General features: G+C 45.2%; 1 protein-coding gene and 1 long non-coding RNA gene across 5 annotated transcripts; one reads left to right on the top strand and one right to left on the bottom strand.

The window, feature by feature from the left end:
* The first annotated feature begins 21949 nt into the window (after window positions 1-21949).
* On the top strand, window positions 21950-44802 carry LOC111175201 (uncharacterized). 4 transcript variants are annotated; one of them, XR_016388725.1, is made up of 3 exons: window positions 21950-22117; window positions 22399-39858; window positions 41334-44802. It is a non-coding gene; the product is annotated as an uncharacterized LOC111175201 (long non-coding RNA). The 4 variants fall into 4 exon arrangements; XR_016388727.1 differs by having other exon boundaries at window positions 21950-39858; window positions 41334-41556; window positions 41986-44802; XR_016388726.1 differs by having other exon boundaries at window positions 21950-22518.
* Window positions 44803-51037: 6235 nt separating this feature from the next.
* On the bottom strand, window positions 51038-56354 carry HMGB1 (high mobility group box 1). The gene is made up of 5 exons (XM_022574584.2): window positions 56218-56354; window positions 53894-54057; window positions 53527-53672; window positions 52860-53034; window positions 51038-51858 (listed from the first exon to the last, which is right to left on the bottom strand). The coding sequence occupies exons 2-5, from the start codon at window positions 54041-54043 to the stop codon at window positions 51682-51684; spliced, it is 648 nt and encodes a 215-aa protein (XP_022430292.1). The 5' UTR covers window positions 54044-54057; window positions 56218-56354; the 3' UTR covers window positions 51038-51681.
* Between the last annotated feature and the right edge of the window lie 15495 nt (window positions 56355-71849).

Below are 71849 nucleotides of genomic sequence, written 5' to 3'. Positions count from 1 at the left end.
CCATTCACAAAAGGACAAATACAATTCCACTCATAGGAGTTACTTAAGAGTCAAATTCATAGAAACAGAAAGTAGAATGGTGGCTGCCACGGGCTGGGGGGAGGGGAAAATGGTGAGTTAGTGTTTAATGTGTGCAGAGTTTCAGTTTAGGAAGATGAACAAGTCCTGGAGAGGGACAGTGGTGATTTACAGCGGTGTGAATGTGCTCACTGCCACTGAGCTGTACACTTCAGAATGTTAAAACATTTTCTGTGATGTTTATTTTGCCACAATAGAAATGATTTTTAAAAATAGTATCGGAGTATCACCTACACATTTTTTGGAGTTTCAGGTGATCTCAGACAATCTTTGTCCTGGAAGTTGTGTCCTGTGTATCAGCAGAATCTGTGAGAACTACCCACGTCCATCCCTTCTGATGTCCAAGGAGATGGAGTAAAAAAGTAGACACATGGGCTGTGATGCTAGCTCTCTTGTCCTTTAGCCTTGGTTCTACATTGTCTACAGTCCTTAGAGGTTGAGAACTCCCCTTTATCAGGCCATCCTCACCTCCTGCAGCCCCTTCAGCCCATTCATCTGATTTGCTAGCAAGAGAAATGGTAGCATATAAGAAGGAAGATTAAGGATTAAGCTCCACCCGCCCAACCCCTCCAGTGGAAAACGTTATAGATTTAAGAGAGCAACTTCCCTGGTGGCACAGTGGTTAAGAATCCACCTGCCAATGCAGGGGACACAGGTTCGATCCCTGGTCCGGGAAGATTCCACATGCTGCGGAGCAACTAAGCCCGTGCGCCACAACTACTGAGCCTGCGTGCTGCGACTACTGAGCCCACGTGCCTAGAGACCATGCTCCACGACAAGAGAAGCCACCGCAATGAGAAGCCTGCGCACGGCAACGAAGAGTAGCCCCGGCTCGCTGCAACTAGAGAAAGCCCGCACTCAGCAACAAAGACCCAACGCAGCCAAAAAAAAAGATAAATTTTCTTGCCCATACTGTAAATTTTCTCTCACCTATTAATAGACAGATTTTGTGGAAGGTTTTGGGAAATACCTGATGGAGTGTTAGCACAGAAGCTGGGCTTCAAAGGACACGAGGGAAGCAGATCCCAGGAAGCATGAGAGCAGAGATTGTCGACTGCATGTTTTAAGTGCTCTCTGCCTTGGCTTTATGACTTAACATACAATAGAACAGTGCATGTTACCAGAAACCATAAACAATATTCTATCCTTCTAGAAAGACTGTACTTAATAATTCTAAGTAAACAGGGTCTTCTGAGCTGCTTGAAAAGAAGGATAGCCCTCATGTGGAAAAGCCACAGGCCTCCTTGGAAGAAGTTAAGCTGGTGGTTAGAATAGCCAAGAATTGTCTGTATTGACAACTGACCATCGCCGTGAGTCATCCGTAAACCTGCCAGTGGGTCGGGAATGGGAGCCTTCTGCTGCGACTCTCCAGCAAGCCTGGCCCCTGCTTCCTCCTTCATCAAGTCAGACCTCATGTAGGCAGAAAAGTCATTAGGAAAAAACGTATGGATGACGAAGCCATAAATAAAGATACTACCTTATCCTGTCTCACCTACCGGCCTCGTTCGGTTGTCAAGCAAGAGTGCTTACGTAGCTCTGTGCTTGTCATTAACAAACGTTTGGTTTATTGGGTGCCATTATTATTATTGTTATTCTGGATATCCCACAGATACAGCAGTCATATTTTCCAAGTCCCAAATTAGGAACTTCCGGTGTAAGATCTGTATAGTTTACTCAGGCAGAGAGCAAGATAGATTATTTCAATCCAAAGCTGTCTGGAAAATTCCAGGCCGTGTAGCCCTTCTTGTGGGCCCACCACTGACAGACACTCTAACTTAAATATGAAACTTACCCAACTTCCCATATCTCTGGGGGAAGGTGAGGGTGATGGTTCACCCAGCTAACACAATCCGTGTTGCTGCATTCAATTCAGTTTGCAAACACACATGGACACCTAAATGCCAAATAACTGAGTTGAATGCTGTGAGGAACAGAGAAGTGAAAAGGAAGTGGCCGTGTCCCCCAGAAGCTCAGGGACCTGGGGGGATGGGAACAGGGGACACGGGGAGCTGGGGGAACTGATCCACTAAAAGTCCCTGATCACACCTGACCGTTGCCTCCAAGGCTTTCGATGGCAGTTTAAGGTATTTACACTTGATTAGAGCTCAGAAGGTCGTGAGTAATATACATCAAAACTGGAGGAGAAGACGACACAGCTGAAGCCTGGCTGAGGCGTGGCCAAGAGAATGACCATGGTCCAGCGTGGCCAAGAGAATGACCATGGTCCAAGCTGAGATTCTCACACTGCCCAGAGAGATCCACTTTCCCTGTGCTTACAGATCTTTCAGGAGCCTTTCTACATGGTCAAAATAAACCTATCCTTGAACAACTAATTAGTGCTAATGTGTCAGGAGAGGTTAATAGATTTGTGGTTCTACACGCCCCTCCGCAGGGTACTTGGGTTTGATGGTGGAATTTTGGTGCGGTGAGCAGTGAGGGAACAGTCTGAGCAGAGAGCATTTCCATTTCCTTCCTCTCGGGTGATGGAGGCCATCTCCTTTGCTTGCATGCACAGCTGCCTCCAAGGGGAAAATTCTCCTCGTCATGGCCATGTCCTATGCAGCCACTAACACAGACGCTTTCCTACAGCCCTTCAGAAACCAGGCAGAGAGCACTGCTGGGGCCCAGAGGCAGCCATGGGAGAACCTGCAGGTGGAACATCACACAGAGCTGGTCCAGCCCGACTCACAATCCCAAGCTGAGAAACAGCGTCCCTTCTTCAAAAGAAGAGACGAGAGCCTTCTTGAGCTGCTTTCTTCCTGCAGTCATGGCCAAGTTTAAAGTCAAAGACATTAGCACCTACTCAGGGGCCCTTTTGATACCAGCAGAGCTCACAGCATTGAAAAATGGAGAGTGTGGAGAACCTAGAACAACCCAGCAGAGCAGCAATGGCTATGGGACGGGGTAGTGTCTTCAGACACGGATCGGGGGCATTTCTGGCTCAGCCCATCCTAGGCCTTTTATATTCACTAAGTGATCTTCTGACTTGAACTGTTTCCCAAACAGGCTCTGCTGTCAGAAAGAAAGAGTCATTCGTTTTTTCAGCAAATATATTGATCCCCCACTATCGAAGCCAGAATGAAAGAATATAGTTTAATAGGGAAGGTAGATGGTAGTAAAGAGGCCTCTCATGGTGTGTATGGCCACCAGGGGAAGCCCAGGGTATTACAGTGGCATGGAGGGGGCATCTCAATCAGAGGGTTGGGTCAGGGACAGCTGCTGACTGGAAGATGATTGGATATGAAGGACAAGTACGATTCGAGAGACGAAGTGAAGGAAGGCATCCCAGGATGAGGCACCCACATGGATGCACCAGAAGGAGGCATGAAATGTCCTGGCCCCTCCCTTACTTCTCTGGAACAGTCCCTCAGAGCTGAGAGGCTGCCATCCCGGGCTACAGTCCTCAGTAAGGCCACCAGGTAAAGCAGAATTCTCAACACAACGCTGGAAATCAGTTACAATTAAAAAAAAAACAAACACATAATTCTCAATTTTTATGTTGTGCGTTTTTTTTTCAGTCAACATACCTTAAATTATGACACTGAATTCTTGTGGGTATGGTCTGCCAAGCAGGTCATCCTGGGACCACATCGCCCACCCTAGTCTTGTTTCTAAGCCTCAAAGTTGAAGCCCAGAAGATGTAGGAAACCAATCCTTGGAATCCTGATATGTGGCCAAGACTTGCCTTTTACCCCATGTGGAGTAAAGGGGTGCAGGCCATCTGTGTAGCTGCAGGGGACGGAGTGGCAGGTGCTAGAGCTAGAAAGGAGAGCTGGGGACCATTTTCAAAAGGGCTCCTAGGCCATGCCAGCAAGTTGCCACGTCTTAAAAGCAAACGATTGTCAGTATGTTATCAACATGTTCCATTTTCAACCTGATGCAGGAAGGACATATTTAAGCCTGAATACACATTGTTGAAAGTGGTGACTTGCCAACCACTCTTCGGCACCCCCTACAGTGCATCGGGAGGCTGTGGGGGACATACTAGTACTAAAACCCTGCAGAAATGATAGATGGTTGTACTTTACCTCATCAGCTTTCATCTAAATTAATGGAAAATGGTTTCTTGTTCCCTTTACTCTTATATTTTACTGTAGGCTCCCTTATGTACCTGAGGTTGGAATCCCAGGTGGGGAGGTGATATATCTCAGGCCTTGTTCAGGGGTGGAACTCGTTTCTCAAGTCTCAACTCCAAGATAAATATGTCATTCCTGCCAAGCACTCAGCTTCCAGAAACGGCCATGATGAAAATGCTTCGTGCAATGCAGCACCAGAGGCGCAATCAAACTTCAAAAGGGTATCGACTGCATCGTGTTCAGGAAAAGTGTAGAAAAAGAAGAGCCCCTCGGAAAGAAAACCTAAAACACCCCACCACCTAAACTCATCTTGGGAAGAAGGAAAAGAAGCTGAGCTGATCTCTTGGGGCACCACATTCGCTCCAAGAGGCCCTCTGTTCACACTGTGCTGGAGTGTGTGGACTTGTGTCCAGCCGTGTCCAAATCTACTCTTTGTAAACAGACAAATTCCAGGATGCTGGTTACCATCATGCCTCCCGAGCAAAAGAGATAATGAAACATTTATATAATTATCACAAACTATATAATTATCACCTGCCAATATATGTCATGTTTTTTAGATCATTTTGGGGGGGGAAAAGTTAAGGGCAAGGGCCCTAGAGACAGATGGTTCGTTTCAAATTCTAGTGGATAAGAATCTGCCTGCCAAGGCAGGGGACATGGGTTCGAGCCCTGGTCAGGGAAGATCCCACATGCCGCGTAGCAGCTAAGCCCATGCACCACAACTACTGAGCCTGCAGGCCACAACTACTGAAGCCCGCGCGCCTGGAGCCGGTGCTCCACAACAAGCACAGCAAGAGAAGCCACTGCAATGAGAAGCCCGCGCACCACAACAAAGAGTAGCCCCCGTCACCGCAACTAGAGAAAGCCCACGCATAGCAACGAAGACCCAATGCAGCCAAAACCAAATTAATTAATTTAAAAAAGAAAAAAATTCTAGTGGAGTCTTTCTGACCTCCCTAAGCCTCAGTTTCCTCAGCTATAAAATAGAGGCAATAAGTAGCACCTACCTTAAAAAAACTGTGGCAAGGGTTAAATGAGTCATTCCACAGGAAAATTCAGGACTCAGATTGGCACATACTAAATAGCCAATAAATATTAACACTTAGTATGGTTTGATTATTCCCACCAGGAGTCAGAGTCTCAGGTTTTGTCTGGGACACATCAGTTTGTTTTGCAAAGACAGACTTTACCCTGTAGCTAAAATTTCTGCCTCTCTTCTCAGCTAACACCTTTAAATCCATGTTTTTAAGGGCCTAGGCAAGAGGGTGAGGATGAGTCAGCTACCAAACATCAAATTAACATCAGTGGCATTTTGTCCATATATAAAAAGCAACACTTGTACTATGAAATAATATGGATTTTTAAGGAAGAATCATGCCAGGAGTCTCCATTCCGAACCTACTTAAAGATATGTCAAGCAGAGAAGCAACACACAGCACCATTCAAAATCCCAAAAGTCACACTTTGCCAAAACTTCAAATTACTAAGGATGAGATTGGTACTATATTTCTAAAGACAGAAATCCTAGGGACAATGAACAAGAAGAAAAAGACACCTTACAAAGGAAAACCCAGCTCCTTTTATACCTGTCTGTAGCTGTCTAGGCTTGCTTAACATTGAAGTACTGTTTAAAAAAAAAAAAAAAAAAGCCAAATCAGGTTTCACGAACTAATCTGTGTGGTTTATAAAAAAGTAATCATTTGGTTTGTCGAACAGTTGACAGCCTGACTTCCGATTTTAAGTTTTGCCACCCTGAATTATTATCATCTTTAAAACGTTAGGAAAAGTAGAGGCAAAGCCTTGCCCTTTTTTTCTGGCCTCTCTTGTTTGCTTGCAGTGAGACTCTATTTAATACCTTCAGAATTTGCTCTTGCCTTGAAGCAATAGACAAGTATGTGCTGCTCTGTTCTAAATATGGGAACAGCCAGTACGAATAGAAGATTGAAGATTTGCTTTGAAGCTGGATGTTGCCAATGCAGAGCCTCTCCCAAATGCTGGGAGCAGGCAGCAGGGCCCTGCAGAGGGAGAGCTCCCTGCTTTTAACCATAACATATTAATTCTGGGCAGTGTTTAGTTAGACCGAAGGTCAGGAATCTGATTTTGACCTCAGTGCTCACAGGAATCCCATGGGAATCCTGAGAGTGGCTGAATGAGTACTGTGATATTACTAATAATTAATAATGATAACGTCCCAAGTTTCTTGTTTTAGTGCTTTTTATCTCCCAAAGGTTTCAAATCACTTCACAGACCCCTTGTTTCACCCCCTGTTGACTTGTAACCGAGTCAGGCACAGAATATTGCCCTGGGTCAAGACCACAGCCGCACTGAGCCTTTTTAAGCAGGAACTGAAGAAAGATAACCACTGAAAAGTAAAGTGTAAATTTTAGGTAGGCAGGTTATAATTATCTACTTGAAATCAAGCCAATAAATGAAATTTAATACACTTCTTTTGTGAAAAGCACCCGGGCAGCTTTTCCTGAACATAAACAGAACTCAGATCTTCATCTCCTGTAACTCACCGTTTCTCAGCCTTGGCATCATTGACATTTGAGACTGGATCATTTTCTGTTGTGGGGTGGAGTGGCGTCTCGTGCACTGTAGGGTGTTTAGCAGCATCCCTGGCCTCTACCCACTAAATGCCAGTAACACACACACATACACACACACAGAGTTGTGACAACTGAAAATGTCTCCAGACATTGCCAATGTCTCCTGGGGGGCAAAATTGCCCTCAGCTGAGAAGCACATCGCTCTAACTCACTACATTAGCAAGGGAGGTTAGAAGCTACTGAATTACCAGAACCTTTCATTCCTCCAGACTGCTTAAAGGACTCCTTGTGAAAGAGGGGCACTTACCTGCTTTTAGGATTCAGGGAAACTTCAATTATGAAATAGGACTTCGATTATGAAACAGGGACCTAAAATTAAGTAACCCCCCCCCAAAAAAATTAAAGACAATACACAACCCTAGACTATCAAATGCACCCTCCCCCGGGTAACAGGGGATCTCTTCCTGGCATGTAATCTCCCCCAAAGGATTGTTGTAGGTTATAACAGGATAGCACTGCAACATCCAGACATCCACTGTTCACACCCGGCTCTCAAACTTCCTCGGGTCAGAGTTCCTCTCCTGGAATCTACAGTCTCTGTCAAACTGCAGAACTGAGGCCTACATCTAATTGCCTGCAGACACTGTGATAATCCCAGCCCCCTCTCTGACCGCACCCATGCCCTGCAGCTTCTCATCCTCCCCCATGGCACCCAAAAGACCTCCTGGGCCCTCAGCTCCAGAAGCGTTCACTCACTGCCTGGTCCACATGCCCTCCACACCCCAGAAGACAGTGGGGATCTCAGACTCTCTCATCAGAGTTTGTATCATGAACCCCTGCTCACATCTACAAAAATACATTTTGTACTTTTTAAACTTTTTATTTTGAACTAATTTTAGACTCACGGAACAGTTGCAAAAATAGTACAGAGATTTCCGTATATCCCTTTTTATGATCTGAATGCGGTGTCCCCCGGAACCCCCAAATTCATATGTTGAAACCCTATTGCCCAATGTGATGGTATTAGGAGATGAGGTTTGGGGAGGTGCTTAGGTCATGAGGGACCCTCATGAATGAAATTAGTACCTTATAAAAGAGGCTCGAGAGCTCCCTATCGCCCCTAAGACACAGCAAGAAGGCAGCATTTATGAACCAGGAAGCGGGTTGTCACCACAGACTCTGTCGGCACCATGATTTTGCATTTCCAACCTCCAAAATGGTAAGCAAGAAATGTCTGTTGTTTATAAGCCACCCCGTCTGTGGCATTTTGTTATAGCAGACAGTACAGACTAAACGCTCCTCATCCAGCTTCCCCGAGTGTTAACATCTTACAGACCCTTACTGCAATTGTCGAAACCGTCACTCGCAAAGCCTACGGGGGTCCCTGGGGAAAATAAGATGGCATCTAGGTGATAAGGTCTAAACGCTTCTTTTGCGCTTAGCGTAGTTTCACTTGCCTGTAGGGGGCCACGTGCAGAGGCCTCGCACCCAACGAGTCGCATTACGTCTCCCAGCGTAGGACGGCCCCATCCGACACTTCAGCTGCAGGCCGTGCGCAAAAGCACCCCATGAGACACCGCGATTCAAGATGGCGGAATCGGGCCGAGTGCAGAGAGGCGGCACCAAGCACTGGAACCGGAGCCGGAGCAGTACGGCTGCGCATGCGCCTGTCCTGCGATAACCCCGCCCCCTCCCTGCCGCCGGAGACCTTATAAATCAGCCCCACCCAACGACCTGTCCCGGGAGCACATCCTCTGGACCCTAAGCTCCCGCCTCCACGTTCCTTGATCACAGAATAAAATTTTCCACAGCATCTGAACTGAACTGGGTCTTGTTTTATTGGCTCAAACAACACCAGCCAGGAGAACCCTTGTTGGGGACCGATGTGGGACAGCCAATAACAAAACCAGGAAATTAACATCAGTGCAATACTGTTATCCAAACTAAAGGCCCCAGTTTTCAACTAATGTCCCTTTTCCGTTCCGGGATCCTATCCAGGATCCCAAACTGCATTTAGTTATTTCTCCTCAGTCCCGTGAATCTGTGACAGCGCCTCAGCCTTCTCTTGACTTTTATGATTTTGACGCTTTTGAAGAATATTGATCAGTTTTTTTGTCAAGTCTCTCAATTTTGGTTTCTCTGATGTTTTCTCAAGTTGCCCGAACGTTATACATTTTTGGCAAGAATGACACAGAAATGATGTTGTACTCCCCCCCCAAAAAAACATCAAACAGAAGTTTCACGAAACCCTATCTTTGCTATGTAAGATACACGCTGACATTTTCTATTACTGTTTGAAATGCTGGTTTCACAACCTTATTGCTTCACAGCCGTCTAATGGGTCAGAAAACACCGCCCTAGGCCAGCTCATGTCTGAGCCCTTCTCCTCCTCCCACTGGTTCTTTCTTGAACCTCTGCCCTTTCCCTGCCTCCGTGGCACCGCACTGACTGGGTTTTCCTTCTTCCTCACTGACCAGCTCTTCCCTGTAAGTTTTGGACTTTTCGTCCCACCCCCATCCCCGTGTCCTAGATGGTGGCGATGCGTGTACAACACTGTGAATGTTCTACCTGAACATATGTCACTAGACTTATTTCCTCTGTGAGCTGACCCACTCCTTCCATTGCGGCTCCACACAGGTGAGCCCACCCCTGCTCTCCCACCTGTGTTTCAGGCTCTGCCTTCCCGCTGCCTCCAGGAATTTCCACGTGGGTGTCCTGCCCTCACATCAACGGGACCAAAATAACATTTACTCAGCACTCTCTCCCTCACAAACTGGATCCCCTTCCCTCCAGCCTATGCCTGTCAGCGTTACACCCTCATTCCTACTTACTTATTGGCAAGAAGCCCGGCTTTCACTGTCTGGCACCGGGACTGCCACCCAGCCGGCTCCTTTATTCTCCATTTCCTAATCCAGGGGTTCTCAAACTTTAGGGAACACCACAATCACCTAGAGGGCTTGTTAAAAACTGATTGCTGGGGCCCAGAGACCGTAATTCAGTGTCTAGGGTGGGACCCCCAAATTTGCATTTCTAACGAGTTCCCAGGAGAGGGGGTGCCGCTTTGAGAACCACGCTCTAACCATCCCAAGTAGGAATTCCAGACTCATTTTGCACTTCCGGGACTGCAGGGAACCAGCGGCGGCGCGCACTATTCCACCTGCCCAGCCCAGCCAGGAGCAGCTCACCCTAAGCCACTGTTTTCTCGACATGGAAGGCCTAATCCATCCCCTTGCCTTGCAAGGACTCAAATCTCCCTCATTCTGAGGGGATTCGCTCCAGACCAGCAGCCCCAAGATTTTTTTTCTTCTCCAGCCTTCGTGGAGTTGTTTCTCTTAGGACTCGGTGGCAAGGAAAGTGGCGATTACAATCGCAAGGTTAGTCCTGCCTCTCCAACTAGGTCCCAGGCTCATAGTAAGTCGTTCTTCCTCTGTGCTCACTTCAGTTTGTTCGCTTCTCTCATTGTGATTTCGAGTACATCCCGTTTTCACCTTGCACACCCTCCCATACACGCGCAGGCACACGCACGCACGCACACACACACACAGAGGTACAGGCACTGGTTTAGGGCTCTGCCTGAAGCAGAGCGTGGGCAACTGCTTGCCCGAGAGCCGTCTGGCTAGCCTCCGTGAACTTGAAAGAAACCGAGTGAGGCCTTGCCCTGCCTTTCAAGGACCCGCTGATTGCGGACGGCGGCTCTCGGGTTCTCTCCGCCCGGGAGCTCTGGGAACAGTCGGTGCGAGGGGCCTGGGTGGTGGGAGACGTCGACAGGAACCGAGGCAGGGGGACATTTGGACAGCCCTACACGGGAACAGATGTCTTTTAAAATCTTTCGGAGGGCGTCCAAAGAAGAGATCACGTTGAGCCCTTGGAGGTGGAATCAAGACCTGGCTCGCGAAGGACACAAACGTCCCGTGCCGCGCGGACCCTCCCCGGCTCGCCGGCTAGCTGGCTCCCGGGGCGCAGCCTGCGCGGCGGAGGGCGGGAGCCGCAGTGCCGCGTCCCGCCGGCAGGGGTCTCCGTCCTGGCTCCGGAGCCTATTAGGAACTCACCAAATGGAGGCGTGGGGGAGGGAGCGCGGCGGGGCGGCGAGCCGCGCCTCCCACTGCCGCCGCCGCAGTTCTTCAGTCCTCACCTTTGAGACACTTGGTGGCCGCGCGGATCCGGCAGGAGTCGGAGGAGTGGCCTTGTCACGTGGGGGAGGAAATGCCTTCCTCGCCTCCCAACCTGCCGGCTCTGGTTCTGGGGCTTTTCTGGCGTGATGAGCGAGGCCGGGAACGCCCGCTCACCTCGGCAACCCAAGGCCGGCGGTCCGTGCAGGACCGTGACCCTGGGAAGTTTCGTCCCAGGTTTCTCCTCACCTTCCCAGAGAGCGGTAGGAAAAGGGCTGCTACCCCAACATGTTCGCCCTTCAGGGCGATTCCGTTTCCTAACGTGCCTCTTTTGAAAGAGGTCCATTTAGTCTGTAATAACAGCAGCCGAGTAGGCACAAGTCGGGCCGGTAGCGATCACTTTATTGTTTTAACAAGTGCTCGTGGGTCATCTCCGGGTGCCAGGCACTGTACCCCAAGATTCAATGGTGAGCAAGGACTCAGACCCTGTCCTCACTACCCGGACCGCCAAAGAACTGAGTTTTCAGGTAACCAGATGGGCTTCTGGTGCCCATTACTTGAACACCCAAGACCACATGGAGGAAGAAAACCCTCCCTCAAACCCAAGCGCGCAGTCTGTGCCACCGTTCGAAGCGGGTTAGTGCAGGCTTGCGTTAACTTTTTGGATCTTTTCACTTCATTTAACAGTAACGTGCAAAAAACCTTCACTGACGGCTGCCTTCCTTCGGGGCTGGGCCGAGCTAGGTGCTGGGGATACAATGGTGAACAAGATGTGTCCCTGTCCTGGGGAGCACGCAGCCCAGTGCAGGCAGTAGGCGGGTAAAGCATAAACAAGAAATTGCAGTGTGGCTGGGACCCTGGTCCGCTAGTTGTCTGGATTCCACTGATTTATTCTATAGGGCACAAGAGGAACCAGGAGAGAGAGGTCCTGCCCACACTGCTGGGTCAGACCCAAAGCCCAGCCCCAATGATGTAGAGTCCCTTAGGAAAGCCACCATCTGGTGCCGATGCCCAGGGAAACATCAGTCGTCCTATATCCCAGGACCAAGTAACAGGAGCATCCTCGTTTCTGACCCTGGGGTTGCTCTGGCTTCACTGATCTCATTTCCCTTCAAATTCACTTCCTGGGAAGTTCCTCAGGAACTAATATTCAGCAACCACATACTCTGCTTCCCATCTCATGAAACCGTGCTCTAGAATCTGGCTGATGCTGGGAGAGAAAGAAGGTTCACTCTTCATTTATTTATATTTTTTAATTGATTTGTTTGTTTGTTTTTTGGCTACACCCCGCGCCCTGTGGGATCCTAGTTCCCAGACCAGGGACTGAACCCCGGGCCCTCTGCACTGAGAGCACACAGAGCCCTAACCACTGGACTGCCAAGGTTCACTCTTTATATAGCTTTCACATAGCTCAGTTTCTGCTGCTGTTGTTTTAATGTGCTGAAATGATGTTTGGGCTCTCTTGTTCGCCTTTTGAAATAAGTTTTAAAAATTCAGACTTCCAGGAAAGACTTTCTTTTCTACATATTAGGTTAACAGAACACTAGCTGTGTGGTTCCAACCTCCGACGTTTCTAGGCAGCAAAAATCTCATCGCGTAGCCAGAGGAACAGTCACAAATTCCCATGACACACTTTCAGGCCGTATCTCTCTGCTCTGGGCCTGCTTCAGGACTGTGGGAGTAAGGCAGTGCAGCAGAGATTAGCTAGGAGGCACTTGGAATCCCTCCACACTGATATTTTGTGCTTTTTCCCCCGAGTGAGGAACACAGAGGCCTCTACAAGCACTGTTATGTTTTTTTGTTTGTTTTAATTTATAAAAATACACAGACCTCTATGTTCTCTGAGCTCTGTGTTAATACACAACATTTAGTGCTATAAAAAAGAAAACTGCCTTGGTGAAAAAGCAAAGCAGAGTCTTGTTTACTCTTGTCTGTCTGTCCACACCAGGATAATTGCTGCCTACCTAAAGTGCCCGAGCAGTTACAAAGGGATAATTCACTTCCTTTCTCCGCTGTTGAGTGCTAAAATCATTCTCCTTGGGAGAGATGCCATGTCTTATCTAGAAAGATACTCAGAAAGCAATGTTTATAATTATCTAGAAGGGTGGTAAGCACATCAGACACGTGAATAAGAAAAATTAGGTACATTCTGATCATTCTTAGGATGCTCTCAGAGAATGACACACATTTCCCATGAAATCAAAGTCTTTCTCCTCTAAATCTCACATATTCTTTTCTGTGTTTCTGAAAATGGGCATCATTTCTACAAATTGAATCCCATTATCACATGCAAAACACTAAAAATGTGTTCACATAGAAAAACTATTTCAGTAGACTAAATTCAAAATTGTTTTAACGAGAAAGAGGTGGGCTGACCTGCCACAATCTCACAAAATCTGGGAATGGAAAAAAAGTCTTCAGGATTAGCGAATTCAACTTCCAAACAATATCCTTGGCAAGTAGCCTTCTCATACCTGAGGACACACGCCTAGTGGCAGGGATGCTCCCAGAGGCCCACCCTTTCCAACTCTTGGAAACAGTTCTTTACCCGGAGCCTGAGATTCCTGAAGCTCCCTTACTCAGCGCCCACTCGCCACTCTAGCCTGGCCACATGGGAAAAGCCTCGTCCACAAAGTAGCTCCTTCAGTGTCTGAGTAGCTCTCAAAGGTTTTACTCTTGTAGGTTTGCAATAGGGCCTCATTGTACTCATTGAGTCTGCTAAAAATTGCTCATTGGGCTTCCCTGATGGCACAGTGGTTGAGAGTCCGCCTGCCGATGCAGGGGACACGGGTTTGTGCCCCGGTCCAGGAGGATCCCACGTGCCGCGGAGCGACTGGGCCTGTGAGCTATGGCCGCTGAGCCTGCACATCCGGAGCCTATGCTCCGCAATAAAAACACTGAAGGAAAAGCAAGTTCAGAGACTGGGAAAGGGGAGTGCTTCTCCCCTAAGTTGGGAGGCAAGGGAGCCCTAATGAGGAGATGACATTTGAGCAAAGACCTGAGTGAATTGAGGTGATGAGCCATGTGAATGGGGGGAGGGGAGGGAGTGAAGGCCCTGCAATGATATATGTGTGATGTTTGAGGAATATCAAGGAGGTCAGCAAGACAGTAAGGGGAAGTGAGACAGTAAGTAGGAGGTGAGGTTTGAGAGGCAGCCAGGAGTCCTGTGGCCTCGACAGGGCCTCACTCTGCAGGGTTGAGAGCAGGGATATGATGTGATCTCAAGACCCTTCCCATCTTAGTTGCTGCCTTCTCTATTTTTCTGGCTGGCCAAAGTCTCTGTAAAAGGTGGTAACCCAGACTTGCCTCCAACATTCCAGGTGAGGCCTAACTTGCACAGTACAGGAGGACCGTCCCCTCCTTTATTCTGGACCGAATGTTCCTATTAATACAATCTGAGACCTCTGAGATGGCGTTGTAGGAAGCAATTTATTGAGTTTGCTGTTTCCTTTTGCACATTATACTTTTTCTTTTTCTCTTTCTTTCTTTCTTCCCTCCATCCCTCCTTGTTTTTCTTTTTCTTTTCTTCCCTCCCTCCTTTCTTTCTCTATTTTCTTCCTTCCTTCCTTCCTTTCTTCCTCCCTTCCTTCCATTTTTCCTTTCTTCCTTTCTTTCTTCCTTTCTTCACATTGTACTCTTAAACCACATGCCCCACCTGAGTTTCTACCCCACCCTCACCCTCATCCCCCCCACCCCGTCCTAATACCTACTGATACCATGGAGCTTAAGGAAACATCCTAGTGCCAAGTGGGAGCCTACTCTGAACAAGGTCTTTACAGACACATTTTTGTATTTGCCTCATTCTGGTTCCATTTAACATGTCAGGTTCCAAACATCCTAGACTTGTGTGGATGGCTTTTGGGTGCCCAGTGGTGGATACTTTCCTCTTAAATTCTGTCTTACTAGACTGGGTACATTGTTTCAGTTTTTAAAAATATTTTTGGACCCTGGTTCTAGCATCTTAATGTATAAGCTATTCCTCCCATCTTTGCCATCAACAGATTTCTTCAGGATATCACTTATAACAACATTGTATAGAGGGCAGCTGAAGATAGAGCCCTGTGGCAAGTCAATAGAGACCTCCGTCAAAGTTGGAATGGATCCATTACCAAGACTTTTGGGAAGTGATTGTTCAACCAGCTTCAAATCACTCTAATTTGCCCTATATCTACCCTACATCTCTTCATTAATCAACGAGGACACAATAAAAGATTTTTGTCTAAGATACTAAGACATACACGCACCATCTTGACCTTCCAGCCCAACCATGCTATAAAACAAAGAAATGAACTTACACCTCACAGTTCTTATTTGCTTTGCCACTTCTCTTACCAACTCTGGACTTTTCCTCCTGGCCTGAGGCTCACCTAACATCAGACACAGGCCATACCTAGAAGCTTGCTTCCTTCTTTTTTACTGTAACTGTACACTGTAGTTTTGTCTTCCTAAATGCATTATACATGTTACTGAAAAGCTGTGATCATTTGAATCATATTCTAAGTATACAATGAACAGTTCATTCCATCAATAAAGGTATTGATCATTCCCTTGATAAGTCCAATATTTCCAAAAAGGAAACTCTTTTTGAAATACAAGTATAGTACTTTCTAATATAGATTTTTGTTTACCTATACTGAATTTTCTCAAAACGTATCAGACCTTCCAAGACAATAATAACAGACCAGGGCTGCTGTAACTTGAATCACCCGTAAATCCAATACCTGGCACATGGTGTCCTCCTGCCAGGAGATTCTTTAGCCTCAAATCTTCAGACTCATTAAAATAAATAGTATTTCTATTAATTGGTAGTTCATGTGGAGATAAACAAAAGCAGTTTCCATCTGGTTTTACATTGATCCTGAATTCTTTTCAAGTCAACCTTGTGCCCCTTTTGCAAACTAGATCACAAATCTCCACGAGGGCAGGGGTCATGTTTGTCTCGCCCTTTACTGCCTTCACAGAGTCAGGCACCACACCTGGAACATATATAACAAGGGCTCAATAAATGTTTCTTGAACAGATAAAATGAGCAATAAACAAATGTATGTTTACAAAAATGATACTTTATTCATAAACTGATTTTAGTTTTGCCAAGGATCAAATAGAGACATGCCCAATGCCTTCTAAAATGGAATTTTGGGGGCAAAAATCACCATCTCAGGTACATAAATAATAGTAAGAGTCTCGATAGCAATTCTTGCACATTTTGGTCTCAGGACTCCTTTAACACTGTTAAAAATTATTGAGAACCCCAGAGTTTTTGCTTATATAGGATATATCCATCAACACTTACCATATTAAAAATTAAAACAAAAATTTTAAATTTATTAATTCATTTAAAATAATAGCATTGACTCAAAATAGATCAACATAATTAATGTTTTGTGAAAATACATTTTACATAACAAAAATAAATTAGTGAGAAGAGTGATATTATTTTAAATTTCTGTAAATCTTTTGAATGTTTAGCTTAGTAGAAGACAGCTGGATTCTCATACCTGCTTTTGCATTCAATCTGTGGGCATATTACATGACATGTAGCTTTTAGAACAAGGGTCCCCAAACCCTGGGCCAGGCTGCACAGCGGAGGTGAGCGACCTGCGAGCGAAGCTTCATCTGTATTTACAGTGGCTCCCCATTGGTCGCATTACCGCCTGAGCTCCTTGCCCTGTCAGCATTATGGTGAGTTGTATAATTATTTCATTATATATTACAAGGTAATAATAATAGGAATTATATATTACAAGGTAATAACAATAGGAATAAAGTACACAATAAATGTAATGTGCTTGAATCATCCCAAAACCATCCACCCCCCCACCGGTCCGTGGAAAAATTGTCTTCCACGAAACCGGTCCTTGGTGCCAAAAAGGTTGGGGACAGCTGCTCTAGAAAACTCCGCTGTATACTCATAAGAATGAGACTAAAAGAGGCAAACAGTGTCTTGATATTATTATGAAAATAGTTTTGACCTATGGAACCCCCTTGAAAGGGTTTTGAGGACCCCAGGAGGCCCTGGACTATATTTTGAGATCCACAATTCTAGATGTTTCCACTATTCTAGATGTTTCCATCTAGATGTCATTCTAGATGCTTAAATAATAATAGCCACTCGATTCATAAATTTTCTTCTTTCTCTTGAATATTAGAAAGTTCAGAGCCAAGTTGAGTAACCAGTTCAGGCCAGGAGTCAGAGTTTGTCCATCTCTGCCACTCTGCTCAACTGCAACCTGTTTGCTACTTGACTTTTACATCTTTTTAATGTTAATGGTTTTTTGTCATATTTCTTCTGTTTGTATTAGAATTTGCTCCAATCCTTTCTGGAAGTAGGTTGGATGTTTTAAAATGTAGGTATGGACTTCACTGGTGGTGCAGTGGTTAAGAATCTGCCTGCCAATGCAGGGGACACGGGTTTGAGCCCTGGTCCGGGAAGGGCCCACATGCCGCGGAGCAACTAAGCCCGTGTGCCACAACTACTGAGCCCGCGCACCTAGAGCCCGTGCCCCGCAACAAGAGAAGCCACGACAATGAGAAGCCCGCGCACCGCAACGAAGAGTAGCCCCTGCTCACTGCAACTAGAGAAAGCCCACACACAGCAACGAAGACCCAAACGCAGCCAAATATAATAAATTAATTAAAAAGAAAAAATGCATTTTTAGAAAGTACTATTAAAAATAATAATAAAAAATAAATAAAAATGTAGGTATGTGTACGTGTATGTATATATTGGGTTGGCCAAAAAGTTCATTTGGGGCTTTTGTAACATTGTGCGGAAAACCCCGAATGAACTTTTTGTCCAACCCGATATATACATACGCACATACCTATATATATCAACCATACAAATTTAATATTACACCTTTATTTCATTCTCAGTATCTATCCAGCTAACACCCCTCAACAGGATGAAAATATATATGATAACCACATAAAAGATTAAGACATTCCTCAGGTTGATTGAATGGGCTTCCTTAGAGCCCAGAGGCCAGGGGTTGAACTGCAAGGAAACAGCTCTCTAAAAAGACAGAGTTACATGATAGAGAATTTGTCACTCAAGAATTTAGGCAAATTAAGTCTCTAGAGTGTCTGATTTATCCCAGACTCCCACCTGCACCTACCACTTTTCTATACCAATGGCTAATTGGATCAAAGCCTAGGATAGTCACCCTTGGGAAATGTCTGTCCACCGCACTTCATTCTCCTGTCAGGGAGAACCGCCCCTCAGTCTGTCTTGGGGCACCCTACCTGCGGCCACCTTGTTTGGATCAGGTTGTGCACCTGCCTCAGGCTGGGCCAACCACATCCTCCCTCCTGGGAATTTGGTGTTGGGCTGAGGATGGCCAGTCGCCTGGCTAATCTCTGCAGGAGAGATGTAAGCGTGGTAATCATAGCAGATCATCTCCCACCCAGTCCAGTTGCCCACCAAGAAGAAGAAAATCGATTGCAGAGCGCGAGACAGGAAGCAGAAACGAAGCTGGAGAGGGGTCCTGCCTGGGTGCCTGTCAACCATCCGTCCTCGGACTTGATGACGCACGGCTTTATCTACACACTTGCCTGCACGCTTCAGCCAACTCAAGTTGATGACTTGCAACCCCAAGGTCTTAACTGAGGCAAAGACAAAGCCAGAAGCATCTGTGGGTTTTTCTTGACAGCCGGGTCCCTTAAAGGATCCTGGAGAGCACTGCAGGTCCTAAATACACATTCGCTCTTTGAAGGCTTCTACTGGGCAAAAACATCTTTCCATCCAAGGCCAATGAGATTAGGAAATGGCATTTCCTCCAGCTTTACATTCCCGGAGGGCAAATGTACAGATGACTGGAGTTGGCAATTGACTCTGTGGGTTAGTATTTGCTGAGGGCACACACCCAGGGACTCGAGCGACAGAATCCCCAGGCGCCAGACGGGAGGCTGGCTGTTTTGCTTCCAACCACCTGCCTGTTCTCCCTCCTCTCAATCAGCACCCACCAGAGCCCTGACCCTCAGTGACCGGCAGGATGACCCACTTTTTAAAATGCCAATTTTTAGCAGCTGGAAACGATAAACGTAGAGGGAGGTGAAGATGCCGGAGGATGGATTTCTCTCTGCCTGTTTTCAAAAGGTGAAAGATGCCCTAGGACTGGCGAACAGCAAGGATGTAGTGCAACAGTCGCAGAATGCTGGTGCAACTCCTGCCTCGGAGCCGCTGTGGGACCGTCAGTCCACACACCTCCCTGGGCCTCGGCTTTTACAGCTGCGAAATGAGGAGGTAGAAGTAGATGGTCTTTAATATCCCTTTCATCTTCCACTTTCTATAATCTTTGTAAGCTGGAAAGATTTACACAGAACTCCATCTTGATTTTATTACTTGTAGTTCATCTTCTTGTGACAGAGTCGGCGGCAGAGCCGTTGTGCAGAAGTAAGTGGCTCGCTCTCTCTCTCTGGGATGATTTAAGAGGTGCTGAAAACCCCGAGTACCTCCCTCACTGTTTTGCCACAGCAAAGGCCTGAAGCTTCCCTGTCCCAGAGCCAGCCCTGGCATCCAAGTATTGTCTGTCGATGGTCCTGGTGAGAAGGCAAACACCTACATTGCCCACTGTTCACGGAGCAGATCAACCTGGACTTGCCTCTGGATTCCCTAGGAATGGGATCCAGCAGAGGCACCATGGCCGGGAAGGGTCTGAGGCCCAGGGCACGGCGGTGGCAGACACGCCCGGGCAGTCAAGGGTACAGGGGAGCCCACGAGCAGCAAAGGCTCCAAGGCCAGATAAGGAAGCAGCTCTGAGCCAACTTTACTTGCAAAGGGAGGTGGGTTGTCAGATTCATTTGACTCCCCTGATTCTCTTCTCCTCTTCAGGGTGCCTGGCAGGAAGCAGGAGATTCTCTGACCACCCTCCAGGGGTCCCTCCTCAACACAAGGAAAGCCTGCCCGCAGGCCCCCATAGGCTGTCATGAAAAAAGACTAGGGCAGTTGACCACCTGGAGGCAATAGCACGATTCTGCTGTGGAGCAGCTGCCCAGATCCACCGACGCCCCTCGCATTGCCTGGGCTCACGCTACTGCCACAGCCGGCCCGGGCACCGGCTCCCTGCCTAAGGAGCCACAGGCCCACCACAGCACCCACCCACTCCAAAAACAAGGCTTGGGTGTCAGGTTGTACCAATCCTCATATCTGGTGGCTTCAGCTCTTAACCTGTATAAAAGGAGAAAGGATAATCAGGAGAACTTCCCAGTGATCCTATGGGGGATTTAGTCAATATGGGAGCTGCGTGAGGCTTAGGAATAAATGCACCATCAGCTAGCACCCTGAGGTATTATTCTATAACACAGCATCTTAAACACCGATTCCCCTGCACTGTATTGGAACATGTGTCAAACATGTTCCCTCGGACTTTCTTGGAAGGCTAGACTTGTCAAATCTTTACCTCGTTTTTGGGGTGACGATTAGGGTGTGTTCTGGTGAATGTGTAGATACTAAGTAGAAGTAAAAATAGCACCTGAAGCCCAAACCATCCTTAGTGGTATCTTGAAATCTTCTGAAAAGAAACTACTATCCAAGAACCTAAGTGAACCAGGTGTGTTTTGTATTTGCTGGGGATAAACAGGAAAGGGGCACACATACTTGGGGGACCACAAATGCCCCATCACCGTCACTACCCATCTCCTTAGTCTCCAGAGTAAACAGTTTGTAAAATACCAAAGGGGCCCAAATCCCAGTTTTTCCCAGGCGTTCTTCATGGCCCAGCAGAACTTTCTGGGTATGTTGCAAGAGTGCCATTAAACCTTCAAGTTTAACTTCACTTGCTGGTCTCCCCGCCCTCACTATCGTAGATTTCCTTTGTAGAAGAATGGGAATTGGGGGATTTAAAAACTCTTATTAGATAGTCCAGCAGTTTTGCACCGGGGATATGGGCCTAGGGCCCAGGGAATCTCCCTAATGAGCCACAAGGAGACTCGGGTTAACTGGAAACAACAGCTCCGTAAGCACTCCCTCTGGAGAGAGTCTAGGAATTCAGATTCCTGCTAATGAAAGGCCTCCTCAACATCCTGAGGGGTAAAGATGCACTGATTATGTCCATTGTGAAATACAAGTCTGGATGAATTCTGAGCACATACCTACCTGCAAATCTACCTGCCTGTGCTCCACACAAGGCATGGATTCAATCGGTGCTAAAGGTGAGCCATTTGTCTGAACCAGCAAATACTAGGTCACAGTAGAATAGGGGTTTGGAGTCAGAGAGATGTAGGCTTGAGTCCTGGGTCGGCCACTAAGAGCCATGTGGCAGTGGCCGAGTCACTTAGCCTGTCCCTGCCTCAGTGCCCTCATGTGCAAATGGGAATAAAACAGACTCACACGATCTGATCTGAATCTACTGAGTCTGAAGAAGTGGGAAACAAGACTGTGTGGCCTCATTTCGGGCAGCAGAAATACCACACACTTCTCTGCCTGGGACTCCGTTGTCCGGCCCCTTGTCTTTGCACCCACCTACCTCTGCGCGGAATCCGACGATGCAGTTCCGCCCTAAAGGACCCTCCATCCCCAGCCCACCGGCGTCAACTTGCTCCCCGGCTCTCGCGCCTCCCCCTCGCCTCTCTCCCTCTCGGTCCCATTCGGCTCCCTCATTCTCTTCTCTAAAACAAAAAGTACTGCCGCTCATTAATCCGTGCTGAACTTCAAGGGCAGAATCGTCGTGAAAGTGAGCAGACAAGCGGAGGGCGCTGCCACCCGCCCCTGTGTGAATGCCGCGCTGACGGGCGCTGACGGGCCGGGCCCGAGGGCGGCCCGGGCGCTGGAGCTGCCAGCAAACTTTCCCGTCTGAATTCCAGATCCAGAGCCTGGGAACCACACTCTGCCCAGACGCGAGTGCGACGCCGAAACCAGGGAGCCGCCCGCAGCCCTGGGGGCCGGGGGAGGGGAGAGAAGGGGAAAGGGATGGGGTGGGAGGAGGCGGAGGAAGGAGGAGGTGGGAGGTGAGAGGAGGCGGGGGAAGGGAAGAGTGGGGGGAAGTTGGAGACTGGGAGGTAGGAGGAGGAGTGGGGGAGGGGCGGGGTGGGGCAAGGAGGAGGTGGGAGAAGGAATTGGTGGGTGGGAGGGAGAGAGGGGAGGAGGGGACGGGAGGAGGAGAAGGTGGGGGGATGGGGAGGGGCGGGGCAGAGGGGGAAGGGAGGTAGGAGGGTGGGGGAGGGGAGGGGAGGGCGGAGGAAGGAGGAAGTGCGGGGTAAGAGGAGGGGGAGGGCGCGGAGCCCTGCCGGCGGCCGGAGGACCGGCGGGCGCTGACTGCGACCACCGCTCTCGGGCAGCGGACGCGCTGCTTTGGAAGATGAGGTCAGCACCGCGGAGCTTTCCTGAAACACACACCCCCCACCCCCAAAAAAAGAAAAAAAACAAGAGCAGCCCGCCCCGCCCTGGCCTGGGCAGCAGCGGCGGCGGGGGCAGCAGCACGCCGGCCGGTGGGCGCGGGGTGCGGAGGGCGCGGGGCGCGAGGGGCGCTCCCCGTGGCCGCGGCCGCTCAGTCCGGGATCTGGGCTCCGTCAGACTTCCGGGAGAGAGGAGGTTTTTCTTCTCCAAAATCCACCAGACTCCTTTGATGCGCTTTTGTTTTACAGTGGAAAACTACAATAAAAAAAACATAGCCATGAAAATAAGTGAGATTAAAACCTGCCGGCTTCACTTCCTGGAGGCTTTTTGTTGGGTCTTGAAACTAGGAGTCTTTGCGGGTCATCCTTGTAAGTGCCTTTTTAATCCGTTCACACTGATGCTTGTGCGTCCATACTGCGTTTAACATCCATTATTAGACGGGTGACGCTGTGACATTGTGTTCAGTTGATTTGATGATTTCTGCTTTGGACGGTTGACGTTGCCTCGCTTGATAACACGACATAAATGCATACATGTTGCAAAAAGAAACCCTGTCTTAAAATAGAGATGAAAATATTCCCTAAGGCGCTGCCAATATCGAAAGAGTGAAGTGTTATTTAGACCGTGGAAGTGTTAGAAACAACAATAATTCATTGGCTGGTTCATAGTCCTACGTAACTTAACATTTTAAATCATTAAATAATAGGGGTAAAACCCCTATTAGTTGTTTTAAACTTCCTGTTTCCGAACGTGTAGCATTACATCATATGAAGCGAATCGCATTATCAGCTCGGTAAGTGAGAGAGAATTTCTGCTCTGAAACAGAGCAGTTTTAATGCTTAAATACCAAGAAGTTCTTCTTAGGAAATCTCCAAATGCAGTCAATTAATATTAAACAGATGCAGGGACTTCCCTGGTGGTCCAGTAAAGACTACCCGCTCCCAATGCAGGGGGCCAGGGTTCGATCCCTGGTCAGGGAACTAAATCCCACATGCCGCAACTAAGACCCGGCACAGCCAAATAAATAAATATTAAAAAATAAAATTAAATTTAAAAAATAAAGCAGATGCAGTAGGGGGTGCATACTAAAACTGAAGGCTCTTCCCCCCCCGGAGAATTTACTCCATTTTCCTTTAAAATGAGCCAGCGAATCATTAATTTTAAATTGGCCAATGCCAATGGAAGATCACGCCAAAACCAGAATGAGGCATCCCAACAAGTGGTAAGTAAATAGAAAGGCCCAGTTCAGTTTACAAAAATTTGGCCTTCAGGCTGTGTCTCATACACCTGCATGAAGTCAAAGACGATGTGATGCATATTTTATCACGTTAAACCAGCAGCAGTGATAGGGTGTACCTTCATGTAAACAGGATGCACAGACGCACGTTTCACGGAACTATTAATATCCCAGTTACTCCATGTAGCTTAAGTCTCTGGGAGGGAGCTCCAGACCAGAGGTTGTAGACTGGCGCTGCATGGGCCCGTCCTTGTTTTCCAGACCTGTTTGTTTGCCCTTTGAAGTGTGTTTTAAACTTTTGAATTCGTTATCTATATTTAAAAATCAGGCGACTTCCCTGGTGGTGCAGTGGTTAAGAATCCGCCTGCCAATGCAGGAGACACGGGTTCAAGCCCTGGGCCGGGAAGATCCCACATGCCGCGGAGCAACTAAGCCCACAAGCCACAACTACTGACCCTCGCGTCGCAACTACTGAAGCCCGGGCACCTAGAGCCTGTGCTCCGCAACCAGAGAAGCTACCACAGTGAGAAGCCCGTGCACCGCAACAAAGGGTAGCCCCTGCTCACAGCAACTACAGAAAGCCCGCGCTCAGCAATTAAGACCCAACGCAGCCAAAAATAAAAAAATAAATTTTTAAAAATAAATAAAATAAAAATCAGGATATTTCACAGGGAAAGCTGGACTTTTGGCTTCTCTTCTTTGGCTGCATTGGGTCTTTGTTGCTGCTCACGGGCTTTCTCTAGTTGCGGCGAGCGGGGCCTACTCTTCATTGCGGTGCGCCAGCTTCTCATTGCGGTGGCTTTTCTCGTTGCAGAGCACGGGCTCTAGGCACGCGGGCTTCAGTAGTTCTGGCTTCTGGGCTCTAGAGCACAGGCTCAGTAGTTGTGGCGCATGGGCTTAGTTGCTCCGCGGCATGTGGGATCTTCCCGGACCAGGGATCGAACATGGTCTCCTGCACTGGCAGGCGGATTCTTAACCACTGCACCACCAGGCAAGTCCCTTGGGCTCTCTTTGAAATCTGAGAAGACTTGGAGCAGAGCGGCAGCGTCAGTTGTAACAGTCTACACCTCCCCTGTTGTCCTCCTAAGGTATTTGTCTGTCCTATGCGCAAGTTTTCTGCCCCAGACAAATCACTTCATCTGGTGTTTGGCCTTTTTATAAGGATTATTAAATTCACAGATGGTTTAGACACTCTCTGTCTAGACCTAATGCATGTATAATTAAAACCTCAAATCTTGATTTCCACAAATTCACCTTGACAGATTCAACCAATCAGAAACTGAGTCTGCGTACATTCCCTAAAGACAGGCGCTACGGAGTGTCCGGATTCCCTCCATTCTGCATTTGCCCAAGATGCAGCAAGACATAGGGGTGCGTGTGGTCTCAGGAATTAAACAGACCTGTTTTGGATTCCCACTAGGTACTTGCTGTGCAGTGTTAGGCAAGTTATTTGCTATCCTTGAGCTTGTTTCCTTAAAAATAGATATAAGAAAACTACCCCTTTGAATTATTGAATATTAAGTAGTTATATGTGAAAGCATCTTAAACAGTCCCTGGTCCATAGGAACCACCCAAAATATTAATTTCTCACGCCCTTGGGATTTCAGTTACTCATGCGGATATTTGAGAGAGAATTCTTACTAGATCTTTTTTCTTGTCTATGAAATCCTACTTTAGTAGAATCCAAACTTTGGTGTGTGTAAGAGACTTACCCGGATACTTGATTACAGTGCTAGTTTCTGGGTCCCTCTTCTAAGGTATAGGAAGTCTCAAGTAGGGCCCTGGGGTTTGACATTTTAACATTTAATTCTGGGGCACGAGTCCTCAGCCCTCACTCTGACAGTCCCCGTTCTGGACTTGGCCCTGGTCATTCAAGGGAGTGAGGTGGAGACAGAGGAAGCCCTGAGCCGAGTCCCAGGCTGTTCCTGGCAGCTTGCTGATCCCGAGGCTAGATTGGATGCCTCCCTAGATCCCTATGGCCAGCTCCTGGATCCACAGGCATTTACTGAGCACCTGCTGGAAAGTGCCCTGAGCGGGCACCAGGCACGCAAGGCAAATGAAGCGGTTCCTGTCCTCAGAGAGCTCAGGGAACTGAATTCCAAGGTCAGGCCTGGCATTTGGGTCCCAGTTTCTGCCTTTCCTACCGTCCAGCATTTAATACCATCCCAAATGGCTGTATTCCCAAAGACACTCCTTGATCTCCTCAGCGCCTCTCTCCCCCCATCCCCCCGCCCGGAACCATGCTTTCCCAAGTCACACTGCAGCGACTTCTGCATTACACAGGGACACTTAGCATAGCACTGCTTAGGTGCTCATTAGATATTTGTGGAATTTAATTTCCTTGGACAAATATGTCTTCTGAAACTTAGTTTATGTTCATTCACTCATCAAATATTTATAAGCCAGGAACTGTTCCAGAAGCTGGGGATAACTGTCATGAACAAAATGTAAAATCCCTGCCCACGTGGAACTTCTATTCCAGTTGGGGAAGAAAGGCCAGATCAACCACCTACTTTGAATTCTTGTATATTGGGTTGTTATCTCTACCCGGACATTTGCTGCAATCTTGTTTGCTCTGACTGCTACCTCAGTTACCTGCCAAATGGCCTTCTTTCCCAACCCTGGTCTACACAACCCTTACTCAGCAGCGATTCTATCCGAGGCCAAAGAGCAAACCGGTTATCTTATTGCATCTTGAATCAGTGTCTGCATATCTCCTCCAGGCTTTAACCAACATCAGCCATACGCGGGCCTCTCACTGTTGTGGCCTCTCCCGTTGCGGAGCACAGGCTGCAGACGCGCAGGCTCAGCGGCCATGGCTCACAGGCCCAGCCACTGAGCGGCATGTGGGATCTTCCCGGACTGGGGCACGAACCTGTGTCCCCTGCATCGGCAGGCAGACTCTCAACCACTGCGCCACCAGGGAAGCCCTAAAGAAGTATAATTTTAATTTCTTCTCTAAAGGGGTAACTTTTCGTGAAAATGCTCCCAAATGTATTATTTCTGTCTCTTTGCATGTGTATATTTTTATATCTGACCTCAAACTATGATCATCTTTGGCTCTCAATTGCATACATTCGATCATTTCCTGAGTCTCTATGACTTCCTATTGAGAAATATGAACTGGGTCAATGGAAAGTCTTTGGGAAACAAACTCAGACACCCAGGATTCCCCTTTGTCCTGTGAAATGCAAGATAAGCAATTTGATTTGGACATAACATCATTCTTTAGTCAGGCAACTGACGAATAAGCAGGTAGAATTAAAACATGCTGGACCATGGATGGTCACTCTAGCGAGTGGGCCAGTTGCTGTGCTTCGCACAATTTCAGACTGCTCCGTCAGAACTTCAGTTGAGAGTCTGTGTATATGCACTATTGAAAGTGGCCATTAGGGACGTCCCTGGTGGTCCAGTGGTTAAGACTTGGCCTTCCAATGCAGGGGGTGCAGGTTTGATCCCTGGTTGGGGAGCTAAGATCCCACATGCCTCACGCCCAAAAAACCAAAACATAAAACAGAAGCCATACTGTAACAAATTCAATAAAGACTTTAAAAATGTTCCAAATCAAAAAAAGAAAAAAAAATCTTAAAAGAAGGTGGGCATTAAGAGATGCAACTACGGGCTTCCCTGGTGGCGTAGTGGTTGGGAGTCCGCCTGCCGATGCAGGGGACACGGGTTCGTGCCCCGGTCCGGGAAGATCCCACATGCCGTGGAGCGGCTCGGCCCGTAAGCCATGGCCGCTGAGACTGAGTGTCCGGAGCCTGTGCTCCGCAACGGGAGAGACCACAGCCGTGAGAGGCCCGCGTACCGCAAAAAAAAAAGAGATGCAACTACCCATCAGAGCTGTTGGAGTTTTAAAGCCATTAGATCTGGCTCCTCTGATAATCAGAATTCAGACTGTGTGTTAATATCAGGATATTAACACACAGTTGGACCAGAGCCGGAAGTTTACTTAGAGAAACTGAAAGGAAAGAAATTATATGCTCCATGCCTTTCTAGTCCTTTTTTCCCCAACCAGGAGTGAGGGTTGAGAGGGAAGGTGGGATAAGGGTGAAAATTTGGAACCTGGGCCTACGCAAGCCACAATAATAATTGTGAGAAGTCCACTTTTGTTTTAATTGACGTTTCCCCTCACTGAACTGACATTTAGTGATTGAAATATCTGGAATGCACACCATAACTTGGGTGTCTTTACTTTAGGCTAAAGGTGCAGACAGCAGAAGGTAAGGCACAAGGGGTCAGATGAAATGGGTAAAGAGAAAAAAACAAATGCGAATTTCACAGGCAAAAAAGTTAGCTTCTCCAACTCTAGGCTGTGCTGGGCTGCTCTAAAGTGCAGCATCTTTTATCAAGCCTAGGCCTTTGTTCCCCTCAGTGACACTGTCACGTGCTCCCCGTCAGCCTTTCAGTAAGATCTTTACCAAGCGCACGGGGACCCCTGCACTTCCGTTTAGTAACTGGTGGTAGGATTTCTCCTGTAGTATAGATACACATAGACTTGTTCACTCTCCTGCTTTTATGATGTTATTTTAGAAATTGAGCTGTCAAAGGTTGTGTTTGAACACTTTTTGAATCAGCACTCTAACTAAGGGATCAAAAGGCTTAAGCTCATGCTTTTTAATAACTGAAACCACTGTCTATAATTTTTCATATCTAAAATCTATAGATGCTAATATCAGCCTAGCTTCTTTTACTTTCAACTCGTAAAGAAAGTTTTCCTTCTTCTTTTTTTAAGATTTATTTATTTTATTTGTTTATTTTTGGCTGCGTTGGGTCTTCGTTGCTGTGCACGGGCTTCCTCTAGTTGCGGCGAGCAGGGGCTACTCTTTGTTGTGGTGCACGGGCTTCTCATCGCGGTGGCCTCTCTTGTTGCGGAGCATGGGCTCTAGGCACGAGGGGTCAGTAGTTGTGGCTTGCGAGCTCTAGAGCGCAGGCTCAGCAGTTGTGGCTCATGGGCTTAGTTGCTCCTGTGGCATGTGGGAATCTTCCCGGACCAGGGATTGAACCCGTGCCCCCTGCATTTGCAGGTGGATTCTTAACCACTGCACCACCAGGGAAGTCCCTCTCCTTCTTCTTAAGTATCCAGTAGGACCAGCTCTTGTGATTATCGTCAGCAGAAAGCGATATACCACAGTGGGCAACATGAAATTGCCAAGTTGTCAAGAATTCTAGGGATTTTCTTTCTTCTCTAGTCATTGTCACAGCCAATGTCTTCTTGAAAGATGTATCTTCATTTCATTGCCATATTAGGTGGCTAAGAGTTTTCTGGTCAATTTGGTAAACTTTAGACGATCTTAGAATTTAATTAGCTCAATAGAGTGGCCAAAGGAACCTACAGATGACCACATGTACAAATACATATGAAATCAACAATACAGGCTGACTGGGGAAGGTGGGCCAGTCCTCCTGTTACTCTGGGGATGTGTGTGAGAGCTGTTTTGTTTTTGTTCTGGAGGGTGAGGGCTACTGGTGTGGGTAAATTTCCAAACTCCCTAAGAGAACATAATCAGAAAACACACAGCAGGCATGGAGAGGAGTCACACAACTGGATGAAAAGGGAACTAGAAGGAGATCGGATTGTTAAAGGAACTAGAATTGTTTCACATGCAAAGCATGAGGCAGGGGCAAGAGAACTGGAAGAACCAAGGTGGTTCCAACCAACTTCTACGATTATTCTATTGAATCGGAGAAAATATGAGCTTCAACCACAGGGGAACCTAAAAAGGGGAAACTTTTCGTTTAGCACCAATCATTGCCATGCATTGATTAATAACATTAGCTGGCGTAAGGGTAGCGTGGAAGAAGCTTGTTCAGTCACCCACTGTACTCCCTGCAGCCTCTACCATTTTGTCTCCAGTACAAGCATCTAGGTAAAGACAGAAAAAAGTGGCTATTTGGAAAGTCAGCTTTCACCCAAGCATACGAAATTTTTTAAGTGTTTTGTTTTATTTTAAATTTTTAAAAATTAATTAGTTAATTTATTTTTTGGCCGCGTTGGGTCTTCATTGCTGTGCGCGGGCTTTCTCTAGTTGCAGTGAGTGGAGGCTACTCTTCATTGCAGTGCGCTGGCTTCTCATTGTGGTGGCTTCTCTTGTTGCGGAGCACGGGCTCTAGGCACGCGGGCTTCGGTAGTTGTGGCACGTGGGCTCAGTAGTTGTGGCTCGCGGGCTGTAGAGCACAGGCTCAGTAGTTGTGGCACACAGGCTTAGTTGCTCCACGGCATGTGGGATCTTCCCAGACTAGGGATCGAATCCGTGTCCCCTGCATTGGCAGGCGGATTCTTAACCACTGCACCACCAGGGAAGTCCCAAGAAAAATTTTAAAATGTCAAGTGGGCTTAGATGTTGGTCTTGCCACTCGGGGGCATTTTTCTCGCAGTTGGGATGGGGATGGGACAGTCATGAGGGCCCTCACCTGCTCCATGAAATCCACTTCAAAAGCTGAAGCTATCTTTCAAATAGACTTTTCTAGCTTCCTAATAACCCAACTGTAGATTTATCATGAGATAAGTTTTTTACAAACTTTTCTGAATAGTTTTATTTTCACTTCGTTGTCTTGGGAGCAGTGAGTAGACACTAAATGATCTCCCCCCTTCATCTACATGTCGACCATTTAGAAACACAGACTAAGAGACTTCCAAAATGAATAAATATCTCCTGCTGTTTAAATAGCCAACCTTCAAACTGATTCAGGAACCACCCAGGCAGGCACTCTGAGTCCCCGTGTGATTCCGGACATGTCACTGACCTCTCTTCAGGCTGAAGTGAAGTTAATGTTTTTCCCTCCCATCAACTCACAGCGGTGCTTTGGGGATAGAAAAATGGATGTGGCAAAGTCCAGTGCAGATTTTTAAATGTCACCGGCAAAACTAGGCAAAAAGCACTTGTCTTTTGTGAAATGCAGCAGCTGTGTAAGAGACCCACATCACACTGTCTTCCTAGCTCGGGAACACACAGATCCGTCTTTCTAGAATTCAAAACTGAAGGTGGAATGACACGGTGGAAGGTTTTTTTGTTGTTTTTTTTTCCCTTTAATTAATTAATTTATTTATTTAATTTTGGCTGCATTGCAGTGGCTACCAGAGGTGGATGGAAAAGTTTAAAGGGCGTTTGGGTTTCTGTTTGGTTGGTTGGTTTTCTGGCCTCGCCAGTGTAGCCAGATCATTCGGGAGACATAATTTAGAAAGCGCCAATGCCTTTCTCCAGATTAAGGTTCTCTTCGATTCCCATGGAAACTTTGGAGAAACAGACATTTAATTTGCTTATTATTCTCTCATTAATTTATCCAACAAACTTCACGGAGCACCTACGATGTACAAAGGCACTGCATTTAGTGCTGGAGATACAGCATAGAGGAGACCAGAACCTGAGTTCAGGAGCCTCCAGCCTGTTCTCCAGGTTCTGCAGGTGTGGTTTCAGGCAAATTTGCCTAACTGGACCATCCATTCTGAACATCAGAATCAGAGACAAGGGATTTCTTGAACTCATCAATAACCAATTCTCACCAACAATGCTGTCTAGATACAAGAGATTTCTGTGACTTATTTTCAAAGATTTCATTTAAAAATATACTTGGAAAACAAAACAGCAGACTTTTTAATTCTAAAATGAGGTGGTGTTACTTGGCACCTGTATATGTCTGTGTATTTACAACAGCAGAGCAGGAAAGGGGAGGTTGAGGGGTGGCTTGCTGGGGCCCCTTCAGTTCATCATCTTAGAATCGTAATCCCTCTTCTCTGCATTTGAGAGGCTTAGGAGGCCGTCACCCACGAGAGGCCAAGGAAGCAAATCCAGCTGTAATGGCTTCACACGGTGTGATCAGACAGACTTGTTTTTTCAGAGGAGAAAAAGCCTTCCAGATAATGAGACTGGACACAGCCTGGATGTGGAGGTAAAAGTCCAGTCTTGAAATGACCCCTCTGATATGTGCCTTGGGCTCTGGGCAGTCACCTTACATCTTTGGGCTGCAGTGTCCTCACTTGTAAAACGAGGGCACTGTGCTGGATGACACCTGACTGCCCTTCCCATTCTAACCTCCTATGATCTGTGATAAAGCTGGCACCGTGCAGTGTGTTTTGTGATTTTAATTCATTGATTAGGCATTTCATCAATGGCCAAAGTTGCTTCAATGCTGAGATTAGAATAATTATGGTGAGGCTTCAGGGTTAATAATTAACTAAAATAACTGAGCCATTTCACACCTCTGCCAGTGCTCTCCTTTCCAACTCTCAACAAAAGAACAAATAAACAGCAAACAGCAGTGAATTAATTCACAAGCAAAGATTATTTCTGGCAATTAGAAAAGTTGGACACTTCTCTGTTTATACATACCCCTTATATACATAAATAGGTGTATACATTTTTTTTAATAAATTTATTTTTATTTTTGGCTGCATTGTGTCTTCGTTGCTGTGCGCGGGCTTTCTCTAGTTGTGGCGAGCAGGGGCTACTCTTGGTTGCGGTGCGCGGGCTCCTCATTGCAGTAGCTTCTCGTATCGCGGAGCACAGGCTCTAGGCGCGCGGGCTTCAGTAGTTGTGGCACGCGGGCTCAGTAGTTGTAGCTCGGGGGCTCTAGAGCGCAGGCTCAGTCGTTGTGGTGCACGGGCTTAGTTGCTCTGCATGTGGGATCCTCCTAGACCAGGGCTTGAACCCGTGTCCCCTGCATTGGCAGGCGGACTCCCAACCACTGCACCACCAGGGAAGCCTGGTGTATACATTTTAAGTGTGTATGTATATGCTACCATTTGCCATTAAATGTGCATATTCCCGAATAATAAAATTATATAACTAATATTCATTGAGCACATACCATAGGCTGAGCACTGTTGAAGACTTTATTTACATTTTTAATTTATTTTGGCTGCACCGTGCTGCTTGCGGGATCTTAGTTCTCTGACCAGGTATTGAACCCGTGCCCTGGCAGTGAAAGCGCCGAGCCTTAACTGCTGGACTGCCAGGGAATTCCCAATTTACATTGTCAATAACTTCTTTTCATTAATTTCTTCTGTTTTCAGTCTTAACACCCACAATTGATTTCTCAAAATATGGAAGTTTGTGAAGGTTATTGCAAACATCTTGTCTGGCAGGCATAACTGTTAGGGTGTAAAGAAATGATATTTCATAAAAAGGACTCCAATTTGTCTGAACTTTTGGGCAAAGCCTCGCTGGAAAGGCACGCATTTGATCACGTTTATGTCTGGGGGTGGGGATTCTGCCTCGAAATGACTCTCTTTTGGAGAGAGAGGGAAAATCTTGGAGTTTATGGAGAGTGGAAAACATTTTCATCCCTAGTGAGATCAGAAAAAAAAATCTCAGTGAGGCTCAAGGGAACTTTTCCTGGCAATGAGGGTTATATTTGATAAGTTACTATGATATTTGAATCACAGCTTCTGGAAACAGGTTATAAAATAAATTTTCACAGAACTGAGACAGTTCCGGTGCGGGTCTTTCTGTCCGGCCCATACACAGTCCATAGTAGTACTGAAACTTCACGGGATCACGAATTTCTATACTTTCTGTCCATGCAGCGTTCCCAAAGCAGTGATGAAACATTCAGTAGCATAAGGGACGTGTTTTATATTATGATGATTATAATTTTACATGTTTTCCCAAAATGTACAAATATGAAATGTGCTATGTTCTACTCATATGCTTGCATATGGAAAACAGAAATAAAAATTGTTTACTTTGGCTACAACAAATGTCATTCTCTTGCTTAGTGGCTTTTGATATCCTTCAGCCAAACCAAACATGCAGCTTCTCAAGATACCAGAATCTGTATTTAATACAATAATGAGTTTCTCACTCCCAGCCTCCCTCTCCCTCTCTCTCTCTTTTTTAATGACTCCGTTGTTAAATAAGAAATGGATAATGTCAACTTTCCCAATAGCACCACTAGTATTTGTTGCTGTTTCATAAGTAACTTAGGAAAGCAACTGAAGCATAAAGAGACTAAATTATTTATTACAGTATTTTCCTCTCCTGGATATCATGATAATCTTCAATATTAATGCCTTCCTTACAAGTGTAAGGTTAAGAAATTGAAGTCAGTGGATTAAATTGATCAATTATACAATTATGAAATGTGTTCAGGTGAATAGTTGATTTTATCATCAAACCAAAATAGTGCCTCATTTCTTGCATGCATTATCTAAATATTTATCTAACATGTGTTGATGTATTCTTAACTGTTGTAATACCTTTTTTAAATGATTCGCTTTGAGAGTCATACGCAGTTTGATTCAGTTCTCCTAAGTCAAGTGCAAGCTTACCCATCACAAATTCAGTGACTACTGTGGTGTGGGCAAGTTGGCCAGGATGAGCAGTGCCCCCAGTAATGAAAACCAGTGGTCAGAACCCCACCTTGCCAGAGCTGGTAATCTGGGCAGTTTACAGGTTAACTCAAAACCTATGGTTAGTAGAGACGTGTCCCACGTGGATGTTGTCTGGGAGTTTGTGCATTGGGCATTCAGAGTAAGTTGGAAGAAACACTGGTTCTAATATGCTTCTTTTCAGCCAAACATGAAAGGGTTTAGGCAGAGATCATTAAGCAAATGAATAACAAAAAAAAAAGCATAGGAGACTCCTTGCCTGGTTCAGTTATCACCTCTGTAGGGCATTCCACATAAAATCTGCACAGGTAACCCTGATTTCTCACCTGCTTGCCCCGGGAACATCTTGATTCAAGGAGTATGAAAATACCTGAAGTTTTTCAGCTGAAACCTGAAGTCGTCGTCATTAAATGAGGATCACCTCTTCCCGTGTTTTCTGGAATTAGGGACACTAATGTCATCCTCTTGATTCCTGTGGAATTTTTGTGGACCCTGTCCCTTTCAACTGCCACACTCTGACCCAGCCTCCCAACTCCACCAGCCCTGGAAACCAGCAGCACACTGCCTACATCGCTGGTTTTAACCCTGCCCATCTCCTGCTTCAGAACATACAGTGGCCTCTGCTTGCTTCAGCAACTGTGCCCTCCCTATGACCCCTTGCTGTCTCCAACTGCTGAGCACCTCTTCTATTCCTGAGCTAATCTATTTATTATCTCCCTCTGTGCTTGGCTTATAAATCCTGAGCCCAAGCCTTACCATTTGCTAGTTTCCTTCCAAATTTGCATTTCCTTCCCCTCCCACCTCCCCCATCCCCTTAAGCCACGCCCACTGTTCCTTTTGCATTTAACACTGTGTCGCTTTGTATCTTCTCCTCTTGGGGGCATATCTGTGATGGGGGCATAAGGTGTTTTTTTTTTTAATTTTTATTGGGGTGTAATTGATTTACAATCTTCTGTTAATTTCAGGTGTACAGCAATGTGAATCTGTTATACAAATCCATATACCCACTGTTTTTTAGATTCTTTTCCCTTGTAGGCCATTACAGAGTATTGAGTAGGGTTCCCTGTGCTATACAGTAGGACCTTAGTAGTTGTCTATTTTATATACGGTAGTGTGTATGTGTCAATCCCAATCTCCCAGTTTATGGGCACAAGGTCTTGAGTGGCCCCTCCCCCTGCCCCTCGAAGAGTAGGTACCCAGTGAGTGGATAAAGGCATGCGTGAATGAATGTTGGGATGGTAGAGGCTGCCCCAGTGCTAAAGTGGCATTGCTTTTCAGTATAGAAAAAAGCTAGGAATATTTTTCCAGCACACAATAAAGAAAATGCTACATTGAAGCAAATGAATATATCTTAATATGATGGAGAGTGCAGTAGGAATTACTTTTTAAATGATGTTTGGAAGTAGAAGAAGCTGAAAAGACAGTGGAGAAATGAATGCGACAAGTATCTCCCAACAGACAATGAGGGGATATAAATTTGTGATGGGAGATACCATACTGCCGCCTTCACACACCCACACATTGTGTGACTTTTGAGTAGGATCAGAAAAGTCAAATTCCGTGGTCCCCAAATAGTAGGCACGACTAACTAATGAAGAGGTTAGTCCAAAAGACAGCTTCCAACTGCCCACCGGCCCTACCCCCAATTAAAGTAACTTCTAGAAATAAATTCTTCTTCAAATTGAATTATCTTCTTTTACCTTCAAGAAGTTGAAGAACTCAACTTCTTCGAGTTGAATTATAGATAATTCAACTTAACGAATAAGTTTCGTTATTAATAAACTACATCAGGGTTTGGCAAACTATCCATGGGCCAAATCCAGCCCACCTCCAGTTTTGGTAACTAAAATTTTCTTGGAACACAGCCCACCCCTTCATTTTTGTATTGTCCATGGCAGCATCCCACTATGAGGACCCAGTTGAGTAGCTGTGACAGAGACCCTGTGACCTGCAAAATAAAAAATGGCCCTTCGGGGGAAAAATTTGCCAGTGCTTAACCTACATGATCAAAGGATATAGAAATTTGGTCGGATGTGCCATTAACTTGCTTTCTCCAGTGGGAATGTAATATGGTTGGATATGTTATCTTCTGAAATAAGTGAGGGATTCGGGCCTCCCATCCTTCCCACCAGGGGCAGACCTGGGGCCTGGAATCTTGTTGGCTGGCTAAGGGAGCAGTAACCTCTGGTTACCAAGTAGAGTAACCAACTTGTCCTGGTTTTCTGGGGACTGTCATGGTTTTAAAACTGAGTCCCATGTTCTGGGCAAACCAGGACAGTTGACCACCCTGACATGTAGTGAATAGCTTATGGGGTCTGGGGCAGACTGACTTGGGTTCAAACCCCATTTTTATGACTTCCCACTGTGCAGCCTTAAGTTACTTCATCAATTACCCTATCTGTGAATTGGGATTGATTCTATTTTGAGGAGATATTGTAAGGATTAAAGGAAATTATGCACAGAATAAATATTCATTCCCTTCCTACACTTTAGACCATTATAAGCTAATTTTCTTATCCAATCTTTAGTCAAAATTCCTTTTTTCATAAAATAATCAGAAGGGAAACTTGAAAATACCATTCTTTTTTAAACAAAAAAAATTTATTTAATTGGTTGCTCCGGGTCTTAGTTGCAGCACGTGGGCGCCTTAGTTGTGGCATGTGAACTCTTACTTGCAGCATGCATGTGGGATCTAGTTCCCTCACCAGGGATCGAACCCCAGCCCCCTGCATCGGGAGCGTGCAGTCTTATCCTCTGTGCCACCAGGGAAGTCCCTAAAATACTGTTCTTATCCCCTGTAGTTTCTAATGATGTTATTTCTTTGCCCCTTACAAATAAATACCCAAATTAATAAATAACTTGTACTGCAGTGGGGGAAGTAGCCCATCCACGTAAAATTGCCTGATTTTCAACTTGATAACTGTTTTATGTTTTAAACATAAACACTTGGAGACGAGTGGTGGTTGAATTTTGTTTTGTCCAGTTAGGGATAAATCCCAGGAAGGTCTGCTGTGCCCAGCTACTTCAAGTAGCTTGTGATAGGAGTTCCCTGGCGGTCCAGTGGTTAGGACTGGGTGCTTTCACTGCAGGGCCCGGGTTCAATCCCTGGTCCAGGGACCAAGATCCCGCAAGCCTCTCGGCGCAGCCAAAAAAAAAAAAAAAAAGTAGCTTGTGATGCCTCAGGTCCATGACCAGATCCAGAACCTCTGGGGAACAAGGTTCAGGGACTTTTTCTAATCTAGCATTTTGTGCCTCCAACAGAAAATATTGACAGGAAGTTGACAGAGGCTGTCAGTGCTACCTCACTCATGATTCATCTGATGGATCACTATGACCGAAGCGCTACATGGATGAACACGCTCATTAATTTTTTAAAGAGGCTAATTATACACAGACAGTGGTGTCCAAATCTGATAGCAACCTACATGCTGTCAAAAGTCCCCAGGACAGGGCTTCCCTGGTGGCGCAGTGGTTGAGAGTCCGCCTGCCGATGCAGGGGACACGGGTTCGTGTCCCGGTCCGGGAAGATCCCACATGGCGCAGAGCGGCTGGGCCCGTGAGCCATGGCCGCTGAGCCTGCGTGTCCGGAGCCTGTGCTCCGCAACGGGAGAGGCCACATCAGTAAGGCCCACGCACTACAAAAAAAAAAAAAAAAAAAGTGTCCCCAGGACAAGATCAAAGGGACAAGAGAACATTAATCTCATCCGAATTATCAGCATTTTGATTTAATAACCCGTTGGTTAGCAAGTGTGCAGGATGGAATTAAATAATGTGTACTCCTGTAGTAGTTTATATTCCCAATTACACTTAAAATCCTAGTTGGTCCCCAACAAATTCAATTTCCATTAGCCTGTAGCTATAGGACTTTGAGAAATCAAATTTTTTACTGAATGAATTGGTCAGATCAGTCCAAAACTATCAGCATTTTTATTTAATATCCAGTTTCTTAGCAAATGTACAGAATGGAATTAAATAAGGTGAACTTCTGTGGTAATGTACAATCTAAAAACTTCCAAATGCCTACACAATCATAGCTGATTTCCAACAAATTCAATTTACTTGAGGCTGTGGCCATGTGATTTTAATGAATCAAACCTTTTAACCAAATTAATTGGTCAACTCTGTCAAAGCTTATAAATTCAGTGAATATATAAGTCAGTCGATTGGCTGATTTGAATGTCTAATGCAGCAAAATGAGTCAAATTATTAGCTCAGAATACAGACTGCTTTAATTTTATTTGAACTTGCCTTTTTGATTTGGACACCACCAAAAACTTGGCTGTACATTAGAATCACCTGGGGAGCTTTCAAAATTTCCAAAGCCCAGGCCACACCCCAGATCAGTTAAATCAGAATCCCTGCGGGTGAGACCCGGGCATCAGTCCCTTCGTAATCTCCCCGGGTGATTGGGAACCACTGGCAGCAAATTCAAATAATTAGGAATAAAGCCACTCTAGTATGTTTTGCATTAAGGTGGAAGCCCAAATTGGAGGAGAAAAGAATGAGACTTTGTAATAACGTAATAGTAATTATAATAAGCTAATAATTTATTATGGAATTTGTTACTGTTATGTAAAAAGTAATAGCTCACTATTTATTGAGTTCTAACCAAGTGCCAAGCATTGTGTCACATTTTACATGGATTCTTTTTTTTTTTTTTGGTATGCGGGCCTCTCACTGCTGTGGTCTCTCCCGCCGCGGAGCACAGGCTCCGGACGCGCAGGCCCAGCGGCCATGGCTCACGGGCCCAACCGCCCCGCAGCATGTGGGATCTTCCCGGACCGGGGCACGAACCCGTGTCCCCCGCATCGGCAGGCGGACTCTCAACCACTGCGCCACCAGGGAAGCCCTACATGGATTCTTTCATTAAATTCTCACACATTGCCGTGAAGCCTTATGAAGTCAGTTACTGTGCCCATTTTACAAATGGGTAAATCAAGGCACCAGAGCTTAAATATCTGTCCAAGGACATGCATGTAGCAAGTGGTCAGGTGAGGGCTGGCACAGAGCAGTGTGGGTCTAAAGTCTGTGCTTGAACTATTTTTGAAAATCAGTGACTTGAAACTCAGTGCTTTATAGGTCTTTGGACATCACGCTCTTATTTCTTCGGGGCATCGTTTTTGTTTTCTTCTTCCACTTTTCTTTGTTTCTGGATGCAAAGGCCTCACCAAACGGTGCACAAAAGCAATTTCTGATGCCCCTGGGAGAGAGGTAGGCCTGGGTTGACGCATATGATAGGCAGAGGAGTTGATATTCCACATTGAGAGCTCCTTCTCTCTCAGGGGAGATTCTGGCAGACTAAAGCACTCTCAGGCAGCAGAAAGGAACCCTGAAACAAAACGCCCACCTGAGGGGAACAGACATATTTGCTACAGCATGTTTAAAAGTTAATTGAAAAAGGGTAAGAATATAATGGGGCTTCCCATTCACTGCACATCTGGTTACTTCACAAAATCTTCAGCATTGACCTGTCATCCTGTATGGGTTTGGTTTAAAAGTTTTTTGGGTTTTTGTTTTTGTTTTTTTGAGGTAGTCCTCCCAAGTAACATGTATTCAGTACCAGCTGAAATCTTAACATTTTTGGTTGCACAATGAAAAGCAAAATAAAAAGAAGAAAGAAAGATGAAAATACGATATAATGTCACGGTCATTTGCAGCCGTTTCCTGTGACAGTTAGGGTGCCGTACACTCATTTCTGAACTGTGTCTTGTCTCTCCTTTGCTGAGAATGAAGCTAAAACTGCCCCGAGAAGCTCCCCCAGGACCCAGGCCGACCGTCAGAGCAGAATCTGGGCCAGTCTCAGCAGCTGTGTGTGTGTTTTAGTTTTATTTTTTTCAGCCCACTTACCTCGGGAGAGCAGGTTTTCTCCATCCGAAGACTCCCTGACCCCAGCACCTCCGGCCCCGGGTGGGGCTCTGGTTGCAGCCTCCAGGCCACGCCCGGATAGGACCGGGCCTGCGACACCAGCCAGGCTCCAGCCACCCTGCTAGGACACCTGGGCCTGGGAAGGGACCGGAACTCCCCTCCACCACCAGGCAGGGCTGGGGGGAAGCGACCCCCTGTCCCCGTGGAAGGCCGGCTCCCAGCAGCCCCCTGCTGCCAGCTGCACCCCCGTCAAACGTGCGCCCACCTTCAAGAAGGGTGAGTGCCCTGGGCACCAAATACGCTCTGCTTCCCCGATATCACCTCCCACTTGCCTTTGGGGAGAACTGCGCGGGGCTGGGGGCCACCAGGACCTCTTCCCCGTTCTGAGTGTGGGCAAAGCAAGGGGTCCGTTTTAACTTCCTTTCAGGCTTCCTTCTTTCAAGACGAACTTGCAGGACTTCCCTGGCGGTCCAGTGGTTAGGACTCTGCGCTTTCACTGCCTGTGGGCCCGGGGTTCAGTGCCTGGTACGGGAACTAAGATCCCCGAAAGCCACGGCGGGGGCGTGGTGGGGGGAAGGATAAAGACGAACTTGCCATGGTGCTTTCTAAATAAGACCTATGTTTGCAAGTTCAGGAGTGTGGCCAGAGGAGAATGTGAGTCTTGTAACTAGCAGGAAACTCAGGAGAAAAATATTTTAAGGCGATGATGTCAAAAGACCGAACAAACCCGAGGGGAAGGCCAGGCACTGAGTTCCCGGAGGGCCTGGGCTGGCTTTCCGGCCCCCGGGAATCAGCCCTGCACATCGGGGCCCGTCCCCTCTCACCTCGCGCGGAGGAGGGGATCAGTGGTGCGGGCCGCTCCCGGCCGCCGCCGTGGAGAGAAGTAACAAACGTTGCACGGGCACGCGATCGTTGTTCGTCCCTCACCCCGGGCGCACCAGCGAGGCGGTAGAGGGCACCCTCCGCGCCGGCCACGGGGCCTCAGTGGGCGCGGGTTCTGCTCGGCGGCTGCGGGCGCGGGGAGGCCGGGCCCGCGAGGCGACGGCTGGCGCGCTTCCCGGCGGCTCCCGGCCGCAGCTGGCCGTGCTATTTGCATCGTCCACATCCTGAGAGCCGAGACCAGGCCTCTCCCTGGAGCAACTGGGAAAACGCGAGGCCCGGCAGGGCCTTCCCGGATCGGGGAGAGGCCGGGAAGTTGGGAAAGAGCGGCCTGCAGGGTCCCGAGGAGTTGGGGCTCCCCGGGGTTGGCGGGGGCTGAGCTTCAGGGCCCCGGAAAGAGGGCGAGCAGGCAGGCAACTAACCGAGCTGGAAAATGAGCGAACTTTTTTGCTACATCTCCTGGAAAGAGATCTTTCCAGACGGCCCCCCGTGTCGCCCACCTCCATCACTCAGCCTTTACCACATTACCCTGAGCAGCACTTTTTTAAAAATAAATTCATTTATTTTCTTTATTTATTTTATTTTTGGCTGCGTTGGGCCTTCATTGTGGTGCGCGGGCTTCTCATTGCGGTGGCTTCTCTTGTTGTGGAGCACGAACTCAGTAGTTGTGGCTCATGGGCTCTAGAGCACAGGCTCAGCAGTTATGGCGCACGGGCTTAGCTGCTCCGCGGCATGTGGGATTTTCCCGGACCAGGGCTCGAACCCATGTCCCCTGCGCCGGCAAGTGGATTCTTAACCACTGTGCCACCAGGGAAGCCCCGCAATGCTCTTTCTTCTGTGTTTGTTTACTTGTTCATGTTTGCCTCCTCCAGGAACATGTGGGCTCCTAGACACTCGTCGGGGCAGCCCTGGGTCTGTTCTGTTGATCGCTGGGTCTCCAGTGCCAAGCAGGGTGCCTGGCTCCTTTGCAAGTGAATGAACGGACCCTGAAGGAGAAGCTGCCTCCTGATCAGTCAAGGAGCTGGATTTCTCAGCTTTCCATTCTTAGGCGGTGTTGTCGTCAACCTGTGGAGAGAAACCGGATTTATCTGGGGGGTAAGGAAATTCATTCTCCCTGACTTTATATATTTTCCAACCCACAGTGTCGGATCGGCTAAGTCTTAGTGGTCTTTAGTTTCTTTATGTGATGTATACCACTTGTCACTGTTTAATGTAATCTTATGTCATTTAAAGGTTAAATTATAGGGTATAGAAAGCGACAATAATATAATCTTAGGCACAATCATTTAGAGGAAGATTTCCCCCTAAAACTCGGTTAAAATAAATTGGAGAAAGACGCAGTTCAATTCATTCAACAAATTTGACTTTGTGACAGATCCAACGTAGTCTGTTGTATTTAATAAGAATTCAGCCCATAAAGGGAGATTTAATGACATTAATGAAATTAGCTTTATGTATTAATGGAACTGAAGGAGTCAACTCTAAAAGCAAATGTTCTCTAAACCTAAATATTTTACACTCAAGAAAATCTGCTGGGGACTTCCCTGGTGGCGCAGTGGTTAAGAATCCGCCTGCTAATGCAGGGGACGGGGCTTTGATCCCTGGTTTTGGAAGATCCCACGTGCCGCGGAGCAACTAAGCCGGTGAGCCACAACTTCTGAGCCCCTGCGCCACAACTACTGAAGCCCGCACGCCACAACTACTGAAGCCCGCGTGCCTAGAGCCTGTGCTCCACAGCAATACAAGCCACCACAACGAGAAGTCCACGCACCACAACGAAGAGTAGCCCCCGCTCGCCGCAACTAGAGGAAGCCCGCACGCAGCAACGAAGACCCAACGCAGCCAAAAATAAATAAATAATTAATTAGGAAAAAAATTGAAAGACTTCTTTGTACTGGGTGAAAACTTAGATTTCAAACCTAATTTTGATCAGCTTTATCACGAATACATTTTCCTAGTTTATTCCTTAAAAATCTTTCTCAGAGTCTCTCCTCTTAACTCTCTGAAGTGATACCAGATGGGTTTTATTTTATGTTTTTAGCTAAAATTGGATCCTTGGAAAGAATGAATCTAGAGTAGATGATAGGAAGATGACTGTCAACTGACAATTTCCATTACCTACCTAACTGCCTTTCTCCCTGGAATTAAAGAGACCAGAAACTTTATGGAGACCCACATTCCCAAACCCTTGGGAGGAAGAATAACAGTTTTAGGAATTCCTTTGTGTTTCTGAAAATTAGTAATAGCTACTCCTTGTAAGTCTATTGCAGTGAAATCACAGCCAGCTGCCTATCTCTAGAAAAAAAGGTTCCAGATTTCCTTTCCCTGGAATGTGGCTCCAGAGAGGCTGTTCCATTTCAAAGGAGGTGCTTTGATTGGGTGCTCAGTAGGTCCCTCAATAAGGCAATGTCAACCGTTGTAAACAGAGTTCCCTAGAACAGGTCCTCCATACCCAGTCACCTGGGAGCTCCTGCTGAAGCTTTGGGTCAGTTACCCTGCCATCCACGCTAGCTGCCATCCTTGGCCCAGGTGTTGTCCACTAACTTGCCAAAGCATGACTGGAACATCATTAAACGCCCAAACAGTATCCCAGGCTCCTGGGTAAGTCCACTTATTTACCATATGCTTTACTCTTGGTCTACAGATTTAAATAAAAAGAAGTAAAGCATGTATTAAACTCTGACATCAGCGTTTATTCACTTTTTTGGTCATCCTTTCGTCCTATTTGATGGTGGAGGCATGAAAGCTAGTCAAGATATATTTCGAGGTTAACTTCTGTTTGCACTAGCAGTTTCTTAATAATTTTCCCATCTAAAAAGAGAGATTTATAATAAAACAAAATAGAAATGTTTCTATGATTTTTTAAGTGAGGTTTTAAACATTACTATTAATAATAGCCTACTAAGACTCCTTGGTCTTAAAGGTGAGAAAAAGTTAGATTTGGCCTAAAAATGAAGACATAGCAAAAAACAATAATAATAAAACTGCATCTCTGTTGTTGTTTTTTTCAAGTCAGTTTGATTCTTAACTATAATTCTTTAAAAACCCTCAAGACCTTAACATTTAAAGAAAACTTCAAGTATTATATTTATAATAACATATCTCGTACCTAATTAAAAAAATAAAATCAGTATTATTTCTAATGGTTCATTATAATTATCTGTAAAAGCTCAGTGTATATAAATTCATGACATAAAGTTTTGCAATGTTGACCTCTAAAATTTAGGTCCTTAAAAAAAATGAGAAATTTACACTGCTTTTCAGGTTTGATCTATATAGTGTAAAATCCAGTATTCATCAGTGTATGAAATAGAGCCCTATGGGACTGACTAGAAGATAAGTTTTTTTATAATTAATCCAATTTCATGTTGACCTGTTGGCCACCATTTGATAAGACATGTACTCCCCAGAACTGTAGACTATCTTGGTCTTAAATCATATGTGAAAACACAGTTAACATTTAAAGAAAAAAATTCTGATACAAATGACTAATAAGTTTTGGAAATCATGTAGATTATTATGAAGAACAATAATACAATGAAATGAAAAGCAAGAAAGCGCTAATGCTTTTGCAAAAGTTTCAAAGTTTTTTCACCCATTCCAATTCATCTACACGTTCTCTTTTTGCAGTGCTGCAATTACTTGTATATAAAAGCTCTTTCTGTTAATCTTCAACCTGAAAAGTAGTAAAATAACAAGCATAAAGGGGAATGGACATTTCAACCCAATGGCTCTCCAGTTTTTTCAAGCTTTTCATCTGCTCTCTTTTGAAGGTTTATCCCTTTCACGATTTTCCCCCACTGCTATAGGCTCAAACCTTTATGGAATCTTAGAAATCATGACCCTACATATCCCTTATATGTAAAATTGTCTCAATAGCCTTTTAAAAAGTTACTACATTTGGATGAAAACTTGCTGAAGGCAGCTTGGTAGCATTCACCAAATTCATCGTTTCACTTCAATCAAAAACCGACTTCAGGGCTTCCCTGGTGGCGCAGTGGTTGAGAGTCTGCCTGCCGATGCAGGGGACACGGGTTCGTGCCCCGGTCCGGGAAGATCCCACATGCCACGGAGCGGCTGGGCCCGTGAGCCATGGCCGCTGGGCCTGCGCGTCCGGAGCCTGTGCTCCACAACGGCAGAGGCCACAACAGTGAGAGGCCTGCGTACCGCAAAAAAAAAAAAAAAACAAAAAAAACTGACTTCAATTTTGGCCATTTCACTTTGAGGAATATATTTATAACCTAACAAAATAATCATGGACACAGAAGTATGGGTATAAGGAAAGTCTAGTCATCTTAGCCTTGTTCGTAATGTTTTTAAAAAATCCATAAACAACAACAAGGTCCTACTGTATAGCACAGGGAATGATATTTCAATATCCTGTGATAAACCATAATGGAAAAGAATATGAAAAAGAATGTATACATATGTATAACTGAATCACTTTGCTGTACAGCAGAAATTACCACAACATTGTAAATCAACTATGCTTCAATAAAACTAATTAAAAAATCAGAAACTACACAAATGTCTAATAAGATGGGATCGACAAGATAATTTATGGTATTTTACATTTATTCAGTGGAATAACATGCAGGCAGTAAAAATGATTCAGTGCAGAGCAGAGTAAGAATATATGATGACATAAAGTTTTGTTTAAGATAGACTGTTAGCAGTAAAAGTAGTTTTCAAGTAGAGTGTTTGTAAATATATTGCCATTTTTTTGTTCAGCGGACATATATATACAACAACCAAAAGACAACCTAACTTAAAAATCGGCAAAGGACTTGAATTAGCTCTCCAAAAAGGTATACAAAGGGCCAATGAGCACATGAAAAGAGGCTCGGTATCATTAGTCATTAGGGTAATGCAAACCAAAACCACAGTGAGATACTACTTCACACCCACCCACTGCAATGGCTATTTTTTTTTTTTTTAAAAAAGGGAAATAGGAAGTGCTGGTGAGGTTGTGGAAAAATTGGAATGCTTATACATTGCTAGAGGGAATGTAAAATGATTCAGTTGCTGTGGAAGGGTCATCTTAGCCATTGTGGTCCCTCAAAAAGTTAAACAGAATTACCATATGATCCAGTAATTCCATTCCTAGATATGTACCCCAAAGAACTGAAAATAGGGAGTCAAACAAATACTTGTACATGCACGTTCATAGCAGCACTAGTCAAGTGTCCATCAATGAATAAGTGAATTGTGAGAGAGATATATATATATATATATATACACATATACATGCACTGGAATATTACTCAGCCATGAAAAGGAATGAAGTATGATACATACCACAGTGTGAATGAACCTTGAAAACATTATGCTAAGTGAAAGAAGCCAGACGCAAAAGGTCACATACTGTATGATTCCATTTATGCGAAATAGCCACAGTAGGTAAATCCGTGGAGATGATGCAGATGGGTCGTTGCCAAGGGCTAAGGGGGAAGGGCAGAATTAATGGGTATAGGATTTCCTTTTGGGGTGACGAAAATGTTTGGAACTAGAGGCGGTGGTTGTACAACACTGTGAATGTACTACATGCCATTGAATTGTTAATTTTAAAATGGTTTTTTATGTGAATCTCACCTCAGATTTAAAAGTTATATATCTATATACACATATAACATATATTAATCAAATATATATCTGTATATATATATATCATGTTATATATATAAAACGAGAAGAGCACACAATATGTTAATAGTTCTCCTAATAGAATTGTAGATTTTTGTTTCCCTATTTGTTTTCTTTCAATGAACGCAAATTTCATCCACAAGAATGGTAAACAAGTTTTTCAAAAGCGATTGTAGTGTATTGCTCTCCTTCCACTTCTGGAAGTTCATGCTGCAATTCTAAGGACACATAAGCAGGACACATTCTTCTGGCGCTTCCCAGCCTGTTAGAATCAGGTAGCTTATCACTTTCTAAATGATTGGCAGTATTTTAGTTTTGTTTTGTCAGCAAGTGTCCTGAGTCCAAGTAAACCTAAGGAGGAAGGCCAGAGAGGAATCACAGTGATGGTGGAGTGTGCTGACCTGCTCGAATATCCACAATTGTAGCCGAGGCAGGAGGACCCAGGCAGGAAGGTGAGGGCTAGGGAGGAAGCCTTCCAGCCCCTAGTTACTGTCCTTACAGAGGAGGGGAAGGAACTCGAAAATTTTCTGCACCTGCTGTGAGCCTGGCACTGCTGGATCATTGTGATGCTGCTTTCGGTCGAGCGAGCCTCTGAGTCTTGATGGGCCTTTGCCCAGTACTCTGTGAAAATGCATAGGCTGGACTGCCTTAGAGCCTAGAGCCTTTTCCTCTAACGCGCTAGGACCCGACACTGGTGCCATACTTTATTCTGTTGTCGGTCCCCAAAGCAATGGCACCTCTTGTTCCTCTTGTAAAAACAAACAAAAGTCTGTCCGGTCCTTCTCAGCCTGAGTGTGCCTAGCCCACTCCCTATGCCCAAGTCCCAGCCAGGCAGACTCCAGATGGCAGAGCAAGACCTGAGCTTCCCTGAAATTTAGGCTGGGGAGTGGGGAAGAGGCTGCCGAGTCCTTGCTCTGAGTAGCCTGCAAGTTCTTACCCTTCACACCTTTGTGGGCATTACACTGAGTACTCTCTTACCCTCAACCGATAATTCTTTTGCTTTAGGACTTTTAATTTACTTACCTGGTTATGTTCAGAACACTTTATAGGATGATCCGTAGTTGAAACCCAGTGAACAAAAATATGGTAAAGACTGTAACTAGAGATTCTATGTACCTCTAAGGAAGTAAGTTTAATTCCACTTTAAAGCCTATTAATACAGTTGCAGTTATAAATGCGTTTGGGGTATGCCCTTTACCTAAAGTACCATCTCCAGCAAGGAGGTGAAGCAGTGGTCAGTTTTATTCCATTTAAGGCAGATCCTCTGTATCCATTCCTTTTTTTACAAATAACTATCTCCTAATGCCCAGAATCCAGCCCACACAATCCTTGACTAGTTTCCAAAACCGTTGGCTGTAGCTTCTGTAAAGATTGACACACAATCTCTGCTAGAAAAAGCCCTCCCCAGATAAAGCTACTGGATTGAAGATGCCAAAATAGGAAGTTCCTCATTTTCACACAATGGATTACTTAAATATTTAGTTACTGCAGTAACTTTACAGAGAAATAATTTGTTAGAGTAGTTTAAATAGTCAACCCAAGGGTCTTTCAGTTCTAATTCTACCTTCTTGTGTTTGGGTGGCTCTGAATAAATGGCAGTATTTTGATTTATCTTTTAAAAATGGACATTTCTTTCATGGAGCCAAAGAAATAGCCATTAAAAACCTGATTTATTATATCTTAAAAGTCATTGTTAAAACGTCTCACAATAAGGATAGCATTGGGGGAGGGGTCAATTTTTCAGTATCTGCCAAAATTTTAAATGCACCTCTCTGTTGACTCAGCAATTCTACTTCAAGGTATCTAGACCTACACAAGCCTAACAAAAATGTACGCAGACGTTCACTGCAGTATTGTTAGGAATAGCAAAAAATAGGAAGCAACGTGAATGGCCATCAGTAAAAGTATGATCAAATATATCATGGGGTATCTATCATACCATGAAATGTCACTTATGTTTGAATTGTGTGACTAAAGAGAAAAAAAAAGTACATCATAAAAATTTACAAGAATCTCTTTAATCCCTTTTCACTGATTTTCTCACTACTTTCAGTCTCCACATACCTCATGCCACAACTTAAAGTTCTATCGTAATCCCTCATCTTATTCCAGATCTATATTACCACTTCCTTTTTCAGCAGGTGACCGATAAATACAGAAGGTTCAAACCAATGGACATGCCTAGAGGCCTAAGTGATTAAATTTCCTCCTGGTAGATATGATTTCAGACTGAAACCCACTGGAAGGTGGGGCTATATATTCTGGAGTGTGGCTTGTTAAGTTATGCTCGTCATTCTTTGTCCTGTGCCATGGTGTATCGTTAAATAGCAGCATTCCTAGAACAGGGCCACATTTTGCCTTATTACTGCAGGGAGCAACTTGGCTTAGACCCAGGGAACTTCCCAGATTCCCGCGAGTGTTAGCACTGCTGTTCACGTCTTTGCTATGAGGGGGACAAGAAATGAACCAGCTTGCATCTTTTGTTGCATAGGTGTCCAAACCGTTTCCTGGCTTCTACGTTGTTTTAAAAGCATTTCAAGAGTCATTTTAAAATGACAAAGCACAAATATGAAAAAATTTAAAAATAACCTACCACAACTTATTAAGCAAGCTAATTACTGGCCAATGGTTCACACTTGAGCAGTAGTTAATCCTGATTTAAGCTGTATTGAATTTGTGCAAATTTACAGTGATACCATCATTCGCAAAAAGTAGCTGGCTGGTACTGAAAAAGAGCTATTTCAGGCCCTTTCAGAAGGCCTGTTGTACCAAGCAGACCTAGATTTGAACTTCTGTCACAGTTTGTGATGCCAAGCAAGGGAGTTGGCCACACTTTCCATTCAAAAATTTCCATCTTGTCTTCCCAGTGCAGTTTTCAACATAGCCAGATACTACCCTACCGTCTAAGCAGTACTTACAATCCCCCAGGCAGTGAGGGAAGTATCTGAACAGCTTCTGTCACACAAGCACTTTCCATCATTATCATTTAAGTCTTACCCCTGTGGTGCACAGCACACACAAAAGATTTTTTTTCAGATTTCACTCTTAGAAAATTAATAAAAACAGAGCAAGTACCAACACCTGATGGAAGATCATGAGAACGATTACAGGCACTAACCAGCAACAGCTCCCAACCTTTAGGAGACAATTACTTTGGTTAAGTGTTAATCAGTATGCCGATTTTGTATCGTTTTAAAATGCAGATGACTTAATACTAAAGTTTATACTGTTTAATCTTCTGATGTTAAGAAAATCTTTATACCCCATAGTGCTGTAACTATTTCTAGACATTAAAATAGTTCCTATGCATTAACTTAAAAAAAATCTGTTATGCCTCCCACCTCCATTTACTTGAGTTTTGAACATCCAAGTTTCAGGGTATACTGTTGAAATAGTAAACAGAGCTAGTATGTTTTCAGATTGAAAAGGGATTTTGTCCATGTCTTCCTGTCAAGATCTGAATCCAGTTAACCCAAAAAAACCTGTTCCCACTCAACATCTTAACAGTAGCTGTCACAAGACACCCGCTGAAGTTCCTTGAGGCAGAATTCATCTTAACTGGATCACCTACTAGCAATAAACAATGATTCTTTAGCTACAGCAAACTTCCATGTAAATGAGAGATAACTACTTGTTCCCCTTGACTAAAAAATCTGATAAATTTTGACACACTTTCAGCCCCTCTACTGCGGTCCTCTCCTTTAGCTTAGAAAACTTAAGTTTAGATTTATAATCACTATTCCTGCTTTTTACTTACATGTGCCTTGCTTCAGAAAACTATCTTGTTGAATCCAATAGTCTGAAAGCAAAATTAGTTTTTCCTGATTTATGTAAACAGCAGCCTATGAGAACACATGGAATGTTTCACAAAAATCTTCTTTTATCAGCCCATTAACCTATTTACAAGGGTAAAGTGAGTATTTTTTAAGGGATAAACTTTGCCCGCCCTTACACTTATTTAAATGATGTTGCTAAGAGGTATTAACTGAGAATAAGATTAAAATATGTATATAACAAAACCTTAAAATCTTAAGTGAAAGCCATTTAACTAATATTTAAAACCTCTGCAATTATTAGTTTATTAGTATCATCCAGGACTCAGATGTTCAGTATTCCTCCTGAAATTACATAAAACAAATGCAAATAAAAAGAATCCAAGTCAAAATTATATAACAAAACAGCACTCCATCACAAAAGCGTGTAAAATTACAAGAACGCTATTTTAAAACACTGGCACTTTAAGAGAACGATAATCTCAAAAACCACAAAATTGCCAAATTGTTCCCTAAACTGTTAAGCAGATAAACATATGACCCTGATGAATGAGCTTGAGTTTTGTAGAGAAAAATCAAATTCAAATAAATCAGGTAATTCACACTGAAATACAAAGCTTGTCTTCCTCCCTCATGTCTACTTCATTTATAAAGGGGCAAACCATAATATAGGAAAATATACCCGATTTAAAATGTGGTATACAATTTTAAAAGTTGGCCCATTAAAAATACCTTTAATGGAGGATCTCAAGTTTCCTAAACAATCCACATTTAGATAAATAGGAGAAGACATTTACAGCCAGCACTTTTTCTCCAGAGCCTTTGTTGGGACTAATTATCAACAACAACAAAAAAACGTTAATATGGCAGTCTTGTATTTTAAGCTCACGCTTTTGGGGATACATTCTCAGTCTTAAACGTGGGAACTGCAAATATAACTGCCATTACATGGTAATGGGAGTTAAAGGATGTAGAGTCCTCATGTAAAGATCAGAACATACTTTTCTATTAGTCCTTCAAGGACAGACTTTCAAAATGTTTGATTCTAATAATCCCGTGCTGTGAGTAGATTGGTTACTCTTCACTTTGTAAATGAACCTGGGCTATGTGAAATCTGATATCAACCGATCAAGATTTGAGTTTCAGTTATGGATGAAAACTGTCTCAATTAAACTTTATTACCCTCATCATGAGTATGCAGGGTGTGTACACAAAAGCTTTTTATCAGCTAACTATACGAAAGATAAACACTGTAATAATTCGTGTGATCCAAAATGGGCAAAAGCAAGACTAGCTTCCCCTTAGGAAGAAAATTTTCAGACCTATGAAAAGGACAACAATACTAATAAAAAAAATTGTATTTACTTAGAAGCATTCAGAATGTCAACAAAACAGCTGCAACTTTTCTTTTTTTTGCAATTACAGAGTGGTATTCAGTTAACAGAACAACAATTATTTCGTATAAGCTGCATCAGAGACAACTGAAGATGAAAAAACTACCATCCCCATATATAACTAATTTGTGCTGTGCACCAACAAGAACCTGCTTTAAATTTCCATGCCAATTTACAACCCCCATACTGTACCAGGCAAGGTTAGTGGCTATTGAAAATACCACCAGGACAGGGCTATCTAAAGACACATTCGGTAGTGTGTTAACTATACAAAAAAAGACACTGTACAGTTTAAAAACAAATCTTACACAGCCTTACATTTCAATTTTTTTCTTTAAAAGGAGTGAGTTGTGTACAGGGGGGTTAAATGCTTTATAGACAAGAAAAAAAAAAACTGCGCTAGAACCAACTTATTCATCATCATCATCTTCTTCTTCCTCTTCATCCTCTTCATCCTCCTCCTCCTCCTCATCCTCTTCATCTTCCTCATCTTCCTCCTCTTCCTTCTTTTTCTTGCTTTTTTCAGCCTTGACGACTCCCTTTTTTGCTGCATCAGGCTTCCCTTTAGCTCGGTATGCAGCAATATCCTTCCAAAATAAAGGCAGGAAGAAAGTGGTTGGAAAGACAAAACAGTTAAGGAGAGAAATAAAAGTAACATGGCAAAACTTTATGAAAAAACAAGGACTCAGATACACTAAAATAACACATTATCTGCGGACTTTCAGAAACACACGTAAAAATATTATAATTGTAAATAATCCGTAACTCATGGAATGACACGGTTTGACATTAGCATTGTTATGCCTCACTGAAGTACAACCATGGACCACATCCTAAGTTCAGTTTATTAAAACTAGAACGTAGAGACTGATTAAAGGGTAGACACTGCCACCTTCTGAATGCAAAAACGCATTCTACAGGTTTATACTCTCAGACCCTAATCCATAGTAGAAAATCTTGTCTTAAAAAAAAGAAAAAGTTATTTGCCACTGAGCATGCAATTAGGTTAAGAAACATCTAGAAATAGATACATTTCTCCAAAATGACTAAATAAGCTAAACTCTAACTTTACTTTTAATATTTCAACTCAAAGTATAGAGGCTACAGCTTTTTCTTATTTTATTATATCAATTTACTGTACAGATCAACAAACTCATAACTTTCTAAGTTTTTTTTTTTTTTTTTTTAATCTAAGGGAGGGAAAACATACATGTTTCAGGGTGTTTATGAACAATACAGGTTACGTTACTTGGTCCAGCCTATTTTTATGTTGTGTGCCTGATCATTTAAAATACTTAAATCATTTGACTCAAAGCGACTACCAAAATCTTCATGAATCTGGATACCGGAGAATAACAAAACCACCCGAGTCAAATAATGTTAAGTCAAAAAACACCAACAATTTATTTGATCTTCTACGTTCTTTAAAACGCCAATGGCACGCTGAATAGCTGTTATGCTTAAAACTGCATTACACCTCAAACTCTGAGGAATCATAATAGGAGATTAAGATGCAGTACCAAGTATAGTCATTCATCTAACATCTGGCATACCCTTTCATCACTACACCAAGCCAATCCATACTTACCTTTTCGTACTTTTCCTTCAGTTTAGCAGCCTTCTTCTCATAAGGCTGCTTGTCATCTGCAGCAGTGTTATTCCACATCTCTCCCAGTTTCTTTGCAACATCACCAATGGATAGGCCAGGATGTTCTCCTTTGATTTTTGGACGATACTCAGAACAAAACAAGAAAAAGGCCGAACTAAAAAGAGAGATTTAATTTTAGAATTGTAGATTTACTAACAACTGTGTTGTATTGCTGTATAAAAGCTGCTTCTAATTTCTACCACATATTTCACAGGATATAAATATTATGAAACGCTAAATATCCCTCATTAAACTTAATTTACACAATGATCTAACTTATGACACCACTAGCTGAACAGACACTATTTATTAGCGTTCCAAAAGAACATTCTGCAAGTTACTCTCAGACTGATGGTATTTCTCAGGAAAGAAAAGAATCAAAATTAAAATTACACTTAGGAGATATATTGGGTGAAGGAGGCCAGAATCCAATTCCACTGCTCTAACTAAAACTGCCATCCAACAGGAATTTTATTTACAAAATTTAAACATACCAATGTGAGTTAGCGAAGAAACTTTGATTACGGACTCCACAAGGTGGCTTGCTAAATTTGTCTGATCCTACTGCAAAACACTCCTTGAAAACAAAAACAGGCAAGATACTTACGGAGGCCTCTTGGGTGCATTGGGATCCTTGAACTTCTTTTTTGTCTCCCCTTTAGGAGGGATATAAGTTTTCATTTCTCTTTCGTAACGGGCCTTGTCCGCCTTTGCCATGTCTTCAAACTTTCCTTTCTCTTTAGCAGACATGGTCTATAAAACAATAACTCGTAAACTTAACTCGACAACGAAGTTTTAACAAGTTGTACTCTTAAGTATTAAAATGAACAAAACCAGTGTCCTTTGCTGAATATTTAGCAGCCTGTTCCAACACCACCACTCGCATTATGCAAATTGCACCGAGGCTTTTTAAAAATCCCAATTTGGACTTCACCCTTTAGTACCTCCTTAGTATTTGTTTTAAGCCCTCTTACCTTCCACCTCTCTGAGCACTTCTTAGAAAACTCTGAGAAGTTGACAGAAGCATCTGGGTGCTTCTTCTTGTGCTCCTCCCGGCAAGTTTGCACAAAGAATGCATATGATGACATTTTGCCTCTCGGCTTCTTAGGATCTCCTTTGCCCATGCTTAATTATTTTTCTAAAAAATAAATGAAAGCGTAATGTTAACAATGAAATTTACGGCATTTAAGAGCACTCTAACTCCTTGGGGAGGGAATGAAAAGCAAGGCACTGGTTGTTTAACCCGGCAGTGGCATTAACCCCTCATAATACCAGAGAAAATGGCAGTGATGGTCAATTCCTAGAAAAGGCTACACCAGGCGAAAACCGGTCCTTGAGTGTGATCTCCAAAAAGTGGACACACAGTGGTATACTCACACGGCGCTTGTTACTTCGCTGCCTGCATCTGTTCTGGGTGCATACCCAACCGGTCATTTAAAAGAAACGAAGAATTAAATGCAAAAAACACCCGTTTTCAATCAACAAAACCAAAGGTCAGAAAAGCGACGCTGCCGATTCACGGCTCTGCGATACGTAAGGAACAAATAGGTGAGCGCCAAAGCGCGCAGACCTCTGCGGATCGCGGGCCACGTCCGCGGCTCACCTAAAGCTGTCCCAGGGATCACTGTAAATAGTCTCGGCATAAAAGTTTGCCGGGGGGAGGGAGCGGGAGGCCCGCTCGGGCCCGGGCTGGGGGATGGCGGCGCTATCTGCGCGGCTGCCAGCGCCAGGCAGCTTCCTTTGCTATCGGCTTGGCCCCGAGACGCATTTCGGTTCTGACTAAACACGTCCGGTCTGAAGTTTCTTCGAGTAAACAAGGATGAGGGACAAAAGCCACTCCTGCTCGCTGCTCGGGCTGCCCCCCGCCCCCACCAGGGCAGTATTTTTTTTTTCCGAGCCGTGGAAGTCGGGGCGACGCGCGGGGCGGGCTCCGCACACCTTCCCGCCACCGGCCCCCCCCGGGCCGCCCGCCCACTGCGGGGCCGCGAAGGGAGGTCGCCCGGGACGGCGGGGCCGCGGCCCGGCCTCCGGGCCCGGCTCCCCGCCCCGCGCGGCGCCGCCACGTGCGCCCGGCCGCCCGCCGCTCGCGCAGGCCTGCCGGCCTCCCCCATTTTGTCGGCTCGGCGGAGGGAGCAGCCCCGCTCGAAATGGGGGCTGGCTCCGCCCGCGGCCGCCGGGGCCGGCGCGCACGGAATGGCCGCTGCGCGTCTTCCCCGCCTGCGCCGCCGCCGCCGCCGCCGCGAGGGCGAGCGCGAGCGAGAATATGGCTCCTTCCCTTTGTGTGTGTGTGTGTGTATGTGTGTGTGTGTGTCAGTGTGTGTGCGCGAGTGTGTGAGAGTGTGAGTGCGAGCGCAGGCGGGCGGGGTGCGCGCCGCGCTCTGGCGCACACACTCGGCCATGACGGCCGGGGGGAGGGGCGGGGGGCGCGCAGCCGGACCCTCCCCCCGCCCGCCGCCCGCGGGGGGGCCGCCCCGGGAGGCGCCCCCGGCCCGCCGCTCCCCTTCTCCCTCCGCGCGGGCCGCGCGCCCCGCCGCCCCCGCACGGGCGACGCGGGGCTGTGAGAAGACGAAAAAAAAAGTTGCCTCGGAACTGCTGCGCCCAGCTCCCCCGCCCGCGCCCGCCCGCCTTGTTTTCTCTCCAGCCAGCAGCGCCGGGCCGAGTCAGCCATGTTCCAGCGAGCGCCGCGGCGCCGCTCCCCCCGCCGCCGGGCCGCCGCCGCCGCCGCCGCCGCCGCCGCCGCGCCCGGGCACTGGCTCGGGCTCGGGCTCAGGCCGGCGGGCCCGGCCCCGCGCCGCGCCGCCACCCCCGGCCCCGGCCCCGCGCCGCCGCCCGCCCGCCCGCAGCGCCCGCCGCCCGCGCTTGCCCGCCGCCGGCGCCCGGCTCTGCGGCGGCCAATGCAGCCGTGAAGCGCCGCCCGCCCGCCCGGCGGCCCGCCGCCCCCCGCGCACGCCGGCCGCCCGAACGCTCGGCCCGGGGGCCGAAAACACGTTAAAAATTTTTTTTAATGAAAAAAAAATTTTTTGCGCCAGTCAGCGCGGACGCCGCCGGGGGTGGAAACTCGCGGGGCTCGGGGCTCGCGGCGCCTCCGGCGGCCCGGGGGCCGGGGCTCCGGCGCGCGGCCGGGCTCCCGGCGCCCGAGGGGAGGCTCGCTCCGTGCGCAGTTCCCCCCACGGTCCCCCCTCATTTGCCTTTGTGTGGATCCTGACCCGCCGGCTCCCGGCCGCGGGGATCCGGCCGCCGCGCGGGCTGGGGAGCTGCCGGAGGCGCTCTCCCCGCCGCGGCGCTGCCCCAGACTCACCCTCCGCGAGGCACAGAGTCGCCCAGTGCCCGTCCGGCTCTCACTTGCCCCGGCGCTGTCTCTATGGAGCTCAATGTACTGCAATGGCTGTGAGAGCGGGAGCCAGACGCAGCCTCCTCACTCTCTCCGCTCTGTAACATTACTCTCCAGCCAGCGCGGCTCCTATTGGCTACCGCCAACTCACGGGGCTCGCTCATTGGCCCGATACCTCCCATTGTCCTGACCAGAGCCCGTTTGCTATTGGCTGTCTCCGGGGACACGTCATCAAGGATTGAAACAGCGCGCAAATCTGAATGTGTGTGTATGCCGGGCAAAGAGGCTGAGGCGGGAGAGGCAGAGGCAGAGGCAGCAGCTGCTACGGGAAAGCAGAGCTCTATGGTGTATGTGTGCATGTGTCTAACCCAAGCCAGCCCCACGCCCGAGCGGCCGCCCGAGCGAAAAGGGCCTGACTTTTCCACAAGTGTCTCCAGCTCCTCAGGCAAAAGAGACACCCACAGGCCTCCCCCCCCTTCTCACCCCAAACTCACTTCCAAAGCCGTTAAGATAAGAGGCCCCAGACTTTTTAACAGACCTTCAAAAGTGAGAGCGACACGATGAGATCACGGCCCCTGAAAACCGGAGTTTCTGCTCGTGCAGAGGGGCGAAGGCAGCCAAGATTCGAGCTCCTCAGCAACATATGGTTGCATTACACTCTAGATCTTTGGGAAGGCAGGGCTTTTCCTATAAGAAAGTGACACGATCCAGTCAGCCGGCTTTAAAACACCCCTTTTCTGGGCTCCTAAACCCGTACCGTCAGGCTTGCTGAGCAGCTGAAACCTTGACTCACCGAACAGGCATTTAGTTTCACCCTTTTTCTTGGTTTGATCGAGTTTCACAGCTCGTCTAGAACTTTTTATTTAAATACAAAGCACGGTCTCAACTTCCTGGAAATCAAATGATTATTCCGTGTAATTAAAGCACACAGCCACTTCGTTTTGATATGGGGTACTCTAGCAGGAAATGTTCGCGAGGGCCTGCTAGAATTAGCAAATTCATTAGAGACCACCTTTTTAACTGTTGGGCTGTTTTATTTGACTCGGTGTGGATTACTGTTATAATCAAACGAATCCTTGTGATGCTATCTTTCCCTCCCATCACACCACTTAGTGCATCCATGTAACTGCTCTAGGATTACAGGAGTTGTAGGTATATTGTTACCCGGAGGATTAGATAGAGGCAGAGAGTGTGTTTCTCTAACTCACCAAGCTGGCGGTATTAACAGCCATACTTATTATGTCTGTAAAGAAAAATCTGCTAGCTATAATAGCCAGTTCTGAAGACTCTACGGTTATATCAGCCCTTCATGAAACTATTATCTATTCCTCTGTAGCCTGAGCAGACCACACCCCTATTCAGTTATAACAGACTTCCCTTTTTTTCACTCTCTGATGGTATGTTTATACACTTCTAAACCCACCAGCCAATTCCTCCAAATGTAACAGACCAAAGTTAAAATCACTCATTTTATTATGTTAATTTTATTTCATATATCCAGTCTAAGCATCCATAACATAATGTATTTGCTCAAATTTATTAAGCTATTTGAGAATAGGCTTAGAGATAACCTCTCCTGACCTTTGATGTTAATGTTTATTCCTTTTATTAAAAAAATACATAATTGGTCTCAAGGATTATAGTCTTGGTGAATGGGCAATGCATGTCATATGAACATGAAAAAGTATGATATTAAGACTATATAAACTAGTATAATGTACACTCGGCGTTTAAAAAGCAAACATCTAAAGTTAACTGTTATATTGCTACCTTCACACATATTTACTCTTCTTTACTTCCCTCTATTAATCAAATTTTATGCTTTCTTTAAATCTAGGTATTTATTTCAATTCTGTTTTATCTTCTCGATGACTATATTGCAAAATATTCATGAGAATTATCCACACTTTAGATGGCATCCGTGATATCAAAATTTGAATATTATCTGAAGGTAGCACTAATCGGTATTTTCCAGGAGCAGTGTTGGGTTTGCCCTGGTACAACCACTTTTTTAGGTTCTTTTACCAGTTGTCTCTAATAGCTTACTCCTACCAGGGTAAGTTTATGGTCACAGAACAACTCAAGAGCAATGGGTCCACACAGGCGTCTATTTTAGCAGGATGGTATGGTGAATTACAGGCACCGGATTTAAATAGACCTGGGTTCAGATCCCAGCTCTGCTACTTACTAGCTGTATGATCTCTGGCAAGGTTTTTTTTTTTTACTCCTTTGTGCTTCCAATCTCTCAGCTATAAAATGGAAGTGATCACGGGCTTGTTGTAAAGATTAAACTTTTTCTTCAAAGGTTTAAAATTATGTTATGCAGACCTCTTCAAACCCATGACTTAGAAAACATCAAGTGCAGTTAGTTAGCCTTGAGTTTTTCTTCATATTTTAATTTTATATGAGGGCAGTGGTTGCAAATTAAGTTGTTTTTTTTTTTTTTTTTTTAATTTTAGCCTCAGACAGCACTAAATCCTCATCCAGTCTAGTGATGGTGCCTTCAGTTATTCCCAAGTATAACAGAGGCCATGTCACAGACCATTAAAACCTGCACTTCTAGGCACATTTCTCTTATTTGCTTTTTGTGATACAAAGGGAGGAACATAAAAAGGAGAGAAACTTTTTAAGTAAACCCTACAACTTCTAGCTCTAACCCTGCAACCTTAACCTAACCTGCAACCTTAACCCAACCCTGAACCTACGTTCACTTATTTTATTATATTAGACCCTCTCCTCCTTCAACATGAATCATTAGCCACGAATTGGCATATATTTTACTTTAGGGTTATTGGGTGTTTTAATCCCAACTTACGAAGTTATCTGATTCAAAAAGCCTGAACACTCTCCCCCATGCCCAATTTAGCCGACTAAATTACAGATCGCCATGGATATGGGCTATACCCCTCCTGGAGCCTGCCTCTAGGATAGGAGAAGTGCCTCTCTTCTGGAATCCCAAAATATTCTGCACATTAATTACTGTGCTCATAATTGTAATTATCCAGTTATATGTCTGTTTGTCCCATGGCAATGCACCCCTTAAAGGCAGGAATCCTATCTTATCTTTGCATCCCAAGCACCCAGCAGGGTGCCCGGCACACAGCAAGCAGTAAATAAAGTCTGTTGAATAAATGATTTAACAGCTGAAAGAGTACTTACTGCAAATTATTGTTTTAATCTTCCTCTTCCATCTTTGGCGATAAACATTGGGGTATTTCTAAATCAGAAGGCATGAAAATAGAACAATAAGTAAATGTTAGGATTAATATTGAGGAAAGATGTCAACTGCACCTCATTCTTATAACTTAAAAAGAGGAAGATGGAGTTGGGGGCTAGGGGCAATCGCAAAGAAAGACAAACGCATATATTTGTAGTTATTTACCAGCTCCCAACTAGGCCAAGGTTATTCCTAGTTGGATACAGTGAACTATGGCAAGCCAAATAAGAATTTATCACAGAAAACTGCAAGAATGTCTGCCCAAAGGTTGTTTCCAGTGGGCCTTTGAAACAACTCTGATGTAAAAAAATACAAAAAGCAGACAGGGGGCTGTAAGTCTTTGGCTGGAGGATATTGATTCCTCCTCATGCAATGAAGCCTAAAGTCAAGTTATATGAATTCTCTGTTGTCTCTCCTTCCTAAAAAGGGCCAGTTTCTGAAAAGGAATAGAAATTGTAAACCAAAATGTCTGACGAGGCCAACCACACTAAGGGTTCTGTACACTTAAAACCTTCTTCTTCTTCTTTCTTTCTTTTTTGGATGCTAACAATAAAGGAGAGGGATTCAGGTAGAGAAAAGTGTACAGGTTGTGACCTAGGACACTGAGTCCCACCCCTCAATCTACCACGTGTGCCCTCGGGTAGCCACTAAGGTCTGTGCTCATTTCCCCAACTCTTGATTAGAGGTAGTGATGCTTCATCTCACTTGCAAGGACATCACAGGATTAAATAGATGGGCACAAAGAAAGACCCGAGGAAGGCAGAGAGGTGGTGTTATTATATCTGTCAGCGCGTGGGGAAGGGGAACCTTGTCCTGGGCTGCTTAAGTACTTCTGCCTAGGCCTGAGTCTTCTGTGCCAATGTGGCTTGCAGGTGGGGAAATCAGTGGCTTCAGCTGTGGGCAGCATTGATGGCTGAGGCAAAGAAAACGGTATGGAAGTGATTTTTTTTTTTTTTTTTCTGGGCTGCGCTTTGTGGCTTGCGGGATCCCGGTTCCCTGACCAGGGATTGAACCCCAGCTCTCCACAGTGAAAGCACAGAGTCCTAACCACTGGACCGCCAGGGAATTCCCGGAAGCAAATTTATACCAATAATATCTCTAGAATTGTAATATTTCACTGGTGAATAAGGAAGAAAAATTACCTTTTCTTAATAAGGTTCCTGTTCTCTGGTTAGCCAAAGAATGGTACACATGAAGAGGGGGACACTCATTCGTAAAAGTTTTTATAAAATGGTGATCTAAATTCAGAAAAGATCAGTGTTTTAGGTCTTGATCTCAAGAGCCACGTCAACAGGCCAAATTCAGGTGCCTTATCAGAAGTGCCATAAACCTTAAAATCAAATGTCTTAGCTCACCTGCTAGGATGGCTACGATCAAAAAGACAGACACGGGGAGCATGAGTGAAAATGGAGCAATTGGTGGCATCACACACTGCTGGTGGGAATGTAAAACGGGGCAGCCGATTTGGAAAACAGTCTGACAGTTCCTCCCAAGGTTAAACATAGAGTTACCACGTGACCCAGCAATTCCACTCCTAGGTATGTACCCAAGAGAAATAAAAACATGTCCACACAAAAACCTGCACATAAATGTTCACAGCAGCATTATTTGTAATAGTCAGAAAGCAACCCAAATGTTCATCAACTGTTGAGGGGATGAATAAAATGTAGTGTATCTTTGTGATTGAATATTATTCGTCGATAGACTGGAATGAAGTAGTGACACATGGTACAACATGGATGAACCTTGAAAACATTAGGATAAGTGAAAGAAGCCAGACACACACAAAAAACCCCACATATTGTAAGATTCCATTTATATGAAATGTCCAGAAGAGGAAATTTATAAAGATGGAAAGCAGATTAGGGGTAGCCAGGGGTGGAGGATGGGGGGAAGGGGGGGGTAACTGCTGGTGGGTGTGGAGCTTGTTTTAAGAAGATGAAAATGATTTAAAATTAGATCCTAGTAATGGTTGCGCAACTCTGAAGACACCAAAAATCATCAGATCGTACGTATGTGAATTATCTCTCGACAAAGCTGTCTTTCAAAAAACGAATTAATGTTTTATGAAACAAACACAGAAAGGGACGACGGATCGCTACCCACTTGCTAATCTTGCCCCGTACTTTCCTGCTGCCTGTGGCGTTTAGCACCTGAAAACGATGCTCCTCCTCTTCATTCGGTGGAAATTTCTTGTATTAGCGGAGTTATATATTCTGTGCTTAAAGTGTGTTTTTGCTACAAAATTATGTTAAAAGAGCACTCTCCAGGTGTACCTTGGGAGGTTTCCCACGAGCGCCTGAGGTGACTGTACTGTTGGCTGAGCCATGAAGTGTTAGGTCAGACGGTGCAAACTGGCAGGCCTCTGGCTTATGTGACCCTCAGATGTGCCATTTGGTTAACATGGTGTTTTTAAAAAGTTGGATTTTTTTTTTCACATTAAAACAATCCAGATATTTGGCTTCTTTTGAAAAATCAGAGATCCGATAACCTTGGCTCCATGGCTGGGCAGGGTGACGATGCTGTTGAGTGAATAGGGGCCGCCTCCCTCAGAGGAGGTGTGTTCTGTCTTCTGCGCAGCCCCACTGTTCCCTAAGCATCTGGCCTGCCGTCTTGCCTGCCTGCCTCCTGCGGACATCTGAGTTTTGCCAGTCCTGAGTTGGGTCCTTAGAATTTCAGGACTACGACCTGTGATTCTGAAACGTTCTTCCTCAGAGACTCTTTTCGTAGGAAACACTTATTATCATCACACAGAACACAGAGTGGGAAACTGAACTAGAGGGATCCCTCAGGTGAGGAACAGACCATTTCTGGTGCTGTCACAGGTAGCATGTACTCCTGATGTGAAACAGAGAGTCTGGCTGTGCTGCAGAGGATGTCCTACAGCCCAGACAAAAGTAAGCTTTATTTATCATGTCTCTCCTATATGCTGAGCACTTTACACAGATAATTTTGTTTGGTCCTCACAGTGATCCTATAGGCCAGGATGCTTATCTCTCTTCTACAAATAATTCTAAGGAGGCTCAGAGAGATCCCTTAAGTTGTCCAAGGTCACACTGCTACTGAGAGAGTAATAGCAAACCCAGTTCTGACTCCAAAGCTGAAGTTTTCTCCACTAAGCCGCATGACCTTGCAGTTATTAGCCTAGCTAATAAAATAAAAAATGATCACATTTTCCCACCTAAATATAACCCATATCCTCAAGGGAATCTGACGTGAGTTTACAGCCTCAACTCTCAAGATTTTTGAATAGGACACATACATTTTGCATATATAAAACTTGAAAAAATGTATGGGAATTCCCTGCTGGTCCAGTGGTTAGGACTCCGAGCTCTCACTGCCAAGGGCCCGGGTTCGATCCCTGGTCAGGGAACTAAGATCCTACAAGCCGCGCGGTGTGGCCAAAACAAAACAAAACAAATTTATGGGACTTCCCTGACGGTCCAGTGGTTAAGACTTCACGCTTCCACTGCAGGGGGCGCGGGTTCGACTCCTGGTCAGGGAACTAAGATCCCACAAGCTGAGTAGTGTGGCAAAAACAACAAATAAACTTGAAAACAGTTTCATGAAACAATACCTACCATTGTGATGGAGTCTGACTTTTTTTTTCTTAAAATCCTAAGTTTACTTTCCAACCTGCCAATGGGCTCTGCAGTTTGCAAAACATTGCATTAAAGCCCGAGTAAGGAAGCCCCGTTTCCCATCAAGGGTAACTTCAGCCCTAAGTGACAAGTGTGGGTGCTGCCAGCTGATGGGATGGGACTGAAGGGAGGAAAGGCCAGGACAGATACCTGGAATCCAGGACCTGCGGCCAGAGCTCCCGAGCACACTCAAGGAGGCTGGTGCCAAAGCCGTTGACCGTCCCAAGTCCAGAGAAACAGTCTGGAGACAGGAGAGGGGAGTGCCTTGCTCTGCCTGGGAGATCAAGACAAAATCAGGCGCTCCCGGCCTCCAGGAAATGCAAAGAAGACATCTGAAAATCCCCCGAGGCCTAGGAGAGAAATCCTAGCAGACCTGATAAACACCTTCCTCACCTGGGTGGGGTTCACCACCTTGGATTTGTCTTTGTCAGAGGCCAGGCAGCAGGAGTCTCTCTGCCAGGGGAAGCTGCACCGATGGGAAGATGGCCTCAGCTCCCCAAAAGACAGCCTTTTTGTTTAAAACACAGCACCCAAAATGGCTTGTGGGCTAATAGAAGGTGACTGCCAACCCATACCTGTTGTTCATGAAGGTGTTAAAAGAAAAATCAGCAACAATGAAAAACCTGTATGCTTATTTTGAAAGGTTGCTGTTGATCCTTGTTCTGAGGTTTCCTTTTGCTTTCCAAGAACGGAAATAAGGAAGTAGGAAGGAGATAGCATGATTTAGTATATTCTAACAAAAGTACTACCAGCAAATTGATAGTCACATTGAGGAACAGAACTCTGCCTTGGAAACATTCATGGCATTTGACCAGTGATTTTGCTTCAAAAAATACTAAGAAAATAATCAGAAATAAGTAAAAGGCACAAAGATGTGAATAAGAATATTAATTGCAGAATTATCTATAATGTGTCAACAACCCAGATGTTCAATGAGAGTGGCTTGGTTTAATAAGTTTTGGTCCATCCTCATGACGGATTATGCCACTATCAAATTGTTATGAACACTAAATTTAATGCCACGTAAAAATATTCATATTACCTTATCATGACAAAAACTATTTTCAGAAGGAGCCCTGGTTTGAAAGAAAAGTGTGTATGTGAATCCAACAAAGATTGGAAGAATATACTAAAAAACATTAGTAGTATTTATTTCAGGTGAAAGGTAAGCTTGGTTTTCTCCTTAGACTCTTCAGTATTTCCTTAGTTTTCTACAATTTATGCTACTTCTAAAATTAGAAACAAAAAGTCCAATTTTTTTTTTTTTTTGCGGTATGCGGGCCTCTCACTGCTGTGGCCTCTCCTGTTGCGGGGCACAGGCTCTGAACGCGCAGGCTCAGCGGCCATGACTCACGGGCCCAGCCGTTCCGCGGCATGTGGGATCTTCCCGGACCGGGCCACGAACCCGCGTCCCCTGCATCGGCAGGCGGACTCTCAACCACTGCGCCACCAGGGAAGCCCAACTCCAAGTTTTTAAGAGAAGAAATTTGCTAATAGAAGACTGAAAGATTTAGATGATTTAAAGAAATTCAGACCTCGTCGTTACTCTAGAAATTCTTCCCCGTAAAGAGATATACACTATATATAAAAGTCATGCACATTTACCACGGCCCTAAAGTTAAGATGTCTCCACTGTCATCCAAATACAACCACCCTGTTAACACAAATCAAAATCAGGTATGTGCTAGGGGGAAAGTATCAGTGTTTACATGAAAACCTTGTTACCTCTCATCACTACTGCTGTATCTTCTTTAATCACTATTCCTTCTTTTCCCGTAATTCAGTCCTGAGTCATCTTCTCTCTGCTTCTCTGCTCTCTTAGAGACCCCCGTGACCAACTCCACATGGAGTTTTAACCTCCATTTCTATGTAAATGACTCTAAGTTTCCCTTTCAGCCTTAGGCTCTATCCTGGACCCCACCGTGTACCAGTTTCTCAAAGCTCACAGGTTTGCTCTCTAAGCCAGACCCCTTTCTGATTTCCCTACTTGCCGACTTCCCACACCAGCTCCAATTCTAGGAGTCTAATTCCCCTTCTTCCTCTTCCCTCACATCAAATTCCGTAACATCTATGTCACAGTACTTTTGAATCAACGCCCCACACCTTTATTTTCATTTCTATTGCCCCCAACTCTAGTTCTGGCCTTTGTTATTTTGTGGTTAGGAAGAGTGGCTTTGGAACCAGACACTACTAGGTTAAAATCCTGGCCTTTGCACTAGCTAGCTGTGTTACCTTGGGCAGAGTGAATTAACTTCTCTGAGGCTCAGCTGCTTTTGTAAAATGATAGTACCCCTTTCAAAGGGAAGTTGTGAGTTTAAATTAGCTCATATACATAAAGAGCTGAGCCTAGTATGCAAATCGCTTAGAGTTCTGTAAATGAGCACCAGATGTTGGCTGTTTATTTTAGATTATTTTAAAAACTGGTATTATTAATATTTTCCTAATGCATAAAGCTCCACCACTGCTTAAAAACTTTCCATTTAATTACAACATTTTCTCCCCAATTAACTACAAAATCCTCACCTGGCCTTCAAGGCCTTCCCTAGTCAGGCAGAATGTCTCCCTTGCTTTCCCTCCCACTGCTCTCCTAATTTCCAATCAGACTGGACCTTGTACTTTCCTCCTTTCGAGCTTCTGGCCACACTTTTGCTTTGTAGCGTCCTTCCCCCACCTGTGCTGCTAAATCCAACCTGTCCTTTAAAACTTCCCCAACCGTTTCCAGTTCTCAACTTGATGAGCCTTCTTTCATTTCTGAGCTCTGTCACTTTTGGTTGTACCTTTCTAATGGCTTTTATAGTGTTATAAATATAATGACAATAGATTATTATATATTTTATAACCTATATAAATATATTACATATTATGTTGTTTTACACATCTTTGTTTCTCCAGCACTCTTTGCCCATCACAGGTACTCAGTAAATGATAGCTGAATGTCAAGGTGAGGTTCGATTTTCTGTCCACACCTATCACACCGTTGATACTCAATTTTAATAAACCATGTCTACTATTCCCTTCCCTTCATAGATTGAATTACATCCTAGCGCGACATGGAGCAAAACCTATTGTTGTGTTGTCATCTTCGTTGGTCAAAATCAGTGGATATTGGCAACTTTATGTAGTTATTAAATTCTATTCAGGTTGGCCCCTATCCTGACGATCTGGGGCAATGGTTTGATGAACTGCTGTTTTAACAGATTTTCTTTCTTGCTTTTTACTGTGTAAGGTTGCTATAGTTCAGAAGCTTGTAAATATATTTATTTTTTAAATTCCCAGATCTTACGAAAAGTCCTTAAAGTCAAAACAGTAACACCAGGTTTCTAATTGGTTGCATTCATGTGGCAGATTTTGAGGTTAACCCACTTTTTTCCTGCATATTACCAGATATCACAAAAATTCATAAACTCCCCCAAAATGGTACTCCTTGTGTAGCAAATTCATTTTGGCACCAAAATGGGCGCCATCGAAGAATTCAACAAATTCAATCTAGGTTTTTCATTTGGGTAAAACCAGTTCAGATTTGCCTGAAACCACTCCAGATTTATTGGGAGCAGTATGGGTGACAAGGATTCTCTGGGTGGAGCTGGCAGTGGTGGGACAGGGGAAGTCTAGCAAGGCGGACCTGCAAGGCCCCAGCAGGGACCGGCTCTCCTGTCTTTTGGTCACTCCCACCCGCTGCTAGGGTTTCTAGCCCCAGCGCTCCACGCTCCCTCCCTCCCCAGCCTCATTCCTCCCCGCCCGCGCCCTACCAACAGCAGTTCCTGCTTCACAAACACAGTACTTAAAGCACCTAGTTCCTGGGATTTATACTTGCCAAGTGGCTGTGAGGAACAAGTTTTTCTCAAGCCCAGGCATCAAAAGGCACTTATTTCAACACTTCAGGGAAAAACAGTAACTAAGAAAATCAATAATCTCACCTGAAGCAGAAGAACGGATTTTTGTCAGGCTCTCTCTAAGGTTTCCTGCCCATCTTTTAAAAGAAGCGTAATACTAGTCTCTTGAATCTTTCTTCGTCTTGTGTGTTCTTACCTTACCTAAAGAAATGTAATCTTTTTGCAGATAGAAACTATATCCTGACCTAAATATTATATGGTAACAAGGTGTCTTTAAAAGCTACATGTTTCCTAAAGATAATTAGAAGATTCAAAGAATATCTTTACGTGGCTATAAATTCTTCAATGGCTAAAATCGAGCCTCCTATCTTTTTCAAAGGGTTTTTTTTTTTTTTTTTGATGGAGCAAAAGAACACAAATGAGATTAGAGGAGGAACTGCTAGAGCAACAGAAGGAAAGAATGCCAAAGAGGGGAAGGGGGACGGCTACCAAAGTAGAAGCCAGTGTCAGAGTGTTCCACTCACAAATGTTCCCTGAATCTATCCAACATCTAAGAAAGTTAGCCTGAGGCGGGTTGGGAGCCCTAAACGCAAGGCTTAGATGCTATCTAAAACCAGAAAGAGTAGTAAGAAAGAATGTACATGCATATCTCCCAAAGCAGAAAGATCTGAAGAGGACTCAAGGCAGAAGACCCGCATTTTTCTACAGTGAGCTGCCGATCGCATCATAGCTTGGAACTCTAAGATTCAAGGACAGACAGGTGGAGCCGAGTCAGCCTACGAAGGGAGGGAAGCCACTGTCTTACTCATGAGCCTGGTATTCCCGCTCAGTTCAAGTATTCTTATTCTTAACTGTGCTACCAAAGACCCATACGATTGTCACAAGCCATAGGTTAACATTTGTAGTTGAGAAAGAACCGATGTTAGACACTTGAAAGAGCTTTTAGGCAAAACTTACACTTAGAAAAGTTCCCAAGTTTAATTCGGATCCCTTCCCCCTCCTCTCTTCTTTCCCTTTCTCTTCCTTTCTCTCTGTTGCCTAAGAAATTTTAAAAAACAACAACAAAAAAAACCCACCCATTTTAAAGTATTTATTTATTTGTTTTTTGGCTGCTCAGCACGTGGGATGTTAGTTTTCCGACCAGGGATCGGACCTGCCCCCTCCTCCCTCCTCGCATTGGAAGCGCCGAATCTTACCCGCTGGACCGCCGGGGAAGCTCTCAAACCCTCCCATTTGTTAGCGAGCCAGTAAAGGGAAGGGCAGCGCGGGGCTTCTCGCATCAGAGTGAGAAGGCAATGATGTTCAGGGGTCAGTGTCCATGGATGGGGGTGGGGCGGAGGGCAGAAACTAATACTTACCGGGCATTTACACGTGCTAGGCACCGAAAATGCTTTTACCTCCTTGTAATTCTCGCAGCAAGTCCTTGGCGTGGGTGCTACTTTTCTTATTTTACGGAGCAGGAAATTAAGGTCGCCTAGGCTGACCCACTTAGTCTCTCTGACTCCAAAGCCCAACCCCTTTACATGACGTCCGGCGTGGATGTGTCCTTATGGTCTCTGCTTTGGCGCTAAAAACCAACAATCTCAAAAAGATACATTCCAAAGGGAGCAAAATGACAGCTGTAGCCAAAATTGTGCAGTACTGCTTCCTTCTAGGGTCTGTGTGGGAAGTGAGAAAACTCATGTTCTTTACCAATTATTGAGAAATTTCAACGGAACATTTAAGAGGTCAGAGAATCTCCTCAAGGGGTAGCGCCCCAGAACTCTTTTTTTTTTAAAATAAATGTATTTATTCATTTATTTATTTTTGGCTGCGTTGGGTCTTCGTTGCTGCGCGCAGGCTTTCTCTAGTTGCGGCGAGCGGGGGCTACTCTTCCTTGTGGTGTGCGGGCTTCTCACTGCAGTGGCTTCTCTTGTTGCGGAGCACGGGCTCTAGGCACACGGGCTTCAGTAGTTGTGGCGAGCGGGCTTCAGTAGTTGTGGCGCAGGGGCTCAGTAGTTGTGGCTTGCGGGCTCCAGAGCGCAGGCTCAGCAGTTGTGGCGTACGGGCTTAATTGCTCCACGCATGTGGGATCCTCCCGGACCGGGGCTCAGACCTGTGTCCCCTGCACAGGCAGGCGGACTCTCAACGACTGCGCCACCAGGGAAGTCCGCCCCAGTACTCTTGACCCAAAGGTGAGCGGGCCACGTAGGCACAGAAAACCTACTTCATTCTTAAAATAGTCCCTCATCATTCTGACTCCTCCAGGATTGGGAAACTCAGCACTGCGTTAAGGTGGCCCTGAGAATCAAGGCTTCATCCAGCTTTGCACTCAGCAGTAGAAACCTCTCCTGGCCATCTCTAGCTCAGCAGCCCGGCCCAGAAACCTGAATTGCATCATTGATTCCTCCCTTTCCCTAACTGCCAACAATCAACAAATCATCGAGTCCTGTGGTCTCTACCTCTTTCATTTATGTGTCTGATCCACCCACTTCCCTCCTTTCGAAGAGCACCATCTTAGCTGAACCTATGGTCTCCTGCTTGGTTTACTTCAACAACGTACCTAACGTCTCTGGGCCTTAGCCTTAGAAAACGCCAAGTGATTTTTCTAAAGTAAATAAGATAATATGATCACGATATTCCCCTACTTTAAAAATCCTTCTATGACTTCGCACTGCCTTCAGGAGAACGTTCAAACATTTTAGCAGAGCATCGCGTTCAGCATCTGTTGATAGACCCAGCCCCGCGCTCTGAGCTCCCACTGTCTTGAGCCACCGGGCGGTCCTAGACTGTGTGCTTCTTCAGGTTCTTATTCCTTCGATCAGGATAATTCTCCACGGACCTGCCTCCTGCCTGTCTTTCAGCTTAAACATCTCCACTCTGAGAAGCCTCCCCTGACCACCCCACTCTGAGCCCACTCCTCCCCTGGCATCCTCACCCAGGCCTGCAGCTGCCCATGTGTGTAGCCATCTAGTCTGCAAATCTCTCAAGGGCAGGGTGAGCTTTACTCACCATTTTTCTTGGCATCTAGCCTAGTGCTTGGCCTATAGGACCCACTCAATCCATGAGTAAATGCTTAAATGTGACGGAGTGGGGAAAGTAATGAAGAGATGTGAGTCTAATCATGACTTTGCTACCAACTCCTGTATAACCTGCCACTAAAATTCACGTTAAAACAAAATGCTAATGGTACGAACTACTCTGTATAAAATAAATAAGCCACAAGGATATATTGTAGAGCACACGGAATATAGCCAATATTTATAATAACTATAAATGGAGTATAATCTATAAAAATTTTGAGTCACACACACACACAAAATGCTAAGTTTTCCCACCCTTCAGGTAGGATCTGCATCTCATTCCTCACCCACCATCCCCCACCAACTGCTACCCTCTCCCAGGGAGTAGGATGAGTATGAGAGTTTTTTTTCAACATTTGGAAGAATAACATAAGGACTTTCCTGGTGGCGCTGTGGATAGGACTCTGCACTCCCAATGCAGGGAGCCTGGGTTCGATCCCTGGTCAGGGAACTAGATCCTGCATGCATGCCACAGCTAAGGAGCTGGCGAGCTGCAACTAAGACCTGGTGCAACCAACTAAATAGATATAAAAAAATGTTTAAATAAAATGGAAGTGGAAATATATGATACAACTTTCAATTCTGTAGATGATTCTCCTTCCAGGTGATATTCAAGGGGATAAACAACCAAAAGATCTCACAAAGCTCTGTGAAATGTGCAAAAAGTGGGAGATATGTACTCATGTGGCAAACAGTAAAATATTGGGGGTAAAGTTTCAAATGTTTATAAGATGATGGACTCTGAATTCCTATTTATAACACAGGAAAGGCATCTTGGGAGGGATTGTGGGCAGCCCCCCAAAGACACAAACTCAGTATGCTGCTGCTGGCACAAAACCACCCGACTGTGGGGTAAACAGTAAACACCATTATCCTGCCTTGAGTTCGGATTACTTCCTTCAGGGCTGAGGTCTCTCTTAGAGATAGGTAACAAAAATAAGAGCATCTTCAGACCTTGTTGGAAAGTTTATAAATGTAGATTTATAAAGAGAAGAAAAAGGGACTTCCCTGGTGGTCCAGTGGTTAAGAATCTGCCTTCCAATGCAGGGGTCCCTGGTCGGGGAACTAAGATCCCACATGCCTTGGGGCAACTAAGCCCGCAGGCCACAACTAGAGAGCCGCAACAAAGACCCAATACAGCCAAAGAAAGAAAGAAAGAAAGAAAGATTAAAGAAAAAAAAAGACAATAGATCTGTAATCATGGGATAAACCTACAAGACTAGAAATAGAGGTATTTCCTTAAAGTTGAACCAAAGTAATGCAGGGGCAATTGTGGGGGAAATAGTATCATACGATATTATTTTACTATTTATTTATTTATTATTTACTTGGTTGTGCTGGGTCTTAGTTGCGGCAGGTAGGCTCCTTAGTTGCAGCTCACGGGCTCCTTAGTTGCAGCTCACGGGCTCCTTAGTTGTGTCATATGATATTATTTTAAATACTATTTTCTATTTACTGAACTATTCAGTAGAGTTTAAAGAAGACTCATGGTGTTTTAGAACACGGTTGTAATCAAATCCAGACCCCAATGTTTTAAAGGAAGGCCCAGAGAAGGTAAATGCCCAAGATCATACCTTACCATATGACAGAGCTACAGAAAGAACCCACGACTCCTGACTCCGAGCCTAATTAATGCTTTCCTTTAGATTATTTAATACAAAAACACTGTGACGGATGATTGAGGCCCAAAATAGAGAAATTGGAGACAGTGCCAGATAAACATACTGTTAAGGAAAACCAGAATGGCGTGTGCAGTAACCCTCAACGTTTGAGGCTGACGCGGTAGAGGGCAACCATGTTTTCTCACAAAGTAGCCTTTTGTGCCACTGTCAGAGGCAGGAGACTG

Source organism: Delphinapterus leucas, chromosome 18 (genome assembly GCF_059928025.1).
Source record: "Delphinapterus leucas isolate spDelLeu-1000000601 "Yukka" chromosome 18, BTC_Dleu_Yukka2, whole genome shotgun sequence".
Classification (NCBI taxonomy): Eukaryota; Metazoa; Chordata; class Mammalia; order Artiodactyla; family Monodontidae; genus Delphinapterus; species Delphinapterus leucas.
This window is presented reverse-complemented; position numbering and strand designations above follow the sequence as displayed.

Bases quoted from the DNA above. Each gene is read 5' to 3' on its own strand.
- HMGB1 (XM_022574584.2), bottom strand. From the start codon at position 54,043: ATGGGCAAAGGAGATCCTAAGAAGCCGAGAGGCAAAATGTCATCATAT. The intron at 53,035-53,526 runs GTAAGTATCTTG...CTCTCTTTTTAG, and splicing joins AATGCACCCAAGAGGCCTCC to TTCGGCCTTTTTCTTGTTTT. The intron at 51,859-52,859 runs GTAAGTATGGAT...TTATTTTGGAAG, and splicing joins TGAAGGAAAAGTACGAAAAG to GATATTGCTGCATACCGAGC.